This window comes from Rhamphochromis longiceps, linkage group LG15 (assembly GCF_057381845.1).
Source record: "Rhamphochromis longiceps isolate RC_006_pf linkage group LG15, R_longiceps_female_GT1.1, whole genome shotgun sequence".
Classification (NCBI taxonomy): Eukaryota; Metazoa; Chordata; class Actinopteri; order Cichliformes; family Cichlidae; genus Rhamphochromis; species Rhamphochromis longiceps.
The window spans coordinates 8,349,672-8,421,194 of record NC_140571.1 but is presented as its reverse complement, the minus strand read 5'-3'; the positions used below and the strand labels follow the sequence as shown (position 1 = coordinate 8,421,194).

The 71,523-nt window shown below is 39.3% G+C and overlaps 4 protein-coding genes and 2 long non-coding RNA genes across 9 annotated transcripts in view; 3 read left to right on the top strand and 3 right to left on the bottom strand.

The window, feature by feature from the left end:
- LOC146651998 (3',5'-cyclic-AMP phosphodiesterase 7B-like) overlaps positions 1–4,116 on the bottom strand; it is a 20,777-nt gene extending 16,661 nt beyond the window's left edge. Inside the window, exons 1-2 of the mRNA XM_085381965.1 lie at positions 3,662–4,116; positions 1–53 (exon numbers count right to left, since the gene is read on the bottom strand). The exon at positions 1–53 is cut by the window's left edge and continues 37 nt beyond it. Coding sequence (XP_085238091.1) covers positions 1–53; positions 3,662–3,977 — 369 coding nt within the window. The 5' untranslated portion in view covers positions 3,978–4,116. The remainder of the gene's footprint in view (positions 54–3,661) is intronic.
- A 19,265-nt stretch (positions 4,117–23,381) lies between these two features.
- On the top strand, positions 23,382–28,714 carry LOC146651997 (uncharacterized). Its single transcript, XR_014907534.1, has 4 exons — positions 23,382–23,557; positions 25,303–25,355; positions 25,916–25,996; positions 28,328–28,714. It is a non-coding gene; the product is annotated as an uncharacterized LOC146651997 (long non-coding RNA).
- Positions 28,715–32,150: 3,436 nt separating this feature from the next.
- On the bottom strand, positions 32,151–36,471 carry mtfr2 (mitochondrial fission regulator 2). The gene is made up of 8 exons (XM_085381551.1): positions 36,322–36,471; positions 35,462–35,644; positions 35,210–35,314; positions 33,985–34,109; positions 33,539–33,747; positions 33,149–33,428; positions 32,784–32,964; positions 32,151–32,671 (listed from the first exon to the last, which is right to left on the bottom strand). The coding sequence occupies exons 2-8, from the start codon at positions 35,531–35,533 to the stop codon at positions 32,618–32,620; spliced, it is 1,026 nt and encodes a 341-aa protein (XP_085237677.1). The 5' UTR covers positions 35,534–35,644; positions 36,322–36,471; the 3' UTR covers positions 32,151–32,617.
- A 44-nt stretch (positions 36,472–36,515) lies between these two features.
- On the top strand, positions 36,516–39,944 carry armc1l (armadillo repeat containing 1, like). The gene is made up of 7 exons (XM_085381552.1): positions 36,516–36,623; positions 37,054–37,225; positions 38,324–38,415; positions 38,636–38,804; positions 38,893–39,006; positions 39,209–39,283; positions 39,391–39,944. Exons 2-7 carry the CDS (start codon positions 37,073–37,075, stop codon positions 39,583–39,585), a joined length of 798 nt encoding a protein of 265 aa, XP_085237678.1. The 5' UTR covers positions 36,516–36,623; positions 37,054–37,072; the 3' UTR covers positions 39,586–39,944.
- A 438-nt stretch (positions 39,945–40,382) lies between these two features.
- map7b (microtubule-associated protein 7b) lies at positions 40,383–64,010 on the bottom strand. Of its 4 annotated transcripts, none has more exons than XM_085381547.1 (19): positions 63,898–64,010; positions 53,011–53,181; positions 52,736–52,813; positions 51,945–52,108; positions 50,832–50,949; positions 49,760–49,870; positions 48,558–48,653; positions 47,319–47,438; positions 46,019–46,191; positions 45,077–45,219; positions 44,709–44,932; positions 44,480–44,630; positions 44,214–44,385; positions 43,467–43,571; positions 43,331–43,381; positions 43,209–43,233; positions 42,962–43,088; positions 42,691–42,875; positions 40,383–41,669 (listed from the first exon to the last, which is right to left on the bottom strand). In XM_085381547.1, exons 1-19 carry the CDS (start codon positions 63,941–63,943, stop codon positions 41,659–41,661), a joined length of 2,271 nt encoding a protein of 756 aa, XP_085237673.1. In that variant the 5' UTR covers positions 63,944–64,010; the 3' UTR covers positions 40,383–41,658. The 4 variants fall into 4 exon arrangements, with proteins under 4 accessions (XP_085237673.1, XP_085237674.1, XP_085237675.1 ...); XM_085381548.1 differs by having other exon boundaries at positions 46,019–46,167; XM_085381549.1 differs by lacking the exon at positions 48,558–48,653.
- A 3,757-nt stretch (positions 64,011–67,767) lies between these two features.
- Positions 67,768–71,523, top strand: part of LOC146651993 (uncharacterized) — a 4,816-nt gene continuing 1,060 nt past the window's right edge. The window contains exons 1-2 of the long non-coding RNA XR_014907501.1: positions 67,768–67,845; positions 70,734–70,828. This is a non-coding gene — a long non-coding RNA (uncharacterized LOC146651993). The remainder of the gene's footprint in view (positions 67,846–70,733; positions 70,829–71,523) is intronic.

Sequence of the window (71,523 nt, the reverse complement as noted above, 5' to 3'; positions counted from 1 at the left end):
TCGTCTCTCAGCCAGCAGCACACCAGCATGACCAGTGTTCAGCCTGCCATCAGCTAGATGGAGAGAAGAAAGAAAGACAGAGGGGGTGTAACCGAGAAACATGAATAAAGAAAGAAAGATTTGGGATTATATTTTTGTGGTGGCTTTTAGTGGCACACATACCCCATGAATAATAAGTCAACGTTTCAAGAGGAAGCGCGGAGACGGAATGAGAGCAAACAAGGGGCTGACGGCAATGGCAATTTTATTTATATAAGACATTTCATTGTAAGTACACTCAATGTGCTTAGCAGAGATGATACAAACAAAAACCTGTGTGGGTTTACAATGCCTCAAAGCAGTGAAAACAGCAAAATAAAACTTTACAAAGAACAAAAAACAGAGCAGCCAGAAGGGTTTTGGGAACAGTGTTGTACTTAAAGTAGATAGTCAAGATAATCAGCCTCATGGATTCAGATTCAGATCAGCCCCCGTGAAACAAGAGGATCCTTGATGACACAGAAGAACCAGGACATCATGCATCTCATCCGGGTTTGCCAGAGGAAAATGGATTTCATGCCACCTTGCAGCTGTAATGGATCACACTAACACTTTGCCTTTATCAGATTGTTATTGCCTAAACTTTGTGTGTGTGTCTGTGTGTGTGTGTAGCTGAAACTGATGGTTTCAATTGGTTTTAATCTGAATCAAATGTCAGGTTTGTCTTACAACCAAAGATTAATTGAAAGACCTGAACTTTTTTCTTTTCTATTATAAAAAAATTGATTTCTTTGAAGAGCCGGAGTCTTGTTTTTGTTCCTTCTCTGAAAAGTTTTGTTTTATCAGCCTAATGTCTTGATTTCCACTGTTTACACAGCTGACAAATGTTTTCTGGGGAACATATTGATAAATGCCAATGGATTTCAAACAGCAAATTTTCTCCTGAAAGGAATCGAGTGTTTCAGCAAACTGTGTGAACGCTCATCCACAGTCTTGAATAGCCTGAGAGGTCCCCTTCTGGGTTTTCCTTGTGGTTCGAGCATCTATCTGATGGAGAAGGAGCACAAAAGCTAAACAGAGACTCCTAATACTTCCTCTGTTTAGCACTTTGCAATTCACACACTCTGAGGCCAGAGAGGAGACACAAAAGAACTAGGTCCTAAGTTACAGCCAACATGCACACAGATAAAATTTGCACTTGAATAAGCTATGGGTATACTGAATAATTTACACGTCAGTTGTGGGGAACTGGAGCGTATTATATCCCTAAGGTTGCCAAATCACATCACCTCTTTGAGTCTTGCTTAGGAGATGCTAAAAGCAACTGAACTACCTGTTAATGGGGTTTGAGTCACTGTGGTAACGCCCTCGAGTTGCCAGATCTTGCTATGCAAGTTTAAGCTGCCAAAGCGTTGGAGTTTGCAGGTAGATGTTGTGTTTGCATGTGTGTGTGTATGTGTGCTTTGCAGGAAAAAACATATGGCACAAATGTTATAAATCCTGATTTATACATGTAAAAAAAACAAAAACAAGTGCAGCCGGGAAGTGACTCAGCCTGCTAAAGAAGGCAGAGGAGTCCCACTGGCCTAGTTTTTGCAATAAAAGGAGAATAAGGGGAAGGCCTCTTTGCTCTTAATCCTGTGTTCTGATGCGCGAGGAGAGGAGGAAATACATCTTCTGGAAAAACACCGCAGTCACAGATCATCCTCCTTCTAACTCAGACAAACACAATCACACCAATTCCACCCCCACCTCTCTCTCCCTCTATTCAAGCTGCAGTATTTTTCATTCACATCATTCCAAGTTTTCATTTTCTTCCCTAATTTTTGGCATCTTTTTGCACATCCTCCTCCCTCTCCATTAGTGCCCTCATCCTTCGTTCCCGTTCAACAACTACACCCCATCCCTTCTCAATATGAGCCATCATTTCCATCACCACCTGCTCCTCTTCTCCATCCCTCTTTCTCTCTCTCTCTTCCTTTAACTCCGTGTGGTAAAATAGGTCATTGATTCCACTATGCGCAAAACTGGGTCATTTCAGATGAAAACGTGAATCAGTCGGGAGGTGTTTTATTAAAGAAGCGGCGACGCACATGCGCCTCGTCACGCAAACCATGCTGTTGTGCACATGCACGCTTGTAAATGAGGTTAAATCCCTGATTCCAAATACAAAAACAAGATGGCACAATTGCCACATAGCGCCCACTCACGCGAGCAGACACAGGGGAACTGACAGGAATACATTCACTTGGCTTCCATGAATCTGTGGGTGTTTGTGGCACAAACTGTACTTTGGGGCTGTTCTGAAATTTTAACACATGCATTGCTGTCATATGCAGTGCCAGCATATGACAGCAACCCCCCCCCCCCCCCAAAAAAAAAGCAAAACAAAAAACAACAACAACAAAAGGAAAAACACATTTTAAACACAAAGGGGGAGATGATGTTTTCTTCCACCAACAGCTGCTGCTTTATCTGGATACACAGATAAATACAGTAAACACACTGACCAGATACAGTAAAAACCCACTGGTAATGCTACCATTCTTTTATGTTTTTTATGAGTATGTGCACTTCTACTTCATTGTCTTGCTAAGACTGACATCCAAAACCACAGGATGAAAGTTTATTGTGTTTTTTAAAAACTATCCATCTGTGCTTTGTGACGCTTTCTTTAAGCCCTTGCTACAGTAAATGTCACAATGACTCACAATCACCACTGACAACTTATCAGCAGTGTCTCCACACATTTGTATGTGCTGATATCAAACAGTGCGCAGACAGCCATTCGCCCTCATTAAGAAATCGTCGCATGTATGAGGTCATCACAGGGAAAGTCACCGACAGAAAACAGTATTTCTCCATTTCCCCCTTGCTTGAGTCAGCAAAGGTAATTCCCCACATTATGAATCATCGATTCATTATTAAAAATCCACGCTGTTCCAATTTTAATCATCAGATTATTATAAAAATATTTTCCAGTTGCCGTCAGACTTCAAACCTATTAATTTTCCTTAAAAGGTTAAGTCTCACTAAACACTGATAAGACAAACTGAAGGTATCGTAGAAGAAGCCCGAGATCGAGCCGAAAACACTTCTAAATGTCAAAAATAAATATTCAATAAATACTCAGTCAACGTAGGTTTTTGGAATCACATCCTATGTGATAATGATGCTATGCAACTGATGCTGTGCAACTTTCCAATGCTTTATTACTGTGATTGTTAAATATAAAACACATTGTCCTTAATTGCGGTTGATGCTGAACTTCGTTAGTAAGAGACATAGGCTTGATTGATGATGTCACACGGACAGCTGCAGCTCACAGATGGTAACACAGCTTTATTTAATGGACCCTCTGGCTTTACAGCCCAAATCCCTCATTTCACTGTCTACTCTGCTCAGCTGTCTGAACTATTCTGAACCGCATTTCGACCTGCGTGGCGTACGACCACACGCGCATGTAAGCATACGGCCCGAGGAGTGCTTGTCAGAGACAATCTGTCAAATCTGTCTTGTTAACAGTGAAAACATGGCACGGACTCAGAAGCTCAATATTTAAATAAAAAAAATGAAATGCATTTGCAAAACCACAAAAAAACAAGACCTTAAACTAATTTCAGTGCTAATGGGTGAAACTGAGACGTATGAAATTTGTCTCTCTCAAACTTGGACGCATTACCTTCCACACGTGCACTCCTGTTTTCTGTGTCCAGCTTTATCTCTTCTTCCTGCTCCTTTCCTGATTCCACCCAAGGACTTGCTTGATTTCTCTCTGGCCCCTGAGAGCCTCCCTTGCGTGCTCTCCACGCTGCTCTGAGTTGCCGTATAAGAGCTGGTAGCTCCAGGGCTAGGGAGAGGCCACCACATGTAACAGGAGGAGTCCTGAGGGGACCCCAAACTGGAGAATCAGGAGGCTCCTCTGGACAGACCCCAACATCAAGACCGGTGTCCCGCATCCTGAGATCTGGGCCCCAGAGTCCCTCTAGGACAGGCATTTTGATACCACGCAGGGATAGAAGGATGGATGACAGGTGCACCAAAAAATATCAAACTCAAACAGAGGCTGAAACAGAGGAGAGGGTGAGAAAATATGGTGGTGTTGACAAAGAAAGAGGGAGAAGAAGAGGGAAGGCAGAAGGAGAAGCTCACTGTCAGGTAGCCATGGGTGAGGATGAAGGAGTTGTCTAGATGTAGGACAGTGTAACAGAGACTGCAGGGAGACACGGTATCAGTAAAAGGAAAGTCAGTCGAACAGAAAGAATGAGAGCATAGAGGTGAGGAGTGACAAAAAAGAAACAAAAAGTGAGGTGCCGTGAAAAGCCAAAAAACAAGAGAAGAGAATCGTTGCGTATCCCTCTGTCCCAGAGCCACTGACAGTCTGGTTCTTCCTTCTGCCGCATTCTCTCTTCCCTCTTCAATCTCACTCGCGCCAACCTTGTTGTGGAGTCTAAAAGCCCCTCCTTCCCCCTCTCTAAGCTCGCTCACACACCGTCTCTCTCTGCCTACTAGCCCAATAACAGACCAATAGGATTGTGGGAAACACCGTCGAGCTTCGGTTCACAGCTTCTGTCACATGGTGAGAATAGTGAGACCAAAGCTGTTTGAGGTGAATTTAGGATATATACACAGACGCATCAGTCCCCCGAATTCATTTTCACAACAACGGTAGTTCAAAACATTAAGTCTATTTTTTACAAATTTAGCATTTAAAGGCAGACAAGACTATAAGAACTCACTACAGGCCTACAGTTTTTTTCAATTATATGCATCATTGTTGGATGGAAACAATAGAAAATACTACTAATTTTAAATAATGTCCATTCAACTTCCAATGCATCAAATTACTTAAAAAAAATTAAAGCAAAGAGAGATATTGAAAATTACAATAACATAAATAGAGGTAGTAAACTCAACCAGACGGTGGACATCAGTGGTGAAGTGAGCCATTAGGCTGGAGAAGCAATCCTATTGGGCTTGGTTAGCTTGTGGGTGTCTGAAGGCAGCTCGTAGGTACTTGCAGGCCAAGTGTGGCTCTGGTAGTAGTTGAAGCAAAAACTCAGGAGCGGAGATCTCAAATTCAAATTCAAATTCAAATTCAAATTTTATTTGTCACGTACACAGTCATACACAGTACGATATGTAGTGAAATGCTTGGACAACTGCTCGTGACCTAAAGAGAACAAAAAAGGAAAAGGCTATGAATAAGATAGGAAATAAATATGAAAAATTAAAAAGGGTAAATTTAACTAGGAAGGAATAAAATATAAATTAAGGTTAAAAATGAAATAACTGTACAACACAAATTAGAATGAAGGGTAAATTTAACTGGGAAGAATAAGATAAAATATATAAATTAAAGTTGAAAATAAAATAACTGTACAACAAAATACACAATACACAATATAGAACTATATAAGAATGTATGAAGAAATCTAAATATAAATAAATATATACACAATAACAGCAGCTGTACAAGTATTAACCGGAAATGAAGAATATAGTGACCAGTGTTGTGCAAAACCAAAGTCCAGAAAGTCCAGTGTGTGTGTAAGAACCATATGTGTGGGTCAGTACTGTGTGGTGGTGTGATTGAGAGACCGTATCGCCTGCGGGAAGAAGCTCCTCCTCAGTCTCTCTGTGTTGGTCTTCAGGGAGCGGAATCGCTTTCCTGACCTCAACAGAGAGAACAGTCTGTTGTTGGGATGGCTGAGGTCCTTCACGATCTTCCTGGCCTTAGTCCAGCACCGCCTGCTGTAGATTGAGTGCAGGTCAGGGAGCTCGGAGCGGATGGTGCGCTCAGCTGACCGCACAACCCTCTGTAGAGCTCGTCTGTCCTGCATGGTGCTGTTCCCGAACCAGGTTAAGATGTTTCCCGCCAGGATGCTCTCTATGGTGCACGAGTAAAAGTTCCTGAGCACCTTGGAGGGCAGTTGGAAGTCTCTCAAGCGTCTGAGGTGGTAGAGACGCTGACGGGCCTTTTTCACCACGGTGTTGATGTGACAGGACCATGACAGGTCCTGCGTGATGTGAACTCCGAGGTATTTGAAGCTGTCCACTCTCTCCACTGGGCACTCGTTGATGACGGGGGTCTGGTAGTTCCTCTCCTGCTTAGTGCTGAAGTCCACTATCAGCTCCTTTGTCTTACTGACGTTTAGAAGGAGGTTGTTCCTCTGGCACCAGTTCTCCAGATTCCTAATCTCCTTCAGGTAGGCCGTCTCGTTGTTATCAGAGATCAGGCCCACCACGACGGTGTCGTCAGCAAACTTGATGATGGTGGTGGAGCTGGTAGTGGCCACACAGTCATATGTGTACAAAGAGTACAGCAGGGGGCTCAGAACACACCCCTGGGGGGCTCCAGTGCTGAGAGTGGTGGAGGCTGAGACATGTCCGCCCATCCTTACTGCCTGTGGTCTGCCAGTTAGGAAGTTGGAGATCCACTGACACATAGATGAGCTGAGTCCCAGATGCTCCAGCTTGGTGGTGAGTGTGGAGGGAATTATGGTGTTAAATGCAGAGCTGTAGTCTATGAAGAGCATTTTAACATAATTCCCCCTTCTAGTGTCCAAGTGAGTGAGTGATGTGTGGAGGAGATGAGAGATGAGATCTTTGGTGAGCATGACTTTTGATCAGCCTTGAAGAAATTCGGACAAAATGCGAGGTGATGTCAACTTAGGCTATAGTCAGGATGTGGAAGGAATAATTTTAGGATTTCTTCAATCCCACTGACATAGCTTCTATAAAGGAAGCAAAATTAGGGGGACGAGGGGGCACTGAGGTCACTCACGGTACCAAAGAGGAGTCCATCTGTTAGCTAAACCTCAGATCCAGGAGAAACCATGCAGTGTTTGTCGTGGCCGTGGAACGCTGGACCAACTTTTTAGCTTATGCTTATGCAGTAATTTTTGTGTCATTTTACAAGGTTCAGTCTCCAGAGTGGGAGATCTTTCTTTAAATCATCAACTCTGACATTAAAAACTTTTTAAAATTATTTATTTATTTACTTTGGGAAAACTTAATAAGTTGGGATGGGATTTGTATGGCACAGGACTTGGTGCTAATAAATATTTAAACACAGAACAGAGGGAAGTTGTCACTGATTACTTTGGCAGAATATTGACTAATGGTGTTACCACAAAGAGCAAGCCACCTATCACTGCAGCCTATTACATATTGCATTTTCTAATCAGCACACTGTATTGACAGTGAATATTACAACTAAGTGGACAGATCACCTGAAAGAGTTTGCAATCTGCGTCATCAGCATATCAGGAGCTATTTTAAGATTCCCACCTCTACGGGCGCATAGTTTATTTAACTCTTATGCATACAAGCTCTTTTTTTACTAATGCCCTGTTCCCAGGTGCACTGACTCAGTAACAATGCCACAGGAGCAGGATTCAACAGAATACAATTATAAACTTCTTCTGCTCGGGGGTAAAACGAGGTGCATGCTGTGAGTCACCATTCATTAAGGCCTCACTGGCACAGGAACACTTGGGTGGATTTGCTGTGATTTATTGGCTCTGAATTCTTCAGTATAGGTGACTAACCAGCCCTGGGCCAAAACACAGCAAGGGTTTTTGAGAGTGGCAGAAGAAGATTTGAGAAAAAAAACAAACAACCCAAACCCCTTTAAATTCTTAGAAGATTTTCATGTTTTAGAAATGTTAAAAGAAAATGGTCAGTTTTCAAAATTAAAATTTTTAAATCCGCTAGCTAATGTCCCTAAACTAAAGCTAACTCTCTGCAATCCTCTGTTCGATCAATTCTACCTTAAGCCTAATTCATTCTTTTATCTCATACAACCATTATGCATCATGCAACTGTGTCCCTTCTCTAGCCTAATTGATTTTATTGGCCCAATTGTAGCAGAGACTTGTACTTCAAGACAAGTTCAAACCTCTCTGTTTTATGTCTTTTCAACCATTAAAGACCTGGATTTCCACTGCAAATTGCTTGTGCTGGACCTAAAAAGCTGGCAATGGCAAAACTGCAGAAACACTGTTGTCATTGCCTTTGGAAAGACTTATTACATGAAATTCACTGATGACTCACAAATGCAGCCTATAAATTCTGCCTGTCACGACTTTCTTTTACTAAATAACAGAATATTCAGTTCTCAAACCCACTGAAATGTAGTCTGGTTCTCATAAGGAACCAAGGCTGATGAAGCTCCTCAGCATTGAAGCCCAACACTGAGCATCCTTGATAAATGAGATCACAAGGTTGCTGGTTATCAGTTGTCTCTGTTAACGCTGAGTTTATCCATCCAGCTTTTCAGAACCATAACAGTGAGATAAAAATGTGATAAAAGCAGAAAACTAGATCATAATGACAGCTAAAATTGATGTAGATATTGTTGTTAGTATTTTAGTGTGACTAGCTCCCTAAGATGTTAGAAGCTCTGTTTCTGCAGGAAAAATGAACTTTCACATGGAAGTATCTGTTATTTGTTATCACCTGCTACATTACTGAAAATATATGTATTTCTGTGGCTGCTGAAATCTATTAATCTGAATGAATTTCAGTGAATGTAAGCCAGTTAGATATAGCATGTGCTCCTCTTTACATGCACTTCATTTGGAGGATGCAGTACTAACAGTTTTGGTTTTTCCAGTGGAATTGTTTCCTTGAGAAACGGTCACATGCAGACAAAAGTTTCAACACCCTCGCACTCACCCTCACACACACATGACAGGAACATAGCCTTGAACGCCACGTATCACTTGCAGGGAGTTCGTTCTAAGAAATCACGAGACAAAGAGCATTAAGATAAAAGATACACTACTGTGAGAAACTGTGTGAAGCAGGCAGTGAGAGTAAATGCAGAACAGAGTAATTCATTGAAAATGTATCATTGCTATGTGCTGAGAATATAGTTGTTTCATTGTAGCTTAGATCAGCATTTGGTATTTTGTGTAAAATGTATTTTCTTGTTGGCTGTATTTGTAGTATTTCTCTGTGCTTGCACCAAGAATCTTACTATATTCACATCAGAAACAAATTTCCCCTTAAACATGGAATATTATTATGCTTAGACTAGTGACAGCCATTTTCAGAGGATTGAACCCTTGGACTGTCTATATGTTCACATCATTCATTCATGCAACGGCCTTAAGGAAAATTCTGCAATTTTGGCAAATATGAAATGTGATTACCTGGACTTTATCATAACCTGATTATATCTGAGTATTCAAAGGTCAAGGTCACAGTGACCTTATGTGCATTCCATCCTTGTGGAAAATGATACATTTACATTACATCTGGCATAAATGTCTGTCTTGCTGCCATAAACATTGCACTATTGAATTAATATTTAATTAAGCTTGAATTAATTTTTAATTAAAGGTTACCTTGTACTAGATAAGAAAATCTGTGCCGTGGGTTACTCTTTTTAGCTTGGTTGATTGGAACACTAAATCTCTGTAGCCTAAGGAGAACAGTAAAAATGCCTCTTTTACTTAAAACCACCAGCAAATAAAAACATATCTGTGTCTGATAACTCTCTGTTCAAGTCTGAGGTGTTCCTTTAAGGCAGAATGCTATATCAACATTAATAACACATACTTAAGATTTCATTCAACTCAAATTTTAACATTTGAAATCATTTGTAATCCGTACAGTGAATTTTAACCAGTTGCTCACTCTCTACATATGGCTTTCGTCTGCATCATTGTAATGCATTTCCAGATCTCTGCACGACATGTTAACAGGGGGTAAACAGTGCCGTGGTTTAACCAATCATTATCTATCAGATAGACACAGCTCATACACAACATGTGCACATATAAAAAATAAAATAAGGGGAAAAAAGATGTGAACAGTGTACGTTTTGTAGGTTTTCTAATAAAGATCACTTTATATGGCTGGAAACCACTGACTCTCTGTCCTTTAGATTTTTGAAGGAGACTTGAAGACTGGGTCTTTCTTTAATTTAATATGATTTCTTTTCAAGCCTGCACTCATTGAAACTGCAGTGTCCCCCACATGTTGTCATGTCCCACCCACAGACTTAAAAAAAAAGAATAGCTGATCACACTACAGTCACACGCTCAGAGCAGCATGCAATAATCGACAAACGTCTCCTACATTTTCTGAGAAAGACAAAGATAAAATCTTCTCTAAATGATTTTATTGATCTCAGGCAAACTACTGAAACAAACAGCGACCTATAAAGATATCAGTGCAATTCCAATTTCAAATGTTTTCAAGCATTTCTCCGTAAAACTCAAGCATTGTCAAGGATTTCCCGCACAAACCATGTGAAACTAAAGGGGGTCAAAGTCAGAGCTGTGAACAAAAATCAGCTCGCCTGACTCACTGACTTCTTTCAGGTGTCTTATTTTCTTTAATGGGAACCCCTTCCTAATTTTGAGTTTCCGTTTCCCAAAGAGTACTCTCATCACAGTGTCTGTCTTCTGCCTAGTTATAGCCTGCAGTCATTAAACTAGCCTGTACCCATTACCTATCATTTAGATAGATAAATTGATAGATATAAGGATATATGTATTTTAAAAACGTTAAATAACACAGTGAGTCTTAACAGTGAAAATGTCTCATATAGTAGCTTTCAAGAAATAGTGCTGGTTGTGTTTTTATAACAGCTACAATGACATTCATGGTGTAAGGGGTTAAACGACATCAGCATTTGTATTTTTAGACACACTGTTGTGGCTACACTTCATCGTCTCATCCCCAAGGTCTAAGACTGTAGTTATGATTAACAGCTATATCTCCTCTCAAGATAAAGCCTTTGAAAACATGGCCTAAGCAGGCTAAGTCCTGCATATGTAGGACTTTTCCAGATTAAAAACACATTGTGTATTGAAACCCACAGAGCTGAACAATGTAGACAGTTTACAGAGATAGCGGAAATATGCATCCCTGTTTGACATAGAGATTATTCTCGGCCAAAGGTCAGTGAAAGCCTGAAACCAAATATCTGAAAACACTATCTTCTACCAGACTACAGCTGACTACATATGCTGTATTTACAGCATACGTAGCACATTGATGGAATCGGGTCAATGATCATTCTTACCCAGCATGCGAACCTGTATGGCATTCTGCTCCCAACTTTTGAAGGCTACAGCTCCACACCTCTGTGACAGAGAGGAATAGGGAAAAGGGGAAAGGGAAGGAAAGGCTGACATTAATATTACAAAGGCCAAAAATATGCACACTGCTATCAATGAACTGTGTTTAGTGAAAAAGGAAACTGTGCTAAAAGCCGCAGTGACCCTACGTGTGAAGCCACAGACGGTTTTCACACTTGTGTGCCACCCCTGCACTCTTTTCCCACAAGCCCTCACTTAAAAGTAAGAGAAATTCTAAATGAACAGTTATAAATGGAAATTGAATTTAAACTAAAAACGAACTAAAGATGATCTATCTATCCAACCATAGCAAATAGCAAATATTTCAGGAGATTTTGGTCTATTTTCATCACATCAGGACACTTCCTGTGTTGGGTGCTTTGTCAAACTGAAAAAGTAATTTGGGGAAGGAAGAAGGGTATTTATTTAAAGATTATTATTCATCACAGTGAGTAAGAGAGGGTAGGGGCAATCAGTGACACTGGCATCTGTGCTTCCAGTAGAGACATATCTGTGTTTTGGCCAACAATGCTAAAAAGTGGGTCAGGCGGCATACTGGCATACACTGGCAATGATTTGCGCATTGATCACATGCTTCCACATGGTTGGCCCTCACAGCCAGGGGTCTTTAGTCATCTTTTTTAGTCATTTTCTATCAAAGGTGTACTTGTCTCTAATTTAAATCACATGTTTTTTTGTTTGTTTGTTTGTTTCTTTAATAGTGAAAGATGGAGCAGATAAGACTCACAGTACTGTTCTTCTCAACTCCCACCCTCCAATACCTGATACTATTACACTGTTACTATCGTTATTGGTATAACGGCAAGTTAACATTAAGTTTACAGTTAAGAATTATTTTTACAAAAATGTTACAATCCCTGAGTTTATGTAATTGTTTTCAATTATATATTCAGAAAACTTTATTCTCACCCTCCAATTAAACTCAGGCCTCCGTTTAAGACTCTCAGCTCAGATGCTACTGTCCCACTGGACGTTTTTTTTTTTAAATTTTGTTTTGTACTACAAAATGTCGAAGAGTCCCTTCAAAGTAATATGAATGTCAAAAGATTAAAATACCATGACTGTCTTATGAGTCAAAATTGATAAAGCTTGCTAGCAGTGCCACATCTGCCTGTGTACCCTGATCTGATGTCAGCTCTTGAGTATAATTAAAACCCAGAGTCCTGTGCTGTAGATCAGTCAGACACAGCTCGGTACATTTCCCAATTGAGGTCATCTATTTATAATAGCCAGTAATGGCTATAATAGTTATAATGGCTTGACATCTATGTGCATTTTGGAAACGGGTGAGAGGGGACTGGGTACAATGTGGGAACAAACTACATACACACACACACACACACATATATATATATACATGACATCCTGCATCGTCCCGGTCCCCAAAAGGAACCGGCCCAATGAGCTGAATGACTTCCGACCGGTGGCACTGACGTCACATCTTATGAAGACTCTAGAGCGGCTCTTCCTCAACCTCCTCCGACCACAGGTACAACATGCCCAGGACCCACTACAGTTTGCATACAAGGCGGGTGTCGGAGTGGAGGATGCCATCCTGTACCTCCTACACAGAGCCCACTCACACCTGGATGGGGGAAAAGGCACGGTCAGGATCCTGTTTCTTGACTTTTCCAGTGCCTTTAATACCATCCGGCCCTGTATGCTTCAGGAAAAACTGAACAGGATGGAGGTGGACCCCTGCCTGGTGGCCTGGATCTCCGACTACCTCACCGACAGACCACAGTACGTCAGGCTGAAGGACATCACGTCTGACACTGTGGTCAGCAGCACAGGAGCACCACAGGGAACTGTGCTGTCCCCTCTTCTCTTCACCCTGTACACCTCTGACTTCTGCTACAACTCTGAATTATGCCATATTCAGAAGTTTGCAGATGACACGGCCATCATGGGGTGTATCTGGGATGATCAGGAAGAGGAGTACAGAAGTCTGGTGAGGAACTTTGTCGCATGGAGTCACACAAACCACCTGCAACTCAACACCTCAAAGACTAAGGAACTGGTTGTGGACTTCGGGAGGTCCAGAGAAGGTCCACTGCCGGTTCAGATAGAGGGGGAGGAGGTGGAGGTGGTCAACAAGTACAAGTACCTCGGGCTGTGGGTGGACAATAAACTGGACTGGTCATGCAACACAGAGCACCTGTATAAAAAAGCCCAAAGCCGACTGTACTTCCTCAGGAGGCTGAGGTCTTTTAACATCTGCAGGAAGCTCCTGAGGATGTTTTACCAGTCGGTGGTTGCTGGAGTACTTTTCTATGCTGTGGTGTGCTGGGGGAGCAGCACAGCAAAGAAGGACTCATCCAGGCTGGAGAAACTGATCAGGAGGGCTAGCTCTGTGGTCGGCATGAAGCTGGACACTCTGGTGACAGTGGCAGAGAAAAGGACACTAAAGAAACTGCTGGACATTATGAACAATGCTGGGCATCCTCTGCACACGGCCATAAACAACCAGAAGAGTCTGTTCAGTGACAGGTTGCTTCTCCCCAAGACAAGAACTAACAGACTTAAAAACTCCTTTGTCCCACACGCCATCAAACTGTTTAACTCCTCTCTGGAGGGGAGAGGGAGGGGAAACAGGAGGACAAAGGAGGGGGGAACAACTAAGCTGTAGTGCCTCTTCACCTCACTGTACAATACCTTGTGCAATACTTTTTGTAAATAGTCAACAGTGCAATACACTCAATACTTGAAATGTGCAATTCACTTGTATTTTTATTTTTTATTCCTATTTATTCTATTTATCCCCTTTGTATATTTTATTTATATTTGTTTCTGTATTTATATATGTGTGTGTGTGTGTGTGTGTGTGTGTGTGTGTGTGTGTGTGTGTGTGTGTGTGTGTGTGTGTGTGTGTGTGTGTGTATATATATATAACAATTCTGTAACTGTAACTTCGGTCATTGCTGTGCTTTTTTTGGAAATCGAATTTCCCAGAGGAACCCACCCGAGGGATTAATAAAGTTCTATCTTATCTATCTTATCTTATCTTATGACTGAAAGCAGGTACTCTAGCTAACCTGACAAATCATCTGTTATCCATTATTAAACATGTTCTTACTTTGTTACTCCTTTGGAGCAAGACAGTCATAAGCATGTACCTTGAGTAGGAGGATTTACATCTGATTTAGCGCACATTGTTTACCGTCAAGCAGGAAATGGGTGGAAGGAGGCAAACCAGAGGCAGTGACTGTTCGCTCATTCAGCCCACGTGGTTATGGCATGTTTACAGGACACGTCTTGTCATTTTTTTCCATGATCTCTATGCTCACATCATTACTCATTTCATTTGGCCAGCTTTCTAGTTTAAGTCTCTCTCTCTCTCAAATGCTTATGACTAACACAGCTTTTCACTCTCCTGTACATAGCGGGGAGTCAATGTTTTGTTTTTGTTGATATTTATCCCCCATCCGTTTTGTGCTAGGGAAACAAATGGCAATTTGAAGTGTTTTAAATTTTCGTTACACTATGTTTGAATATTTAGCCAATACAAAATGGATGTGGTACAACATATGAATGGTTGCATCTGTAGCTAAATGTCCACTCGGGTACCAACAGGTCAGTGACAGTCATGGATACAGATGTTTGGACAACAAATAGTTTTAAATTATTTAAAACTTTTCATATATACCACTGACAAATTTCATTAAACCCTGAAGTGGAACATGGTCAAAGAAAACACATATTAAATGTTAATGTTATGGATCAGTTTCTTCAAAAGTTTTCATGGGCAGGGTCTGTGCAGGCATCACTTGTACTAAGTGATGCATGGAATAAAAGAAATAAGCAGTGTGCATAATGATGCATAATAATGCATAATCAGCATCTATTCAAAATATCAGAGGGCAGAGAATAGTAAACATCAAATCAGGGAATTAATCTAACAATGACAATTTAACAGAAACTAACCCAAAAATTCAACAATTACTCAATAATATCATCTACCAAAAACTTGCTGGTAGCACTACAATGCCACACAGTCAAGAAGTGGGGACAGCTGGAAAACCATGAGGTGCGTTACAAAGTTCCTGAAATAACTTTTATTGTAAAAACCACCCTCTCTAATAGGCTACAGACCCTTTAGTTAGGATTAGAGTTATTTATTTATAAGGTTAATAAGGTTAAGGTTAATAATTTTCATGCACCTCTTTACCCATACCTTATGTAAATAATTTATGCATATTCAATTCAAGTATCTGCTTAGACATTTATAACTGAACATCTAATACTTAACATATATGCTGTGGCATGTCAGCAAATACCACAAGCAAACCCAGCCAAAAACAAGTCCACTTCACATCTTTCCCCTGCTTGCGTGTGGTCTGCAGTGCCCAGGCTGCAGGTTGACTGCTGTAAATCTGTCAGTACACTGACGTGACACATGGCAATAATACACAAGGCCGAACACTGCAGCAAACACGGCGTACAAGAACAAGCCTGCACCAATAAGTCTTTACCACAAAAAAACACAAGGTCATTATTGGCTTGCTACATGTCGTGCAAACATTTAGTCCATATGAGAATACTAGCATGCTCATCCGGTATTAATGCAACGCCACAGCATGCACCATAAACAGTATTCGCTCACTACAAACTCTCATTTAAGCGCCAAAGACTGTTCACAGGTCGTTACGGTGTAACGGCTTTCTGCCGTTAAGGCCTATTACAAAACAAGTCTGTCTGTTTAGAGGCACGCAGCCGACACAGCTGGGGAAAAAAATCACAGTCTACGTACCTCGACCATTAAACAGGACATTTAACCATCGTGGCAGCTCGCAGATGACAAGTGAACGCTACGGAATCAGGCGCGTGCGGACTGTTTTCATGTCACGGGGGGAGCTCAGGAGTTAATCGCGTACAGCAGGACGAAAGGTGACAGAGTCCGAGCTGACAACTGTTTTAAAACAACTATTTCATCCTCCTCTCGCGGTTGTCCCTCATCATACTCGCGTGGTAAGGATACTGTGGGCTTTTTAAAAGGTGAAACCGAAGTTGCTGTTTTCCCTCTCCGCCCCTGCCCGCGTGCTGCTGCTGTGTGTGTATGTGCTTGGTGAGCCGCAGAGGGAAAGGAGGGGGGCGGGGCGGGTCTTGTTGGGAAAGATCCAATCAGGACTAGGATACAGTACCTGCTCTAATTACGATTGGTCGTTATCAAATAAACAGTGTTTTTAATTTGGAATATTCTAAAATAAGGGTGAGTACTGTAAGTACTACTACAGGATACTGCACAACACAATAAAGCAATGCAGCCCAACCTTTAGTTGTTTACTGGAAGAAATAAGAGTATATATATTTTATACTAACAGAGATTCAATAATTACTACACTACAACTACCACATTATTTCACTTTTATAAGTAAATGGATGTCATTTCTGTGTTAACTCTATAAAACAATCGTCCCCGAGTAGTTCGCACATGTTGGTGATCTTAGAGAACAAACAATCTGGTTGTTGCCATTCAGGCCGCGTTTAAACACATTAGTCAAAGTATATTTCAGCATGCTGAATGCTGACATCTAGTGGAATAGAAATATACAGAAACGAAATAAACTGCACTAAAAGTTTGTTGAAATACTTATTTGCAATAAATCTCATACGACTGTAAAACTTGTTTATTTCCCCTTAAGTGGTGCAAAAATTGTAGGAAAAATACATTTGTGGGTTGAGCGGCAGATTTGAGTATGTGAGTTGCACCCATTAAAAATTTGCCAAAATTTTCTCTGCCATTGCCCAACAGCTTATTCTGCTATTGAGTCTTGTTTTAAGTTTCTTTTTGAGCTTCAGCTGCCTGACTGGCAACACCTGTGAGCATGGACCCTGTTATAGCGTCACTTGTTGTCTGCTCCAAGTATGCCATATTTGACTGATCTGGATAGGTCTTGTGCCATAGGACAACTTCAAGCTGGTGTTCTGTGAACACAAGTTGCAGCATTACTTGGAGTGAGCCCAAGTATCATCTCGAAATTGAAGACCGAGTTTCAGATAATGGGAGATGTCACAGGCAGGCCGCAAAGTGGGTGTTCTAAAAAGATGACACCACAGGATGACTGGTTCCTCACCCTGTCGGCACTTAGGAGCAGTAGGCAGTCTTTTACAGATTTTTCAGAATGAGATACTGAGACAATCTGGAACAGACTGCACACAGCCAATGTCCCAACTCACAGGGCTGCAAGGAGGCCTACTATGACTACTCTTCACCATCAGGCCTGTTTGCGCTGCTGTCAGAAACAGAGATGGGCAGTAATGCATTACTGTAATCTGATTAGACAAGATTAGACAAGAACTAACAGACTTAAAAACTCCTTTGTCCCACACGCCATCAAACTGTTTAACTCCTCTCTGGAGGGGAGAGGGAGGGGAAACAGGAGGACAAAGGAGGGGGGAACAACTAAGCTGTAGTGCCTCTTCACCTCACTGTACAATACCTTGTGCAATACTTTTTGTAAATAGTCAACAGTGCAATAGACTCAATACTTGAAATGTGCAATTCACTTGTATTTTTATTTTTTATTCCTATTTATTCTATTTATCCCCTTTGTATATTTTATTTATATTTGTTTCTGTATTTATATATGTGTGTGTGTGTGTGTGTATATATATATATATATATAACAATTCTGTAACTGTAACTTCGGTCGTTGCTGTGCTTTTTGGAAGTCGAATTTCCCAGAGGAACCCACCCGAGGGATTAATAAAGTTCTATCTTATCTTATCTTATCTTATCTTATTACTTTTTTCAATTAACAAGTAATGTAAGGGATTACTATTGCAAAAAAGTAATGAGATTACTGTTATTTTCCTATAAGCACGCTGCGTTACTGCATAAACTGTCATGATTTTGTTTGTGAGAGTGTCTCATGACAATGATGTAAGCACGTGCAATGCCTGTGGCAGCAACAGACGTGAGAACGACCATGCAGCGTTTAAAGCATGGAAGTACTTACTTCCATGTAGTTATGGAACTACTTGATTTGATTTATATTTTGCTGTGTTTTACTTGCATCTATTTAAAAGAGTGAGTGTAAATACAAAAAAATTTTTTATTTTATATGCTGGAATATGCAGAAAATAGGTTTAAATGTTAAACAATTTCTTCAAGTCAAAAACAGCTGCATATAATTAAATTTTTTGCTTAATGCAATGTGCATAAAATTAAAAGATTAAAACAAATAAAACAATTGTTAGAAAGAGGCTTTCCATTTGATTCAATGTTATATGATGGATTATGCAGAGAAAATAGAATTGGGCTGAAAGGTCTATTGCTTTATTGTGTATTATGGTTATGTATCATGTTTTTGAAAAGTAACGAAGTAACGAAGTAACTAATTACTTTTGAAAATAAGTAATCAGTAAAGTAATGGGATTCCTTTTTTGGAGAAGTAATCAGTAATTAGTAACTAATTACTTTTTTCAAGTAGCTTGACCTACACTGAGTCAGGAAACATGTGGAGGAACATTGAATCTGGATTCTGCCTACAGCAGCTAGATCGTACGTTCAGACTGTCATAGCTTTTGGTGGAGACAGTGTGATCATGTTTGGCAGCATCTCCCTCACTGAAGAAACAAGACTTGTCATAATTGGAGGCAATCTCAGTGCAGTTACATATCAAGATGAGAGTTTGCAACCAGCGATAATCCCATGTCTCTAAGTTCTGGGACCAAAACCTATCCTCCAAGATGACAAAGCTCAGTTTATCAGAGACTACCTCCAGAATTTAGAGTGGAGAGGATGGAATAGCCTGCCTGCCGTCCTGACCTCAAACCCATTGAACATTTGTGGGATGCTGTGCTGTTTGTGCCAGAGTGACAAACAGAAACAATTGGCTGACTTGTGACAAATTCTAGTTGAAGAACCAGAAGCCATCCCACAGCAGTGTGGAACCAAGCTGGTGACTAGCATGAGAAAGAAGTGTCAAGTTGTTGTGGCTTTGTATGGTTCTTCCATATTCTATTGAAACGCCTGTTTGTTAAATGAATAAGTTCTTGAATTGTCTTGTTTCTGCAGACTTCAATCATCCAATCCAGTAAACAGGACCAAACCAGAGTCAATAGCAGATTAAGCTGTTTGGCATTGGCAGGGAAGATTTGGCAAGTTTTTCTATGGGCACAATCTGCATACTCAGTTCTGCTGCTCAACCTACACACTCATTTTCCTTAAAATGTGGCACCATTTAAGGGGAAATAAACATGCTTTCCAAATATATAAGATTTACTGCTAAGAGGCATTGTTATAACAACATAATAATCAACCAAACATAAATTTCCTTTTTGTGCCAAGTTAATTTGCATAACAGTGGATTTAAAAAAAAAGTAACAAACATTTCATTATAGCTTCTGAAAGTTTATTGGCACTTTCAAACATTAAATCTGTAAAATCATAATTTAGATGGTAGTATGGAGGAAGCAAAACTGAATACACTGACATAAGACACGGACCTTCAAAGTAAAACAGGAAACACACTGACTGAACTTAAGATAAGTAAACTTAGAACAGAGACAGGGGAGACAGAACATTAGGACCTGAGACATGGGACAGGAAGGCACAGAGTACACAACACAGAACACAGGGAAGCCAAATAACATAACCTAAGAACTAGAACTCAGGATATACAATTGAACTAGGGAGCTAGAAATACTAGCACAGAAACAAAACTGAAACCTAACAACCAGGAACTATAAAATTGGACAAGGTGGGATTACACACTATGGCACAGCACACAAGAGAAACGGGAGATAATAGTTAATAATAGTTACTAATAATAGTTAATAGTTATGAGTGCCTCAAAGAGTTACCCATTTTGTGAGCTGTGTTGTGGGATTTCTCTTTAGCGTATTGTCCTTTAATGTATTGTCTTGATGAAATGCTTTCATGTTATTTAGTTTAGTATGTCTGGTTCACACCTCATTCACGCTGGGAAACAGACGGTGAGAAACTGGTGAATGTCTCCCAGGAGACGGAAGCTCACACAGGAAGACTTGACCCCAGAGTGGGGGAGATTCACACAGGTGATAGAGAGTTTTCTGTTTAGAGCCAAGGTGTGAACTGCAACTGTAAAAGCCTTTTGTTCCGTGACAGTGTTTAAAAGGGACCTGAACTGTTCATTGTCAGAGACGACTTTCAGTGCCCCGTGACTGACGTCTCTCCTCATGCATGGGAAATAAAGTGTTGGGTTTTAACTGCTCATTGTGTCTGCAGGCTTTGTTAATAAATTTCCACAACAGCTGTCAGCTGTCTGTTGTTTACAGCAGCAACAGAAGTTACTGATCCCGTACCAGCAGACTGAGAGACAGCTTTTTCCATCAGGCCATCAGACTGCTGAACACGTCATAGACACCTCAGCTTCACTACTGGAACTTCAACATTATGCACTCCACACTGTATATAAATGCCACTTGTTTTGCACATATTCAACTCTGTATATTTTATATATTTTATTATTATTATTATTATTATTATTTTATTTTATTTTTTTACTATTTAATTTGTAAAAATGTGTATACACACACACACACACACACACACACACACACACACACACACACACACACACACACACACACACACACACACACACCAGAGGTGGGACCAAGTCATTGTCTTGCAAGTCTCAAGTAAGTCTCAAGTCTTTATCCTCAAGTCTCAAGTCAAGTCTCAAGTAATGTCAGGCAAGTCAGAGTCGAGTCTCAAGTCACTGGTGTAAAAGTCCGAGTCAAGTCACAAGTCTGAAACTTTGAATTTCAAGTCCTTTCGAGTCTTTAAAAAAAAAAAGAAAAAATAATGTTGCAGTTATGCTAAATGTAAATATTAGACCATGTAATTTTTAAATCTGTGTTTTTCTCAACACATACAAAATAGTGAACTTAGAAAATATACACAAATTGTGAAATTGCACCTCTTTAAAATGCAGCTCAATTAAACCTAGCTCCAAGAATAATTTTCACCGACAGTTCTGAGATAAGCTGCATGTTATTCTTGGATGCGGTTGTAGGACCAGCTTTAAAATCGCATGACAAAAATATCATACACATTAAAAAAAACTGTATCACCAACGTAGCCTGGAAAACATTTGCTAGTTAGATGAAGTCAGCTATCTCATCTTAGCATATTTATATGCATATTTATAATCATACGGTTCTTGGAGTGAGTGCATACACTCATGAAGTTTAGTAACTTCCGGTCACTGCAAAAAGCCCAGGTACAGTTTACCGACGGATGGGTACAGGACCTTGAAATGCACCGTGTAGAACGAAAGACCATCGTACGTATCATAAGTTTACCAGTCTCACAAATCGTCGTCATAAATACACATTCGTTAACCGTTTATTAATAGGACCTTTGAGCTCAACGGTAATTAATTAGCAGTGGAAATAATTTCTGGTAGCATCACAGAAATGTAGCAGTGACAATAATACTGTATGCTGTAATCGTACTGGGCAATTAGTGATACAAAAAACCTGTTTTATCCTGTGAATAAAAGTATGTGTTTTTGTCAATGTACCATAATAACAGAAGCGAAACGCAATATTGTGTCAGGACAATTCACTATTTATGCACAATAAATAAAGGAGCATAGCGCGACCATTTCTGTTCAGCGCCAGACTTGCTTGTAACCTATATCACTAATTATGTTAAGAAAAATGACGCATTAACTACAACAGCAGACTGACCTTTGTGTAAATGCTTGGAGCAGACTAACCTGTGAGCTGGAGTGTTCTGGGACGTTATATTTGATCTTTGAATGGCTGCAATCCAGGCCATCCGTCGCCTCTTTGTTACTTCGGAAACATGGCTCGAACAATTTCTCTTCCACGACGTAATCCGATAACAACCGATCTCTTTACCCGTCGGCTTCCCGTGGCTGTCATGCGACCGGCTATTGCAGTTAATAATACAACAGCTTCTTGACATTTTTGTGTTTCTTTTTATCGCTGTATAACTGATTTTAATTAAAAGCCTGCATGCGCTAGTACCGCTTGCCACGAGTTCCCAGAATCCTTTGCGGTTCTACCCGTGAATGACGTCACATTTTCAATCTCTATATAATATGCATGTTAAATTTTATATTTGGGGTGAAATATCAAGTCTTTTCAAGTAAACCGGTTCAAGTCCAATTCAAGTCCCAAGTCATTGGTGTAAAAGTCCAAGTCAAGTCACAAGTCTTAGAACATTTTTTCAAGTCAAGTCTAAAGTCATAAAATTAATGACTCGAGTCTGACTCGAGTCCAAGTCATGTGACTCGAGTCCACACCTCTGACACACACACACACAGGAAAATATTTAGTATACACATCCAGAAATGCATACACTATTATATATTGTACATATATTTATTAGTTTCAGGTTGGCCATTCTTGTATTTTGCTCGTTTGTGTTGTTGTGTTTGCACATCTCTGTTGCTGTGGGGCTCGCACACAAGAATTTCACTCGCATGTGCTGTGCCAGTGTGCCTGCACATGTGATGTGACAATAAAAAGTGATTTGATTTGATTTGATTTGATATAAAGAATGCAAAAAGGGGTAATGTGTGACAAAGGACCCATTGTTTAAACCAACAGCACAATCATTGATAACATTAACAACAATATTCATGTGTTGTTGAAATATAACAGCTGAGTTGAATAAACCAAAAGGTATGATTTAACACTTAGAGCCCCCGAGATCAGCCAGTTGGCCAGAAGGAGCGATAAAGGCTGACAGACCAATAACTTTGTCTATCAGGCAGACAGGCCACCTACTCCCTTTTCCTTGTCACTCTTCCTTGAACTTAGTAGAAAACGTCATGAGTTTAAGGAAGACTGTGTAGGAGAATTAACTATCGTTTATAGTTAACTTGTTGTTGAAAATTCAACATGTATCAGCAGGATATGGAAATATACTTCTAAAGAACATTTCATGATCTGCAATACTTTGGCATATTTATTGATTGTCTTCGCGAACAGTGTGAGGGTGCATGGCTATGAATTGTGGAACAGAATTATCTTCTTTCCTGTCATAAAGAATGGTTTCATGTGTCCTCTGGTAAATAAGTTATTAAAGAAAGCATTTAAGCACTTTTCCTAAAAATTTAGGGAATTTTACCCAGCTCTTTTTATGGACTACCATGCAGATAATACTGGGTCACTTTACTTAGAAATAGAAACTTTCATGATATCCTTTTGTGTCGAGCTGACATTTTCTCCTGCGCTTCCCATAACCATCTGTAAAACTCCTAGTTTGCTTCAAAGGCGGGGTTCTTCCTGTTTACCTGCATTCCTGTCTGACACACCTAGAAGCTGATGGTAATCAGCTCACCTCTGTGCAACTGATTCCTTTACAGCTGACGAAATCCCTCACTTCTGGGAAAAGGAGTATAACCTGGAACATTAAGGGAGACATGGAGCAAACATGAGGAGACAGGCTGAGGAGACAAGGATGAAACACAAGGAGAGGAACAAAGGAACAGGTAAGTGAGACAGAGACAGAGAGAGGGAGTGAGACACATAGGGAGATCACAAACAGGAAAAAAAATCAGCCAGAGAGAGAATAAATAGAATAGAATAGAATTCAACTTTATTGTCATTGCACATGCACAGGTACAGGGCAACGAAATGCAGTTTGCATCCATCCAGAAGTGCTTTAGTGATATAGATATATTACAATATATATTAGCAATAATATAGATATGTGAGTATATTACAGAAATGGGTCTATTATGGTATGTTATAATGTACACGGTATGAAGTATGTTGTGAATATTCTATAACTATAAGTATGTACAGGCTGTAGTGAGTACAAGCTATGTACAGGATATGAACAGGATATAAATATGAAAAAAACTATACAGAATATGAAATAAATAACTTTACAGAATCTGGGATATACAGCTATACAGAAATGGGAACTATGCAATAATAAAGACATGACTGGGGAAACATAAACTCAGAGAACACGACAAACTCTCACAGGAAACACAGGGATGAGACAAAGACACAAAAGGAACCTGACTGTAGTAGAAATACAAATAAGCTCAAAGACATAGACTCAAAGAACCAAACTCAAGATTAAACTATATAAAGCTTGAACTTAAATCATCTTCATAATGTAAAGGAAAGAATCATGAATTCAAAACTAAAAACCCAGCACCCTGACACTTCCTAAAAAATTTGACTATTCATCCACAACCTACTTGTGAGACCAAAAAAACCCCCCAAAAAAACATCCTAGAGATGCAAAAATACATGCAAATACATACTGAAGTCAGCTGGCCTCTTCCTGAACTTTGAAGTTGCTATTGATAATTACAAAATGACTCTTTGAAGCATCTAATATATGTATCTAATCCTGCCAGTGAGGAAGGCTATCTTCTTTTTCTCTTATTTGAGATACTGGGGAAGTGTGGACCGTAAACCACATTCATCGTACTGTACACTGTTTAGACAAAAAGAAGAAGTGCGTTTTGAGCTAAACCAAAGTGAGAGTGAGAGACTGTGTACACTTCATTTGAGAGCACATGTTAAATAGTGCATCTTCAGCATAGAGGGAATACCTAGTTAAAAATCTTGTTAAAAGTTAATAATTTTCATAAAAAGAAAATTAGTGCTTTTATATTTTTCATTATTTAAACATAAATTGTGTTTACTTTGTAAAATACAAATATATGCTTTCAACAGAAACAGAAAACTAAAACATAAATTAAAAAATATTAGGAATTAAATGGTTTTAAAAATACTAAAATACAATAACTAATAGTTTTGCATGACGAGCATTTATGTACATATATATCTGTGAATAGCATTCATGAATAGTTAGACATGATAGCACGCCAAGTTTGTACGTGTTGACGTACTTCCGGAAAAATGGACGCTATCAACGTGTATCTTGCCATTCCACATCGCTCATATGTAAGGTTGAATTTTAGCTTTAAAAAGTATTTGGTATTATAATATAACCATTATATAATATATTTAACTCCATAAAGCTTTTTTGTTTAATTGCAGGTTGAGTTTAACCTTGTGATCAAGGGCAAACTATCACCCATTATGCCAAATACGTTTACTAGCGCTGCCCACGAAGTAAGGTTTTCATAGGGTTTAGCAACCCCTATCCAGCACAACATGCTTTTCATAGCAGTATAATAGCACTACAATGCGACACAATGTGATATGAATCATGTGTTTTTTGTTTGTTTTTCTTTTTTTTGCATTCCAGGAACCAGAACCGATGGACTGGACTGCTTACGGTGAACAACCAGTTCCTGGCCGGTAACTTACACACTTTTCTACTTACATTGTCAGTTTGTGTTTATTACATTAAACACACAGTTTGTGTTTATTACATTAAACACAAACTGACAAACTTCATTACATTATTGTTGATCTATATTCAGTACCTGTTTGTATACATGCTAGATGTATAACCCTCTCAAGGCAGGCATTGCAGATTTGAAACAACCTGATTACCCCACATACATATTTTATGAGGTTTTTTTTTACTCAGAAGTACCACTGCAGGTATTCTTTTGTGCATTAGCAACAAAAACTTAATTTGAGCCTGAGAGGGATAACCTTTTTGTTGAACTAGTATAAACTAGTAGAAAAGTAGAAAACTAGTAATCTTAAAATACTCTGCAGAATTAAGCAGATTTAACAGCTTACAATAAGCTTTGAATTCTGCTTTGTAGAATAGACTAGACATTTAATTTTTAATTTTAAGCAAGTTCCATTATGTACTGTTTAAAAATTAATTTACAACATACTGTTATTGCCACTGCTTAAATAAACAGGTGTTGTGGTTTATGCATTTGCCTTTATTTTCCATTCAGTGCCGCTGGACCATTTGTCTCCTCCATGGATGACGACGTCACCCCAATGGAGATAGACTAAAAGGTTCAGCATACCAAAAGGTAAAACATTTTTTTAGATCAAGCAAAACTTCAGTTGTTTTTCTTGCAATGCCCTTTTTAAAATTCAGACTCAAAACAAATTCACCCGTAAACATACTTAAAGAACTTCATTATGACAGTTGTGGAATGTCGGATCCATGTTTTTGCATAAATATAACGGACAGTAACACCTTTTGCTTAGTTTCAACTTTGTAAACTAATGGATATGAAGTTAAGTCATAAAGATGTGACTTGGATTTGGATTTGGAAGCTGTCAATGAGAATTCTTGACCAGAGTAGAAACTTTCAGGAGTGTCTAAATCAAAAATGTAATAACAAAGAAAAATCCTTTATCAACATTCACAACATGTGGAATATTTTTGTTGAGTCTATAATCACTAGACAACTTAGTGAATGTGATGCTGTATGAGGGTTTACCCCAAGATATTTTTCCTAACCTCATGAACAAAAGGACCAGATTAGACTTTGCTGAAAAACATTTCAAGAAAGACTGCCCAGTTTTGAAATAACACTGTTTAGACAGATGAAACCAACATTTGTAAAAGCTTGTAAAAGAAAGATTAGATTGCAAAATTATAAATCCAGCTAGGTAAAGTACGTATTTGTACAATGACACAATCTCCACCAAAAAGTAATTGGTAATACATATCAGTCTAAATAAATTATTTTAGAATTATTTCAAGAAATCCTATAGCTACTTTTGGCCACTCCCTGATTCAACAGAGGGTACTCCATTTTTTATTTCACAGATTTTTATGCTGGATAGCCTTCCTGATGCAACCCCAAAGGAATTTCTGTCACGGGTTGCCGGGGCAAGCCGTGTGAATTTATCAAAGGACCCAAGATACGGATATGCAGTGAAATGAGAGGGCTTTATTGACACAAAACTCGAGTGATAACAAACAAAAGGAGAGTGTGGCGAGAAACCGAACTTAGACAAACTACACTGAGAAAACTAAAACCTAAACACCAAACCTGAACACGAGAGAAAGCAACTTGTAGGGAGAATTCACAGGATGTCGGCAGGAGATTCACAGACACGAAAACGCCAAATAACACAGACGAACCAGCAACAAGGACGAGGTAACACACACTATAAATACACGCGCCAGGAATCAGGGGATGGGAAACAGGAGGGGAACACACCTGAAAGATATAACAGCTGACGAGGCAGGGGAAACGTAAATAGAACACACTGACATAAGACAGAGACCTTCTCAATAAAACAGGAACTTACACATGCAAGGACACGGACTAAGAAACATGGACTTAACACAGGAATACATGGGCAGAACCGAATAAACACTAAACAGAGGAAGAACAGAACCAAAATCACAATAACAGAAAACACAAAACGCTGGGTCAAAAGGACCCAGGATCATGACAATTTGTGTCTCATATTATCTAGCCATCTTTAGTTGCTGCTTGTTTGTGGGTCTCTCTACCTTCAGTTTTGTATTCAGTAACTGAAAAGCTACTCTGTTAGGTTGAGATCAGGTTCGCTTGACCATTAAAGAATTTCTCATTTCTTTGCCTTTAGAAAATCTTTGGCAGCTGTTGCATTTGCTTTGGATCACTATCCAATGGCACCATTAAGCACTGCTCCATCAGTTTTGCTGCATTTGGCTTAATAAATCAATATAAATTAGTGGCTGGGTTCCACTGAGAACCATGCATACCATAACACTGCCTCAACCATGTTTCATAGGCAAACATCCTTTGGATGCTTCTTAGTAATTCCGGTACAGCTCATTATTGGTTTCATCTGCCCGAACACATGTTTTTTTTTCCTTTTCTTTTTTTCAGAACTGTGGAGGCCCATATAAATGTTTTCTGGCAAAGTCTAATCTGGTCTACCTGTTCTTTATTGTAACAAGAGATTCCTTCCTTGTTATAAACTGTCTCTATTTTACTTCGTGAAGGTGTCGCATGATTGTAGATTTTGACAGTTATACATGTAACTCCTAAAGAGTGTTCTTCACTTAGTTCAATGTTGTGACATTGTTTTTCTTAACCACAGAAAATTCTGTGATCACCCACTTGTATTCTGTGGTCTTCCAGGCCTTTGGGTGTTACTGACTGGGTCAGTGCACATCTTTTTTTAAGAATGAACCAGACTGATTTGGAAACTCCTTTGGGTTGTGTATAAATGGCTTTAATTTCTACAAAAGTTAATGCAATATTTTTGCTGTGAATTAAAGCTATGGATGAATGGATGTATGGAATAAGGGATACTCCTGATTGTATTTGGTGGCTTTTCAATTATTTATGTATCTGACTATATATAAACAATGTATGATGTTTCTTTTTTCTGTTTTGTATTTCTCACAGTGAAAGAAGAGGATGACAATCATAACATTTCTGCTTGGGCAATTACAGTTGATCCTGCAACAATTTGGTTTTTGTTTTTTTTTTTAGATAATTTTGTAAATTTCATTTCTCAAACCCTAAGCTGCTGTAATCAAGTGTTACTATAAAAGCAAGTAGAAGTCAATTTTTTTTAATGCAGCAGCTAATTTCTTCCTGTTGGCTTTCACTGCATGTCTGCCTCTGCTGTATTTCCTGTCTACTCTTCAAACATTTCTCTAATTTGCATATAAATGTTATGTTCCAAAGTTTGAGTATAGAGTAAATAACATTTGGTGATAATTTTAGCTATATATATCAAATAGTTTGCAAGATAGTTTATTAAAAAGGCAGTCAACCCACTTTAATGCCATTTTTCCTGCAGATAGGCAAGGCAAGGCAAGTTTATTTGTATAGCACAATTCAACAACAAGGTGATTCAAAGTGCTTTACAGAGACATTAGAAACAAGAACAAATAAAAAGCATGATTTAAAATTGAATAAAACAAGCAAATAAACTAACTAACTAATTAACAAACAAACAAACAACAGTATATAAAATCAAAACAGATAAAATCAGAACAGTAGATAAAATCAGTAGTTAAATGTAAGTTTTGAAATTTAAGCTTAAAGTGTGGATTTGGTGCTTTATTCAAATGCAGCTGAGAACAGGTGAGTCTTCAACCTGGATTTAAATAAACTGAGTGTTTCAGATAATGAAATGTGAGGCAATGTTTGAACATGACTATCTCAAAAACTATTACAGATAAATGCCTGATGAACAACTTTTTACTGTTTCATTGTCATAAAAAAAATCTGGATTTTAAATTTGGTCTGGATACATGAAAAAGTTATGAAATTTAAGCAGCCTATTTCAGTAAACACTAATAAAAAATACATTGGAACAATTAGAAGAAGACAGTGACAATTTCTGAATTATATGTAGTTGAATTTACTGCAAAATAAAGCAAATATCTGAAAAAATAATCACTGGGGAAACATGCATATATTTTACATCACATCTAGAATTGTTATAACAATGCGTGAAAAAAAATGGTGTGAAAGTGGGTCAACTGACCTTTTTATTAAAAGAAATGTTTTGATCAAATTTATCAGTAATCATTATAAATGTAATTGCTGTAGATTTTGAAAAAAAGTTTTAAAGCGGGTTGACGGACCTTTTTTCACAAGAATATATCTTGAAAAGTACTTGATATATGAAACTAAAATTACATAGTACATATTACATATACATATTACATACATATAAAATTACATAGTACATATTACATATTTTGTACAAATTTTAAAGACATTACACAGTGTAAAGACATTACACAGATTTGGGACCAATCAGGAAAAATAATCTCTAACCCAGCTCAAATTAATTATGTTTTTTATGCTATTTTATAAACCCCTTTATAAATCTGAATCACAGTAGTAAAACTCAAATAAAATACTTTTCTTTTGGGAACTTAAGCTTACCAAGGGTAGGCCAATGGTAATAAAAAATTAGATGCTCCAATATATATGTCCAAACTGAACCATAATATGTCTATTGCAAATTGGAGAATGTTCTAGAAATTTAAATAGATTATTATTTTTATTCTAATTTGAGTACAGTTTTTGAGATGTTCATTTTCAAGCATTGCCATATATAGCATCTGATATGCATTTTTTCCCCTTTTTTTGTGACAAGTATTCTATATGGTTTATTTTTTGGTATTGTAAAATTCAACTACATATCATTCAGAAATTAAATTGCTGTGAACAAACATTGGACTTTTTTTTCATATTTTAACTAGCCAAAACTTGATGGTAAAAAACAACAAGAGAAAATACAGACTTTTATCTTTAATGGAGTTTGAAATATTTATGTTCAAATACTGAACATTGATGTGTTCTTAAAGAAGACCTGAAAGTGGGTCAGTGGAAAGTTTTTCCAAAAAAATAAAACTGATATGATATTATTGATGCGAACCTAAAATTTCACAGTACTGATTATGTTCAAACACGACAAAATCTTTATGCAAATTAGAAAAGGTCAAGCAGGAAATTTTCTTAACATTGGCTGATTTGAGATTGAATGACCACCTTAAAAAATATGTATTGGTCTATAGGCAAGATGACTTCTGTCAATGATAAAGGGATTTTGTAAATCCTTGTACTTTAAACAAAAATATCTAAAATATTGAAACATTTTAAAAGCGGTACAATAACAAAACCATACTTCTTTAAATCAATTTTTTTAAGCATTGCACAATTACAAACGTGCACTTCCACTTAACACAGAAAGTTTGTGACACACTTGTTTGAACTGTAATTTAAGGCAAAACTCAAAAACATAATTCTGTAATTCTAGTGTAACACCACAAGCATGTTAAGTTGTAACAGAAAAATTACTAAAATGTTCCATAGCAAAGTAGTAAAGCTCAATGACCAGACAGCAGTCCTTCAAAAGTATTCTTCAACTCAGGAGAGTATCCAGAGGAGCACAGTTAGCAGTTGTTCCAGTGTTTACTGACTTGTGTAAGACCAAAGAATAGTCCTGATGCCCTCTACTCATTGGCATCTGTGTTTTGTGTGTTCACCATTCTCAATATGGTCTCCCTAGTGGACTTGGGTTAGTGTAATGAACCTGTGTTTCACAATGTTCTCCTTTGCATCAACTGAAAACTGAGGAACATATAAGATTGTGGGCCAAAATGTCATTTAGCTGGCTGAGCTGAATGTCTCAGATTCTAGGGAAGTCACAATACCACTACAAATATCAGATTATATGAAAAGTATCAAAATTATGCATTTTTACCACAGAGAGAAATATCATTCAGCACATTTCTTTCTTATCTCCAAAAATAAACAGACATCCAACCTGCTGGTGAAATATGAAATATGTTTGTGTAATCCAGTTTTTTGTTTTTTTGAACAGGTGTAATTTATTTCAGGTGTCCATAATATCTAAGGCGTCAAAATGTCAAGAATTAGATTGACATAAATTCAGTGAGAAGAATGAAGTCTTTTGGGATCCTACGTAATCAGTCAGAGCAAATACTTCATAATACTGACAAGTATGAAATGTTGATTAAGAAAGTGAGAAAAGAGAAGAAGATAACAAGGCATCCTAAATAAATGACAGTAAAATTGACTATAAGCTGACAATTACTAGCAGGATTTCTATTGTAATGAACATTTTTTTGTGTTACACTGTCATTATTGGTCAATCAGTGTCACTGTGTGTAACCTGTGGAAGATGCAGTGCCAGGAAAAAGTAAGCAGCTTCCTCTTATGAGTGTGTGAGAGGTTTCCCTTTCCAAAATATTGCTACTGCCCCTGTCAAATGCATGCCAGTAGAAACCTAAAGAGGCCGAAATTGTAGTGTACAGTTGTCCCTCGCTATAACGTGGTTCACCTTTCGCGGCCTCGCTGTTTTGCGGATTTTAATTTTGTGCAATATTGCATTTTTTTTTTTTTTTTACTGTGCATTGTGTTCTGCGTCCTAATTGGCTGTTGACCATTTCAATCAATGTCAAGTTACATAAATCTTCGATCGCTAGCAGTGTGACTCTGAAGTGCTGTACTGTATGTTTGTAAGTTTTCTCCGCAACAAACAGACAATGTCGACTAAATGTTGTCACCTGCGGGTGCCTTCGATTTCATTCTATAATACTGCACTGATTTTTCAACAAGGTTTGAACTTTGAGATGGCTTAAACAAGAGAGAAAAGTGCGAAAATGTTCATGCCTGTCTGAGAAAACTGTATAAAGTCTGTTATAAATTGAAAAATTAAGATAAAGTGCACTGATGAAAGTGTTGTTAACTCTTTAATAAAATAGAAATATCCTGCTAACAGTTGCATAGAATAGAGCTCTATGAATCTCAGAATCCACTCTTACAGATTTCACTTGGTTGAGGTAAGAAGGTAGGGCTCACAAAGTGAAACATTAATGCAGGCAAGCTGCACCGCTTACCTGAAATTTATTATATTATTTGCTTTAAAAGGTGGTTTGCACAAACATATTGCTAAGAACAGTTAAAACAGTTAAGAATCCAATGACAAAAAAAACCTTTGTGTACAAACCCCTTTGTTTACAGCAGCTTAGAAACATACACATTTTAACATAGTTAGCACATTTAAAATCCCAACAGACACAGAGACAAGCACATTGTAGTCCATAATAAGACAAAGTAAGGACAAGCAAAAACACAAGTCAGTAGCTGCAGTAGTAATCCGCTGTGAGGCACATCTGTAGGAGCTGTTGATGCTGATGTCACTCTTTAATGATGTAACAGGTGGCGGTGTCCCCGACTTCGCCGAGGGGGGTGAGGAACCTGCAACAGAAGAGGTGTCAGGTTAGGAACTCTCCTTCAAGCACATCATCATAGGGGATGGATAACATTTTTTAACTTCTCAAAGATCTCAGCGCATCTATGGAAAACAAACCTTAGGTGACTCAGGACTGCCGAAAGGTGAGAGCTCAAGGGAGTTCTCTTTGTCAGAGGAAGTGTTGTGGCGGAGATGGGTGAACTTTTTCTTCAGTGCTTCAGCAATCAGAGCTGCCGGGTCATTAAGCAATGCCGTACCTCCTTTACTGCGCCTCCTAAATGGTGTGCCCCCTGGAGATCTGCAAAACAGAATGAATATGCTTTGTTAGGTGGGGGGGGGGAAGATCTACTTCAAATTACAGGAAAACAAGCAGGAAACGCCAGGATGCTGAACTACTGGTGCAATGAAGAAAGCATTCTGCAGCTTCAGATATAAAGAGTTACATTTTTAATGATTAGTTTTCTTTAAATCTGCATATTTACCTCTTCACTGAGCGCAGTTTAACATGATTTAAGTCCTTTAGAACATCCAGCATGGAGGGCATCCCTTTATTTTCAGACCCCTTGGTCCTCTGGTGACCCTTATCGAGATCTTTCTCATCCTTCCTTTCCTTTGACCCAGTGAAAATGCTAGGGCAGGGAGGAGGAGGGGGTGGTGGTGGAGGAGGAGGAGCCACATGGCGAGGTGTGGAGGTGAGCGCTGGAAGTGGATGGGAAAGGGAAATCCCAGGTGAGGCAGGCTCATTTGGGGATTCAACCAGACCTAAAACACGATGAAAAATAAAACAAGAAAAAAGAAAGAAACACTCGGTTGGTGTTCTGAGAAGATGAAAGCATCTTGAAAAATGGGACAAAGACAAACACATTGTGTACCTGAGGCTGGAGCAGCAGTAACTATCAAAGCAATCTGAGCTCGCAGTTTCAGCAGCTCACTCTCCAGCGCTGTGATCTTCTTCAGAGCTTCTGAATCAGGCGTCTGTCTTACAGGTGGCCCTCCTCTCTGAGCTCGTATGAATGCTGGTTCTGGACATCTCATCACATCTTGATTTACAGTACTTCGCCTTACTGGAGGTAGGTGGTTCCTACGGAGACCCCACATCATTCGTATATTAATTTAATGTCTTACAGTTGTCTGGACAGAATGATCAATGCTGTCCTTTCATCTCACAAACATAAAAAGGTAAGATTCTGTGTAAATGCAGTGACATTAATCACATCCAACAAGACTGCCTAATGAGTGAATTTATATGTTTACTTTTATGGAATTCAGGGTTGCAGGGAGGGTGATTTTATCTGTGCTGTGTCATTTTTGTTTTTACCTCGTTTTAGCACAGCTGTCACCCTCATCCTCAAACACACACATGACATCAGCAAAGGAAGGGATGGCTGGTGTGTCCACAATGGGCTCGATATATTCATGGTGCCTATGGCCGAGCAAAGCGACCTGAGGAGACAAGGATAAGGAGGGATTACACGCTGTAAACGAGTACACAAGAGAAATAAGAGTCAAGAGATTCTAAAAACAGTTATGATAACATTAACTTCTTTTCATAGTGAAGCCTTGATTATATTCTATTGCAGACAAGGACAATTAGAGACAGTATGGGTGGTCATTCCTCTTATATTTCCTTAAAGCCCACCAAGTCCACCAGCAAAGCAAGAGGAAAGCTCCAGGGCTGGAAAATGAAGTCAATGCACAAGTGCCAAAAGCTGCAGCTCCTCTTTAAGATAGAAAAGAAGTCTGTAGTGTGGGGACACAGACTGCTATTATTGTTATTATCAACAACAACATGGACAACTGTAGAATGAATGAATTAAATAGTTTTTAATTAAAAAGCTGTCAACATGCCAAATGTTACATTGATCAACTGTAGGGTGACCAACTGTCCTCTTTTCCCCGGACATGTCCACTTTTCACGTTCTGTCCGGGGGGATTTTCGAGATTGATAAAAATGTCCAGGCTTTCCTATATTCCGACAGAGGACCCATGTGTGCTGCTGCTTTGTGAGTTGTTCTACGCTTACACACGGGACAGACAGCGCACAGCAACGCGCGTAATAATGTTTAAAAGATCCCAAAGCACAAATGGATCTTTTCAAATGAATTGCAAAAGAAATTTCCCTCGTATCGACCAAGTACTGGTAATTTTTCTTATGCAGATGAGGCATTATTTCTGTACCATTATTTAATTCAAGTTTTTTTTTGCACTTGTTGACTTGTAAAAGCCTATATGACATAGTTTACAATTCATTAACCGCACAGAGAAGGCATCGTTTAAATATGTTAAATATGTTTCTTTAAGCAAGTTCTTCATGACTGAGCCAAGTGTCCTCTTTTTTGGAAATCAAAATGTGGTCACCCTTATCAACTGCAGCTCTTGATTGTTTTATGCATGTACAAGAGAAATGTATTGTTTTCATTGCAAATAGCCATTTGTGTTGTATATTATATGCAACCGTGCATGCAAGTGTATGGACTCATTTAGCCAGCAGTGCTGACTGGGTAAAGTCAAACATGTTTTGTAAAACACAGATTGTACAATACCTGAAACTGGACACGTGGTGTCGGTGTCAGTGGGAGATTTGATCCAATCATCCGCACAATGCTGCGATACTGACCGCACAGCGGACTATTCCACACTGGAACCAGCTAAAATGCACGATGACACAGACAAGACAGAAACATAATGTCGCAACGTCAGATTTAACAGTTCACTGATTCAAGCAACCCACGGATGCCTCGGGAGTTTGAGTATTGCAAAACAAAAGAATGACACAAGTGCGTCTGTGCACATACCACGTCTGGAGGAACACCAAAGTACTCCAGGACGATGCGCAGCACATAAAGAACATCCTCTGCTAGGGACATTGGAAGGATGTTTTCTTGCACCAGCTGATGACTGCAAAGCTCTGCTTTCTGCTGAGTGTCTTGGTGGGAGGCCAACACAGAAAGGATGGGTCTAAGTCACATGCTTGAAACCTGAAACAAAACAACAAGAACAAAAAACCCAAAAATAACACATACGTAAAGTAAGATAATGCCTCACAGTAAAAATCACATATGAAACCAACAAACAAATAATGGTTCAAATATTGATACTAGGAAAATAATAACAATAATGATGATAATGACTATAGTAATCTGATAATCTGTGACCACCGATTCCTTCATCTGCCACTTCTCTGCAGAGGAAACACCACGACTCTCAAACCTATAGACTTACAGAGTTTAAAATATAACGAATGCATAGGTTTGTATTGATAACAAAGTAGCTTCAGACAGTTAGAGTTAAACATTGGAATTGTCAAGGTCAGAAAAACGTTAAACCCATACGAGAATGACCAGGACACAACCTACAACAGCAAAATGAAAGTAAGTGCAGCCAACGGTCGGTTGCTGCCATCACTGATGCTCAGAGACAAATGTCGGTCTCTACTACTGGATGTTGATTCGGCAGCAATCTCTCAGTGTACCAGCACACTGGAGAGAGCATGGCTGACTTTAGGTGTAAGTTACACAGTGTCCTGCCGTTCTGAGCAGTGGGGGCAGAGAGGCACCGCAGTGGAAAAGCTGCGTGGATCATCAAAATTAACGTGCATGACACCTCCGGGATTTCACACGATAAAAAGAAAAAAAAAACATATAGTCGCACTTACCGTCAAAACGTGAATTAGCAGCTACATTTCTCCCAAGCCATGTTCCCAGACGATACTGTAAACTAAATGATATTCACCGAGAATCTGCAGCTTCCCTTTTTTCGCTCACGCGTTCAGATTAAAAGGAGTCTGTAAAGTCAAATAACGCTGCAGCAGCGAGACGTCTTCTGGTTGGCTGTGGATACAGAAGTAGTAAGAGCAGCCAATAGGGGTGGGCGACTTTGCGGCGTAAGCGGAGGCTAGTCGACCAATCGGGTGATTGCACCAAATTTGTATTTGTGCACGAGCTGCTTCTGCCCTGGGTAAGAAACATTTAGCTACAAAACTACAGTTTAATTATAACTGTGATATATTTTAATAGAATAGCAGTTAAAGTGATTCCCCAATATCTGGTTATGAAGATGGAGCGAAAAAAGAGGAAATGTATTTTTTGTTAAGTTTATTTAGCCTTTTCTCCTAAAGTAGTTAGCTAGCTTCTTTGGCTAGCCACATTCTCAACGGCAGCGTAGCTGCTTGACTTGTTAACATTAATCCGGCCTGTATGTTTGACAATGTTGGTAGTTTTGAAACATTCATTAGGAATTGTAGTATGACCTCACACCGGACAGTTTTGGGATAGGAAAAGCTATTTAACAGCCGCACGTCGTTTACCTAACACTCTTAAGTAGATATTTTGTCCACCACATGCCAAACGTTGAGAATGACTAACTCCTTTGTAAATGTTTTTCACAGTCCGATAAAGTTGTTAAAGATGATGGATGCACTGTCGGTGGTGAGTCAGCTCCGGGACTTGGCTTCTGAGCCCCAGAACCGCGACGTGATAGTCCAGGATCAGGGCTGTCTCCCTGGGTTGGTTCTCTTCCTGGACCACCAGAACCCAGATGTCCTTTTTGCAACTCTACAGGTATGTTATTGGACGGGATTCAGATTATTTCTGAATTTCAATTAGTTACATAGTTTTAATAACATTAGGTTGCTTTCTGTTTTTAAGAGAGAGACCAGTGAAGGTGAAAGCTTTCATCATTGGGTCAAGGCTGGGCTGGAGCCTATCCAGCTGTCATAAGACTAAAGGCAGGGTACACCGTGGACATATCTATTGTGTGGCAGGACTAAACATAGTGACAAATGTTCATGCTCACATTCACAGCCAATTTAGAATTGCCTATTAATTAGATGTAGGATTTGTAAGACAGAATATTTGGAGATTTAGAAGTCTGATATTTCAATATAGCAAGCACTTTTCTTTCTTTCAAACACACACAATGTTATGGGCAGCTGTTTGTTAACTTCTTTACGCTCTACTTCAGCTCTGCTCAGATCCGACTGGCTCCTGTTTGTGATATTCCAAAGATTATATTCCCTGTTAACATATTGCTAAAAGGCAACTTTCCTTTTAGCAGAGTGCCATCTAATGGACAAACTGCTGTTTTACATTTTCATTTTTAAATGGCAGTGCATCAGCAAATAGCTAATGCAAACTCTACACAGAACGTGACAGATGGATTTGAACCTAGGACCTTCTAGCTGTGAGATGTGGCGCTAATCACTACACCACTGTGCATCATTTAAAAGACATATTTTCCATGTTTTCCAGTCTTATTACCAATTAAAGAAGGTTTTTAAAGCTCATAATGTGATTTTTACAGTGGTTGATCTTCCTAATTCAGCCCTCTCAGGGATTTGTCTCCTCATGGTCCTAAAGAAGGAATCTTTGATGTGTTATGTGAAGGTTTAAACCCCCACACTGTGAGCCTTTCTGAAAGCAAAACATAAATGTGATTACTTAGAGGTGACCCATCCATGCCTATTAAGTATACTTGCTTAATTCCTTGGGGGAGAAAAGTCTCCTGTAATCTATATTATGTGCAGGTTATATGAAGCATGTGAAATGGGTGATATGATACTTAATCTAAAGTTGATGTGCACTGATAATACCACTGTTGTGTCGCTGAACTGTAAGCATGGCTGTATATAAATCCCTTCTGTGCTATTTTGTCCTCAGACCCTACGTTACTTGGCTGAGTTATCTACCAACATCCCCACCATGAAGAATGAACTGGGTATGATGGTGAGCTTGGAGAATCTTTTGGCAAGGTGACACACCCATGGTTACTTTTACCTGTGAATGAACACATTATTTCATTTGCATTTTAATGTAGCTATGTAAAATTTACAGTGATACTTGGCTGCTTTTTCAATGCATAAATTCTGTGCCGTTTTTTTTTTTGCATAATAACATAGTTATAAGTTTGTAATGAAGGTGAGTGTTCACACCTCCAAAGCACATGATTAAATATAACCTTTCTCCATACAGAGATGGTCTTTCTGTTGATATCACCTCTTTGGCCAAGGAAGTTTACGATATTCTCAATGCACCTGCTAATCCTCCGCCTGAGAGAAGAAAGAAACCCCAGTTCTTTCTCAATTCTTCCAACAAGAAGGCCAAGTCCATCACTCTGCACATACAGGGCTTGGACAGCTCTGTAAGTCGACTGCTTTTTACATACAGTTCATTTATGTAGCTATTATAATCACCAGTAAGTTTAATTATGTAATCTCTCTGTCATTAAGCATCGAGGTTTGTGCGAGGAAGCTCTTCTGAAGGTCAAAGGAGTGATAAGCTTCACTTTCCAAATGGCATCCAAGAGATGTACTGTTCGCATCCGTTCAGACCTGCCCACTGAGGTAACAAGCAAAGACAAACATTTACAACCCAACATTTTACCAACAAAGTTGGGATGCTGTGTAAAATGAAAATAAAGTCAAGTAAAACCACATTTTATTCACAATAGAACATATCAAATGTTTAAAATTAGAAATTGTACCATTTTTAAGAAAAGGTAATTTTTCATTAACCTCACACTCTTCCCTGATGTCCCATTTGCAGAGTCTGGCAACAGCCATCGCTGGCACTAAGGTGTTGTCGGCCCAACAAGTGATAAAGAATGAGGCAGGAGAAGAGGTGCTTGGATACTTGAATATACTTTCAGTAAAGGATATTAGGATATGGAAGTGTAAGTTAAAGTTTAACTATGAATTTGTTTGTTTTTTAAATAACATTGTCTTCAGGTTTATATTCCTTTGAAATCATCTGGAGTGGATGTGCCTCAAAACTCAGCCCTGCCGGATTACCTCCCAGAAGAAGAGGAGAGCCCTGTGAGGGAGGTCGATCGAGCAATTTCCCGCACCACAGCCAAGGAAGATTCCAGCGGTAGCTGGCTCAACGCTGCTGCCAGTTTCCTCACAAAAACATTTTACTGGTGAATCAGTCACAGGGAGGTGCTTTTAAGACTCATTCCGGTGTATTTAACTTGGATGGACATTACTTGTTGTGAGAAACCACAGCTGAGTCCTGGCTTCTACTGTAAAGTCAGCATTTCAGTTCTTGTGAGATAATCAGATTTTGGGCTAGATCTCTTTTATTGTTTGAGTTGACTGGAAACTAAAATGCTTGAATCATCTGTCCTCATTCGGTGTAAATATTTCTTTCAAATCTGTTTTTAAAATTTCATTTCCTCCTAAAATGTACAGAAACTGTTTACAATCCTGACTGCTTCTTTCTGTCCTGTTTTTAATTGTTGCTGGTTTATGCTACAGAATACAAATGTTGTGTTGTCACTGTACTCTGTTCTGTTTTCTTTCTTGGCTAAAGAGTTTGAAAAACAAAATAAGGTAAAATTACTGAATAGGTAACCAGTTCAAAAATTTTTATTCATTTGAAGCAGTACAGCTGCAGCAGTTGTAGAGATTTTACTTTTACAATGATTCAGAGAGCTCACCTCATGCTTCCTCTGAAGTAAAGGGCTATATTCAAATCTTTGTGGTAGTAATAAAATATACATTTTTACATTTATAGCATCAAATATATAACAGCATGCCATGTGTACTGCTGGTAATGTCCTGCAGTACATAATCAAGACAAGTTTATTCTTTAGTGGTACTGTTAGACAGTGCTCAAGTCTGAGGACCCTAATGCAGATCATTTGTAGGAGCTGAGTGAAAATGAAGTGTAATGGCCTGCTTCTAGAAATTTAGTAATTTCCACCTTTTGTCTTGCTATAGTGAGAAGTGGTATGAATTATGAGTTGCATTATTTATAACTGCGTGACACAAATATTTGATGATTCATACTGAATTCAAAAAAAGCCACTGGGGAGTTTGGGCAAAGGGCCAAAACGATTGAGCTCATGAAGCAAAGTCACATCATTCCTTCTACACTATGTTAAGGCCAAGGAATGTCATAATTAGCAGCATCTGTCAAATCCTTGGAAACAAATCTGATTATTTTAACAATAACATCAGTAAATTCATTCAATCCAGTTTGGATTTACTTGGCCAAAAAAGTGGCTTACAGGCAGTGACAGGATGTAGAATAGGTGCAACTGTGACAGGGTTAAAATGTGAATGAATGAAAGGGCATAACTTAATAATGAAGCACGTTTTTGTAAATTTGAACATAAAGACAATGACGACAAATCATTTTATCTGTACAGCAATTTGAAGAAAAATCTGACGTTTATACCCTACATTTTCAGTTTTCAGATGACAGTATGTTCATTTTTGTCATTATTAAACCTAAAGTCATAATACTCCAGCACCTGTTCCACCCCAGTAATAACCTAGTTTAAACACTGTAGAAACAGTAAAGTATATTACATGACATACCTTTTTTTGCATTAGTCTTAATACAACTTCATGCACTGATATTATTCCTGTAGCACACTTTATTTCTCACATTTCTGCAGAAATATTACCTTGTGAGAACCATAAGGTTCCAGTTAGAGACAAAAATTCATAAACGAAGCTAGATTGGGGCCTGAGCTAAAGTCCCATCGCTGATCACAATCTGTCTACAGAAAAATAGTTCAAAAATGTTCAAGTATCACAGCTGCTGACTGACAGCTGATCTTAGTTTTTACATCTTTGTCAGTTTCTCATTCGCGCTCTCAATCACGCACATCACAAGACTATACACACTCAATGCCTCAATGCCCTGCTGTGATTTCAGGACATTCATTTAAGAATCAGGGAAACCTGTGGCTATACACAGAACATACATGATGACCAAGTGTAATCATGTTCAGATACAGAAAAACAAGCTTTGCCCCACAGAGTGCAGGATGAGGGAAGAGTAATCTCTCTCAGTGATGCCCTTGCAAGATGTTTGGAGACATCATCTTTGGGAACAGTGCTCTTCTGTCACAGGAGAGGAAGAAAGGAAGAATCTAGTGCTGAGAGTTGTCCTACTGATTCAGTCCAACAGCTCTGTACTTCACCTCTCTGTTTGACCTCTCCTTCATGTCTGTGGGTGTGGAATCGTCATGTTGCATCAGGGCATCAGGCAACATCTGCAAATCAAAGGTACAAAGAATTTAAAGCACAGGACATATAATATATTTTCTTTATTCACTTCCTTGTAAATAAAATATGATCTTTCAACTTGCAATGCTTGAGCTACTATATTGAAAGTGCAATACTAAGTCTTCATAATCTGAATGAGCTTCTTGGTATGAAACAAAAATGAATAAAACAAAAACAAACAGAAAAACAGAGCAGCCTGTAGCAGCGATGAAGCCATGTGAGAAACTTGTGGAGGACTGCACCAATAAGCTGTACTCAGGTCTGCTCAATCAATTCTGTGCCAATAGCTTATTGGTGTCCTGGTTTCTCTTAAGCCTAATGGGAAAATTAATTGGTCAGTGATGCTCGAAACAGTTCTTCTTCTTGTTAACTTTTTTTTTAAATTTAAAAAAAAAAAAAGACATCTTCAGAAGCTTATTGGTGCTCTCCACAAATGTCCCAGTTTCTCATTTGACCCCATGGGAAAATTACACCTCTACTTCAACATAACTGCTTAGATACTTTGAAAGTCCACAGTGATGTCTCTGTACATGCTTTCATTTACAAGAATTGATTGAAGAGTTATTCTGTAAGACTAGAGTTACACATAAAGAAGAAATATTTGAGAAGATGCATCCCACCCAGGATGTCCCGTCCCAGTCTGTAAGACACCCTCATCTTTCAAAGTCCAGCAAAAATTAAATAACTCGATTTTTTGGTAAAATGTGATGCCTCAATCTGAGATACCCCCGATGACATCATTTTGACACTGCTGAGGTTTCTTTCATAGAGCTTGCAAAGAGCCCACCAGAGCCTCAGAAGACTGTCACAAAATTTATAGAGGACATTATTCATCAAGTCAGGTTTGTAAAGACAAGATGCGCACACACACCAAGAAGTGACCAGAATGAATGACAGTCTCTGTAATTTTATCAAAAGGAAACTAAGGGAGGAAGAAGAAGGGGGTGGGGAGTAATGGGATATAAATGTAGGAACTAGTGGCTAATCAGAGAGTGGATGCCTTCTCACCTGCTCCCTGCTGGGCTGATATATCGTCTACTCTGCTTAGAGGTTTCAGTAGACCATTCTCTGAGAAGGCTAGGACAGGAACTCTGTTGTCCTCCTGCTGTTGCTGTTGCTCCTCCTCTCCTTCAGGAGGAGACAACCTGGAATGTGAAGGCAGTACAAGCACCTCTTCAAACTCCCCATTCTCCCTAAAAACCAAAAAAAAAATAACAGTGTCAGACCTGATGACATCACAAGCAGTATGGCTGTTGTATATCATGGCTGTTGACTGTACCTCTGGTCAGGATGGCTCAGTGCTGTGGTGTTGGGGTTTGGGGTGGGATCTGGTTGGCTTAAGTTGCCGTTACTATTGTGTCTTGGTGTCTCAGTTGCTGCTGACGCAGCAGGAGAGGTCGGGTTCACTGATGGTGAAAGAAAATCAATCTGGTGTCAGGAACAACAACTGCAGAGGATATGTTTTGACGACAATCTGAAAGATATATTACTGCAAAAGTAATTATAAAAACGGTATATTAAATTACCTGCATTGTCTCCATTTCTGACCTTCTGGTGATGAAATGAAAAAAAGGAATTAATACTCAAAGATTGTTCAGTTGGATAGTTGTTACACTTTTGTTTACTCCATTTTCTCTCTGGTCTTTACCTTTTCAGTTGTCTCTGAACGCCGTGTTCTCTTCATGATCTCCTCAAGACGCTGGAGGGTTAGAAAAAAAGAAAAATGCTTTAATGTACACTGTACCTTGCAATTTATGCGTGTTTATAATGTGAGGTCACGTTACCTTCTTTCTCTCCAGTCGTTCAGCCTCCTCTTTCTGGAAGTGCCTCTCTCTCTCCTGCCTCAGTCGCTCTGCCTCCTCTCTCTGTCGAGCCTCTTCCTCCTCTTTCTAATGTACACAAAAGCATTTCATCTTATTAATAGGTCCATAGTGCTCCAACGTGTTCTCGCCCTCGAGTGTGTAGCAGGCATATCACAGATATACACAGGATGTACTCTCCCATTAAAGCCTGGATGCACCTGGAGCTGCAATGATGGGCTCTCAGATATAAGAGGTCTGTTTTAAAGAGCTTCAAAGTGTGATTTAGGAGGCTGGAATTGGGGCGAATACATAAGCAGTACATTTTTCTTTTGCCTGGAAAGTACAGTTTATGTTCCCTTTGAGAGTTTAGGGCAGCAGAATATATTTGGTTAGGTTTAAAAACAGACTTTTCCCTTTTGACAACATTAACCCTGCACATTGAAAAATTGTGATTCCTGCCAATCAGTGCCCTTACATTGCCAAGAAGCCTTTTACAAGCATCCATATGAAGTTTGGGAGTGAGACGTGTCTCGTAATTTGCCATAACCTGGCGCATCACTGTAGTTATGCTAAAGAGAACATCTGTGTGTGTCTCTGCATCACCATCAGGTCTGTATTTGACACCCCGGGAATGAGAACAGGCTGAAAGTTCCAGCAGCAGACCTGCTGCCATTTGTGGCAACCACATAAAAACAAAACAAGTCAACATAAACATCTGTAATCTCAGACCTGTTTCTGTAGTCTCTCTGCCTCTTCTCGCTCTTTCCGAAGTCTTTCTTCCTCTGCCTTTCTCTCCTCTTCCTCCTCCTTCTTCCTCCTCTCCTCGGCCTGGCGTTGAGCCTCCTCTTCTCTCCTTGCTCTCTCCTCTGCCTTTCGGCGAGCCAACTCCTCCTTTGCTAATCTGGTGAGACACAACCAAGTCAAAAATGATGCAGCCTTTCAGCACTACACACTCCCTCTCATGCACATGCTCACACACAGCCCAGCCTGCACACCTTGCCTGCTCCTCTTGTCGCCTGCGCTCTTCTTCCTCCCTCTCTCTCTGCTCGCGGGCCAGCCGTCGTTTCTCGGCCAGGATACGACTCGCCTCCTCCGGGTCTGTGGTGCCCGCTGAAGGCTTGTGAGCTGGTGGACTGCTTACACTCTCTAGAAGGCATCATAAAAGTTATGCTGACCAGTGTAATAAACTGTAGCTGTGAAACAGGTGAGAGATTCATAACTCACCGCTGGTTGCCGTTTGCTCATTTGAGCTCTTGTTCTGACCCAGTGGCTGAGGTCGAGGCTGAGGAGGGCTGAGGACCTGCTCATCATCCTCCTCTCCTCTGGGTGTTGAAGGGTGGGAACTCTCAGGTGTGATCCTGACAGGACGAAGATTTCCAGGATCTTCTGCCCCTGGAGACTTTAGTAACTTGGGGGTTGGAGGTCGCCCCACTGGTTTCTGTGGAGGTCTGTGAGCAAAGGAAGTATATATTTTTTTAAAAATAGTCATCATTCGAGCATATCAGCAAAATAACTTCCACGTTACATTTCAAATAAAACTGTAAAACTCAATTTCAGCTCAAAATATTCCCCATTTATCAAATGTAACTGACCTGCCAGGAGAGGGTGCTGTCACTTTACCGCTCTTTTTGATTGGGGAAGAGGAGCGCTTGCTTGGGGGCAATGAGAGAACAGGAGCAAGTGGAAGTGTCAGGTTGCTCCATGACTTCCTGACACTGTCACGGTCTTTTTGCCGCTGTTGGTTCAGGAGATACGGTAAAAACAAAAGACAACATGCACGAGTCAAAACAGGCAGTTTTTTTTTTTTAAAACACCACCAGGTAAGGACCCAGGGAAGCAAACAACACATTATCATCAAAACTGCTCTTCCAGAAAAATGTCCTTTAATGCAACACAAAGGTAACTGGATGGTTTAGAAGGTGCCCTATAGATAGTAGCCACACAATATGATGACGAGTAACAGGGTTAGGCTTAGATTACCTCTGGCACCAAACTCAGAAACAAAATAAGAAAAAACAAAACACACTTAACAGGTCACAAAATGAAAAACAGTCTTTTTAATTTGGAGAAAAAAAAAAAAAAAAATCACACTGCATCCATTATCTGTACATTCTCACTGACCTTGTATGAATGACACACCAGCGGTATTCTGGAGTGGGTGAGAGTTATCAGTTCACATGCACAGTGATATGTTAGTGTGTGGGATGCACGGCATACAAGGGGCCTTCTTTCTAAGATCTTAACGGCATAATAAGCTGTCACGAAGCAGATGAACAGTGAATGAAAGTGTGTGTGATGACAGATACTCTAATCTATTGTTTATATTGTTTGATCAGAAACATAATCAATTTGAAAATGACAAAGTTGAAGAAGTAGAAGAATTAAATGTTACTCGGTGCTTGAAAAAAATGATTTAAAAAAAAAGATTTACGTCAACACGTTCTGTAATATCAGTAGCAGGAAATAATGATGAGTTGCTTTTTGTTCACAAATATTATTTCCCAGATATTTTGTCATGAGCTGATGAAATCTACCTGTGTTGTTCCGGTTGTCCTCCTGCGCGGGGTGTTTAAAGACGAGGAAGCTGCGTCCCTGCTGAAGTTCCTCTCCTGGCTGCGACAGTGAGGCAGTGGCTGTGCCTGCAGGGCCTTGAAGGACATTGAGCCCATGGGGTGGCAGGAAACTGAGCGAGGACACACAGGCATGGCTAGGGTGATGTATAAGGTGGGAGTATACAGTGTTTTTGAAAGTATTGATTGGGGTAGTGTGAGAATTGGTAGGACACCAATAAGTGTTGGATAAAATGGATCACAGAGGAAAAAGGATCAGGAAACAAAGACAGGAATGAGAAGGAATCAAGATGAATAATAAATAAATAAATAAATAAATAAATAAGGAAAGCCATGGGTTGAAGAAGCCAGCGCAGGATTGAGAGGAATGAGGAGAATATTTATGGTAGGAACAGAGAAGAAAGAAAGAAAGAAAGAAAGAATTAGTGCTACTAAAAAGTGCAAACAGCTGCGAATGTACTGCAACCATCACCTGGCACTGTCTGACAAAGACTGTCTATGTGATACAAAATAAGGATTTGGTTGGTTGATTAGGGTTAGTAAAAAAAAAAAAAAAAAAAAAAAAAAAAAAAAAGAATCACATTAAAAAACGTAACACAATACGCTTAAAGATATTTAGATCAGGAATGGTTTGCCAAACCATTACTTGCTGTAAAGAGTCCCAGTGTTGGAAGCATTTCTACTTTGTCACCCAGTTAGAACAAACTATAGCTATCCACACAATAGACCCAAAACCATACAAAGCAAGCAAGCACACAGAAACAAAAACATCTAAATACATGTAAGAAATGCTCTTCACCAGCTGAAGATGATGCTGAATGTATCAAAGAGGGCAGAATAGAAAAGAGTGAGTGAATTCAAGTAGTTTACCTAGAAGTTATTTCTTTCCCTTAATGTAAACAATGATGGAACACACACAAATGATCTAAAACTCCCTGCTGCTGTGACAAGGCATGGCATCAGTAGAGGAAGATTTCCTGAACAGATCACTTTATTTGTTTTGGGGGACGTATGTGCATGTGTGTCTGTGTGCGTGAGCTTTGGGTGCCTGACACACGCTGTTAAAGGAAGTTTCAGACAGTGTAATGCTTTAAGTCCAGGCAAATCAGATTAGCATCCGAAACTGCTTGGGTCAAGAGACCAAGCATAAAAGAGTATATATACTCTTTTTAATAAAACCTCTGCCTTAGATCAAGAGAATCTTGATCTAAAGAGCCAAAGGGCTTTAAATGTTTTGTTTTATAAAATCAGTGTTGCGTGTTACCTGATTGGTCTCCTGACAGACTCACTGCACTGCGGCTGCGGGCCAGATAGGAGTGTGTTGGCTGCTGCAGGCGGTTCACCATGTTGCTCTCCCATGGCGTCAGTGGAAGGCGGCGCAGTCCTGAACACACGCATGTGACATGTGAGCTTTGATAAGAGCTACAAATACAAACTACCCACTTATTTGCCTAAGCAAACAATCAAAGCAGATTATAAATTATACATATTTACTGCATTTTCCCCCTTTCCCAACACTGTCAAGCATTGCAGGTTAGAAATAAAGTGAATTTGTAAGCATGCACAGACTGCCGTGCCACACCTACACCTTCATGCATCTGTTTAATTATGAGAGGCAGCAAACACCGTGGTATGAAGAGCAAACAAAAGGGCAAAGACAAACAGTGCAAGATAAAAGGACACATGTCATTTTTAAGAAAATGATCTTCAAGAAATTTCAATTTATCTGGGAAATCATTCAAGCAAAAAGCTTTCAGTTTACCTCAGGTAGTTCGGAGAAAAAGGCTATTTTATTAAATTAATCTCCACGGCAACCTGATAAGTAAGCCAATTAAAGGAGATCCGGCACAGTATGAGACAAAACGTGCAGTGCTTTGCAGGTGTCAGCATGCAGGTCAAAGATACATCTGGGCTGAAAACTGTAGCAATAAATGGGTTTTTATATTTCTATTACTTTATATATAAAAACATTCATGTTTGAGAGTTTTTTAGAATTCACTGAGTGATGCTTCACAGTGCCTCAGTGTGCGGTGTCTTCTGATAATATAATAATGGGAACAAGAGCATAATTATAATTTTATGACTAATGTGGGTGCCAATTTTACAGCCAGGATAAAAACAGCATACAGTGTTCCCACAAAAACAAAAAGATTATCCTACTGAGGATTAGAGAAAGGGGTCACGTTAGAGGGGGGGTAGAAAAAAATCTTGATCCCTCAGATGAAATGCACAAATGCCAACACGTGTGTGCTGGACTGTGGGCATTTGTTTCAATAATCATAATGTATATTTATACATAAAAGGATATTAGATCAGCTTGTCATGTCATGGTAGGCTCTCCAAATCAAAGTTTCTCTTTTCAGAATATTACATTTAAAATTTTACACTGATAAATTTCTACAAAAGTAACAGATTATTTTACAGTTTCCAGCCCAAGATCTTTTTTGTTGCTTGCAACATAGTCGGAACAGTATAAGAGACCAAAAAAATTTCCACAAGAAACCTGTGTTTTTCTGTTGGCTGGTCTTTCCCTGATGCAGGTGGGGTTTGGACTGAGCTTTGTTTATGACAGGGGAGGAGACTGTTCTCATCTGAAAGCCTGTCAGCAGCATACAAACATCAAATGATGCATGACCCGATGGTTAGACTTCAACAATGACTTCAGTAAAAGCTCAAACTCGGAAATTTGCTTATTTGCTTTCTTGCTGATTACTTCATGCAAGGATTCATTTAGGTCTAACATCTGAAAAACAGACCAAGTCAGCAGTTTGTTAGCTTAGCTTAGCATAAGGCAAATTTTTTATTTACCGGTAGTGTTTTTCAGTTTTATTGTTCTTTTTGTCTTCATTTTAATCAAATAACTTCCTATTTTACTTTGTTCATATTTCACACCGTCTTGGGCCTGTTTAATGGTTTCTGTTTTGAAGTGTAGCTTTATTGTAAATTTGGGAAAAATTCACCTAAAAAGTATGTGTGTCCAATTAAAGGTACAGTTATTGACGTTTTTAGGCTATTTCATAAGAAAGAAATGATAAAGTACTCATAAATATACATTATATAATAAATATACAAATATACATTCATTATTATTCATTATCTTCCAAAAAATTGATGCATTCTCATAAACTTAGAATTAATCCATTTAAAATATACCCCACCATATTTGAATACAGTGACCGAGAAGGACACCTTCCTTCTGACTAATCACGCTTTACCTATCTGGCTGGAGACCGACCACATATGTAGTATGGCAAAGGCAGAAGAGAAGTTGCAGACTTTCATGCCATGGAAGGACATTGGAGGAATATGAAAACAGAATTCTTCTGACATCTAGCAGTGAAAATTTTTCTGCATTGTAATAATATTTCATCTTCTCCTGTTAAGAGTGTTATCTGATTTAAGTTTGGATTCTGGTGTTTCTCTTCCATTCTTTAACTAAGCTATGTTAACTCTCTGCTGGATTTAGCGTCATATTAACTAAATGGGAATGACACGCTACACAATACATAGTTATAACATAAAAAGTGTGTTTCAGTCACATAAACATCCCAAATCTAATTAACTAATCACAATAAAACAATGAGTGCTTTACAGCCTGTCACAAGAGACTACTTCATAACAATGGCAAATTATACAAGATGGAGTCAAAAGCTGACCATTGCCAGTGGATGTAATGAACTGTATTTGTGTGTGTATATTTATTACCTCGATCTGGTGAGTGCAGGAGTGTGGCAGAGGAGCAAGAGAGGCGCTTGGTAATGACAGGGTCTGTATGCTTGGATAAATTCATTGTGGACACTGAGCGCCTATCAGCATCTAGAATACAAAAAAAACAACAACAAAAAAAACATGACAAATGCATATCAGTTTTATATTGAATTGGTGAAATTTAAGGAGAGAAAAAGGGGAAGAAAGAGAGCTGAAGTCAGTCATCTCTCTGGGTTTCTCTATTTTGGTTAATTCAGGTTAGGTATGAAAAACTACCAACTTGTTGCTAAGACAGGAAAGATATTTAAAAACAGATTAGTGCTAAATGGGTCTTATGTCCTCTAAAATAAAACTAAAATGGCTTGAGTAAATGATCCTGTGCCTGGGGATATAACTTTACGTCACACGTGAACTGCTACATGCGAGTGAAATAGCAAAACTACATGTCGTGCCATTCACACTGGCCTACATGAAAACTAAAGAGAATGAGCTAACACAGTGCTGAACAGTTACAGTGCTAAAGCCAGCGTTCTAACGCCAGCCAGCTAACCCACACAGTGCTTTTATATTCACATTGGGATGTCATTCCGTATCTGTAGTAGAGACTGAAAGCACTCTGCATGTGCTCCAGTCCAGCAAGGTCGAGTGGATAGAGGAAAGCTGACTCGACAAAACCTGGGCCAGGAGGGGAAAGGACAATGGCAGAGAAAACAAAGAGTGTAGAGCAGGTAGAGAGCGAGCCGAGAGTGGGAGGGAGAGAGAGAGAGTTTGAATTTGAGAGCAAGGGGGGGGGAGAGAAAGAGAGAGAGGCAGAGAAGGGTGTGAATATGCAGTAACAACAGAGGGCAGCGGATCTGAAAAGTTCAAATATAAACATGGCAGAACAATACTGACACGCAGAGGCAGGCAGACATATTTATACAAGAGAGGCACTGACAGAGACACGCATAAGGTGTATGAGCACCAATGCAGAGGGGGAAAAAATGGCTGTACAACTGACTATGTCTATGGTGTGTTGTGCTGTGTGTTAACAGGTATTGTGTTATATATGTGATATATGTAAGAGTACCAGCTGTTGTGCAGGGAGTGTTTGTCTGCAGAGTTCCTCCCCAAGACCAACGGTTGGCCTTCTGTCTGGTTTTCTGGCTCTTCTCCATAGTCCTGCGAATCACTGCCTCATGACGAGCCTACAGTCAAAACAACGAGAACATCAATGGCAAAAAAAACAAACAGCCATCCGACATACCAAGTGCTAAGCAAATTCTCTCTCTTCATTTCTTCTGAATGAATGGAGTGCTTTGACTGCATCCAAAGTAGCAATACATGGCAGATAGAATGAAAGAAATGCCAACCTATGTGCTGGTGCTAAAGCTAAAGCTGAGGAACCATAGACACTTTCTAGGCTGTAGAAATTGGAGTCCACTGAAAGTTGAGGTACGGTGGGCATCTGGTGGCCCAGTAGCAGTAGTAGTAGTTTCCCTGTTCTCCTACAGTCCTTGTTTCTAAATTTATAACGTTCCTATAAAATGAAGACTTAGATCCAAACCTAATTTCCTACTAAGATGTAACTCTTTACTCGTTGAAAGCCTACTGAGAGTAACCATTGAAGCGGTTTGAACTGAGTGCTTTCTGTCATATTTCAGGCCTGCTTATAAAATAAAATGACTGAGTGCATCAAAAGTTAGCTACCCTTTGACATCTCAGCTATATACTGAGATGTCAAACCTCATACAGGTGAGGTTGTCAAATATCATCTTTATGGAGTAAAAAGTTAAAAACCTACTGTATCAATAGAAAAAAAAACTATCCAGATTTATTATTACTATTTATGCAAAGTCATCAACATGTGCTGCTACAGTGTCATGTTACAGATCTTTGACACATCAATGTTCTAGTTCACTAAATCAACAACTTAATTAGAACGTCAAATCGCTGTAAAGTTAATTACTGCTGGACAGGAAATCTATGACTACTTCACAGATCTGCAATTTTTCTTTACATTTTTTTATACGAGAAAAGGAGTGGTTAAACACACAAATACAGTATCCATGTCCCCCCATCCTCCCTGGATGGGTGTTTCAGAAAAAACTTGGAAGCAGGTGGCAGGTAAGAGGTTAGCCTTTGTGTGTTCACGAGTGTAACACTCAGGATGCACAGTTGTGAACGAGGGGAGCGTCAGTACCCTGTCTTCCTCTATTTTTTGCCGACGTTTCTCCTCCACGGCAGCCCGTCTCTTTTCCTCCTTTACCCGCTGCTCCTCCAGCTTTTTCTTTCTCTCCTCAACGTGTTTCTCATAGTGCTGCCTGGCTCGTTCCTCACGGGCCTGCCACTGGGCCTCCTTGGCAGCTGGCGCATGTAAACATGATAAACAATTTGTTTGAAAAAAGAAAACAAAAACAGGCAACTTGCACACAGCACGAAAAGGCTTATAGCAGTAATGTGATGTGTCAGCTGTGGATCATATGAGAAAGCTTTAGCTCTCAACACAACGCAAACGCCTCAGCCCCTTACTTGGGACCAGAGGTGCGACCAGTGTACAACAGTGTGAAAAAAAACCCACACTTAAAACATGAATAAATAGGCAATGACTTCCAAAAAGCCATCTGTTGTATTATATTGGTTATACTGACACACACACACACACACACACACACACACACACACACACACACACACACACACACACACACACACACACACACACACACACACACACACACACCCTCTAATATCCAAAACACCAGCCTTTCTGAAAGCTGTCCCATGGACTGTCCCATTATGTAATACGGAATCCATGGCAACAGGCCGCCTGGCTTGAACCTAGCCTTTATGTAACAGCCAGAGAAACTGGCACTTCACCACAGCTACCAACCAAGTTCAGTCACAATATGTTGTGGGAAAGACAAAAAAAAAAAACACCCAAAAAAAGATAACTTTTATTCTTTTCTCTGTCAAACTCACAAGAACGCTCACCATTCTGTTTTTCACGCTCCTCCCGGCGCTCACGGGCCAACCTAAGTCTCTCGTCAATCTTGTTGAAGAGCAGCGAGTCTGCAGCACAAACAACAGTGAAGAATGTTAAAGGCCTGACATAAAACAGTCAATGCTGAGACACGGTACAAACTAATCTCATTGAAATATATGGTAAATGGTAAATGTCCTTAAGGACCCCAAAGCGCTTCACACTACATTCAGTCATTCACCCATTCACACACACATTCACACACTGTAATGTATGTGGGACTCACCTGTTTTGGTGCCAGCATTGTTACTGGGGCTGTTGCTGTTGGTGGTGCGACTAGGTGTAGGAGTGGGTGTAGGGGTCAGGCTGGGAGTGTAGGTCTGCCCAGAGCCTGCAGAGCTGGGACGGGTGGTTGAAGACACGGTGCCATCCTCTGACTTAAAGTGAGAGTACGATGCTGCAAAGAAGGACAAACAAGTGTCACATAATAAAACAACAAAAGAAGAGACAAAGTGGGAGAAAAGAGATACAGAAAAATACAAGATAATAATTGCACATTAGGAAGCACCATCAGAAAGACTTTCCACAGCTCCTCACCCAGAGCTGTAATAAATTTTTTCCCACTAAATAAAACCCATTCAACAACACTTCAACTGAACATTGTGTGTAGAACAAACTGCTGCTTAAAATAAAAATGAACATATTCAACCAAATGCTTAAGAAATAGCAGTTTACCATCAAAAAATTTCAAATGCATCAAAAATCTCTGCAGGTGGTCTCCCCGGCATTTTCAGGCTTTGCTGAGTTGCTTAACAGAAAAACAAAATGCAATAAAACAATATGCACTTCACTGTCTTCCTGCTATTCATAGATGTGGCCATGAAGTTGCAGTGTTTCCACCAAGCTCACAGCTAGGCTATTGATTAATTGCACCATAGGGTGACTCAGCGCTTTCAGGTTAGCTTCCTGGACACAGAGCATTATACTGGCTCTGATGCAGATGAACCAGACACATAAATTTACACGGGTAGGATTAGAAAAATTGTATACTATTAATAAATACTGTAGGTGTACTAAGCAAGCATTCAACACAGTCCTTTCCTGTGTGTGGTGATAAGAGAGAGACTCCTCAGTCTCCACAGAGACCAACCTGTCCCACAAACCCAAAGACCAAAATAAATCATCCCCCCTGACTAATCTGATAAACTGAAAAAGATGGACTCCACTTTAATTATCACAGCCATCATGCCCTATTCTACACAAGTCTCTCTATCACCTATTTCTTTTCTTTACAGAAAGAGGACAGGATGGAGTACAAGTTTCATATCTAGAGTTACAGATGGAAATCTGTCTCTCAATGAATTTTATAGTTACCGGTACATAACATTAAGAGTAAACACTGAATCATTTCTCAACATCCTGGCTTTTTTGATTGATTTCATGCTACTATTTCCTTCCAGGCTTGTTTACAGTACTGCGAAAGTGTCTCATTTCTTTATATTTAGTTTCCAAGCAGCCAAACTTGTCTGTGGTCTTGAAGTGGTCTTCTCCAGACTTTCTGAAGGTCTTTTTAAGTTGTTTTTTGCTTTTTTGTTTTGGGTTTTTCCACTCGTTCCCTCCAGTTCTATTACCTGGTCATTTTAGAGGTTTGTGTGTCTGCCTGTTAAGGCACTTAACACTGACCTATGAATCGTTCAGTTTTAAAATCAATTTAAAGTTGTATCTTTGGGGACTTTGTTACTACCAGCTGGTAACAAAAAACACTCTGTTCCTCTTTATTTTAATCTATAAAAAATAAAAGCTCATAACAGTCTGACAGGCATAATTGAATATTTTTGCACTAATAAGGTGATTCAAAAACTGCTATTAGTCAAAAAGCTTCGCAGCTTTTTGTGCAGTGAGGACAAAAGAAGTGGCAGGCCTTAAAACAACAACAATAACAACAATGAAAAAACCTACACTAGATTAACAACAGCTGGAAATTACAAAAAAGCTTGCACAAACCTAATACTGTATTTCCATTTATGTCTGCATGTGTTCTCTTGACTCACTGCAACAATTCCCCATTTTCCTAGCAAAATGTAAGGGCATGAGGTGTGGCTTAAGAGTTGATAAAGATTTGATCAAGGACTGAGAAAAAAATTGAACCTTCTTCCTCCTAAAAGGTAAAAGAGAACATCAGTCTGAACACAACAAGTTCCACTAACTACTACTTTCAAATGCCGTTTTTCATTTGCAAGCTGATCAGTTTTAGTATATTAGAAACAGTTTCCTCCTTTCACTTTATTCTCACTGTACTTGGTAATTTATGATATTTTGTTTTGCAGAAAGTCTTATGAATCTAAACTGTCACTAACGTCTCCATCCAAACACCTCGAGAGGTTTTTAGGGTGAATCACAAAGACCAAGGATGTGAGGGCATAGCTGCAGACGGATTGTATGTCACAGTCTATGGAACATCTACAGAGGTGTGTACACAAGCATTCATAGGTCTGCCCTGCCTCGGGTAGACTGGCATTGGAAGTGGTTTAATATAGGCTATTGTTATGAGAGGAAAGGCTGGACTGGGCCACGTAAAAACAAGTCTGGTCTGTTTATTCTCTTCCCCTGAAATCCCTTTCCTCAAACAAAAGATTCAGTTTATTGAATGATGAGGATAATACACTGAAGTCAGATACTTAACGAGACATACGTGAATGGGCTTTTGGGTAAACAAAAAAGATGGCTTAAATGAGATGAAGTCAAGTCTGAATGAAAGGCCAGGAGCTCCTGCAAATGCATTAAAAGGAAAAGTAATGAGCCTTTTCATTTATACAAGTTGACTTCAAGTTTCATGTTGTGATGGAGTGGGCGTTTTAATGATCCGAGTGGACTACCGCACAATGAGCCAGTAGGCGACTGTCAAAGACCACAACCAGTTTCTTTAATTTGACAGCTTAAATTTATGCACTTCACTTTAATCAGCTGGGAATACTTAAAACTACATAATAAGAAATAACACTTCTTAAAAAAGTCAAGACAAGAGAGAGACACTTTCATCCCATGTGAAATTAAATAACATTAGCAACTCCTCCAGGGTGTACCGCGCCTCTCGCACCCAAACTGTAAGTAGAACAGTCATCTGTAGGAATAAGTATGAAAAGATTAACAATTGGTCGGTTTAATCAATTAACCACACTCTCACAGAAATATTCAGAATACAAAGAAGAAGAGAAAAGAGGATTGCCTCTTAAACTATTAAAAAATTACTGGAATAAAGGAACTGAAATTTTGACATTAACAATGTGGCCCATATTTACACAACTTGATTTACCTCATAAATATTTACTGTAACTCCGAGCTAGATGTCCTTCAGAGCATTTGCAGATAAAAGTAAATGGAGAACGAATGCATTCCTTCAATTCCTATACTTTGAAAAAGGTGCATGCATGTTGTACAATATAGTTACGAAAAGCAGTTAAAGCCTTTTACTTATAACAATCAGTGGAATTTGATAACCAGACAAAATTTATCTCCACATCTCTGGTTCATACATCTTCTCATTGTTTCCTTTGTTCAAAACATTTTTCCAGATGACGCAGTGTCATGATAACATCGCAAATCTGCACTGTCTGTGTTTTTTCAGCTGAAAATATTACAGAAAAAATACTAATATGTTGGACTTGTGCAGCTTATATCCTCTTACTGCGTCTCACAGACTCACCCATCTGTTGTAGAGGTCATAAACCGACAAACCTCAAATAACAGCGAGCATATTTGCTTGTGAGCAATAGACAGCAGCTTAACAGCCTTCGCAAACACACCAAAGTCAGTTTCATGTGTGACATAATTCCACTTCCCAGTAATAAATGTCTGGCTACACTCATGTCCACCACCTTTTGCTACACTTTTATATAAGATTCTTTCATATTTTCAACCAACTGTTAACCAGGAACATAAGAATCTACACATACTAAACCTGAAGTCCTACAAAAGTCTAGATTCAAAAGATTAGGACAGATGTACAAAATATTTTGGTTTCACTCCAGCTGATGTGATTTTAAGCAATGTCTTTATGAGTTCTTAGTGTTTAAATTCATATTAGGCTAACACATATCCTTTTGAATCTTTGGTAAATGACCTGTATTTGTATAGCGCTTTAATTAGTCCCTAAGGACCCCAGCCCATTTGAAGCCCATTTAGAAAAAAAAAAAGAACATGGATCATCTGAACTGACAGCAAACACCTCGTATTAAAACTGACACTATGGCAATGGTTTGATCTCAAATGAAATATTCGAGGACAAAGCCAAATCCAAAGCATACTGATGCTGGTGCTTTTGTAGTCCTGTTCATTCCCAATTAAGTACCTTGTACTAGATGAGTGTGGATTTGGCAGCAAAAGTTTAGGACACAGGTGACCCAATAGCTCAGAGGCTATGGTGCTAACCAAAAGGGCTAAAAAAAACCCCAAACTTGCAGCTAAGTCCCATATTTCAACTCCTAGCAAACAGGACCATTGCTGCAAGTCAGTCTTGTCACTTCCTTTCTTTTGTACGCTGTTTCAATAGTTTAAATAAAGGCAAAACAAAATTCTGGGTTTAAGGCTTTACCTGGATTGTGGTTCATAATTCCAAGATTGCACCTGCTGAGCTCTTGGCAAGCATCCCACTCTGACTAGTCGAATCGGAGGACCAGAAACCACATTCCTACTTCTTGAAAGCATCTTTCACTGAAAAGAGTGACCCAATGAAATCCATGTTGCAGTGAGGTGGAGGGGGGGCAAAGAGGGCAGTCAAAAGAAATCCATCCAAAACTCAACTGTTTCCAGAGTAAGAAAAAATGGGAAGTGAAAACGAGAGGGTGAGAGAAAGAGTGAGAGGTCAGCTGTGGTCGGTGTCACTGCTGCTGAGAGCCAGTGTGTGAGACAGGTTGTGGCAGCTCTCCAAACCCCATCCTTTTGTCCATGTGTATGCATGTATATTTGTGTAACAAGAGTATGTGTGTAACAGAGAGTGAGACGTGAGAGTGTCACCGTTTAATCTGCCCGCCCCTCCCTCCGTTCTGTTGCTTGCATGTATGTGTGTATGTGCATGCACGCTCCCCACCCCCAATCTATCTGCATTCATTGCCAGTCAGATTAAATGGTCAGAGTTAGCGATTAATGCTCCGATGTCCAGGCCAGCGGATAGCACGCTGTACGGCTCCTTTCCTTCCCTTCAGCCTGAGAGGATTAGCTGCTGCTAATGCTAAGCTAAACTGTAAGCCCCAACCACCAGAGGAAAAAAAAAAAGGGGGGGGGGGGGGGGGGGGGCAGGGATGGGAGTGTTCCTTTATAGCTCTAGGAGAGGCACTCAGGCCTGGGTAACAGGTGCAAGAACGCTGGCTTCTGCTGCAGGGCCAAGCTGCAAATCAGATCATGAGAGGAAAACTCTGTCATTTAAAACTGGAAAATTTTGAATGTTCCCATCTTCAAAAGTTTTTAAAAATTTTTTGTTAGTACAAATTTTTGCTCGACAAATTTTCACTGACAATAGAGCAGGGGTGTCGAACTCAAATACACAATGGGCCAAAATTCAAAACTGGAACAAAGTCGCAGGCTAACGTTAATATTTATTGAAATATATTTATTCCTCCAGGTATAAGAATGAATCTTTTCTTATGGACTCAAACACGTTTTGCTGAAAAACTGAATATGGAACAAGCAAAACTTAATACTAAACAATATATATATTAGCTGTATAATACCAGTAGGCCAGCTCTAATAGTAATTTGGTATGGCTTCGCGGGCCAAATGTAATTAGTCCGCGGGCCTAGAGTATGCATACAAACCAATGCCCTCAAATAAAGTCATCTTGTTTACTATTAACAATCAATGGCAAATGAAAATCCACACACTTCTTATAGCTCCATCAACCATTTGACTTGTACATGAGTAATGAAGTCCATACCATTACTGAGAAATTACAGGCTAAGGTCAAAGTAGAAAGAACTATTTGAGACAAAACAAATCAGTTTAGTCTAACAGTCGTGTGTTGAATCAGTCCAATCAACAGCACCCACCATGTCTTCATAATAAAGATAACTGTGAAAAAAAGCAGCTCCTTCACAATTTCAGACTTCACAGTAAACCCAGCAGTTTTCTCTCCTTCCACCTGTTTCAATCATATCTTACATGTATGTTTGCTCCATGATGCAACTACACATCCCTCAGCATGAGATGGTTGGATTCAAACAGGAAATGCAATTATCTAGAAATGAAACTAGCCACTTTGTCTTGTTCCTTATATATAATGTGGCATATGCATGATTTGTAGAGTCAGTCTGTAATACTACACTACTTGAAGAAAACCATCTAGCTTTGTTCTTTCTACTAAAAAACACTGGTCACAGCATCATCTCAACATTAGATAAGGCATGAAATTAAATCTAACACTATATCTTTCTGAATTGTGTGAAAAGGGAAAGCTAACGTGTGGCACATTTATGCCTGCTCCAACTGTAATAGCATCCCGACTGCTCTGCTTACTAATGCATTTAGATCACATGTACAGTGAGCCGCACCTCCATTCTCATCTGCAGTCCTTGAGTCAATCTTGCCCTGTCAGCTGATTTTCACTCACACAAACAGTAAAACTGTGCTTCCTCATCACACCTGTCAGGCGCCTGTCTCTGGATGGCTGCGCTTCACAGTTTTAGAGGAGTTTTCCTTTGTAAAAGCAAACTGTGCACAAATCAAACAATTACTACATATTGCTAGGGGTATCAACTCCTACCTCTTTATTCAACATCATTAGCCTTGCATGTAGACACATTTGTCTTTAATGGACCACATTTTCAGATCTTTCTTTAAACTGCTGCGACTCTCTGGAGTCTGGTTAAACATCTCTGTGCCCCAAGAGCTTCTCTGCCCCAGATAATGCTCGCTCTCGCTCTCTCTCTCTCTCTCACACACACACTCTCTCTCTCTCTAACATTTTTGTCAGCGCAAACATCACAGTATTTAAGGGAGAAAATGTAGTTTACACTGCTCTCATTTTCTTTTCTCATTTTCATCCATACCTTTTGTCTTTCTCTTGCAAGCATCTCTTCGTCTCTGTACCTCCTCCTCCTCAGTGATGGTGAAAAGTGCTGGGATAGCTGAACGGTTACCTCGCTTCCTCAGCCTCCACTTCCCTTGCAAACACCCACCTCCACCTCCTCTTTCCCCACGTCCTTTACTATCTGGCATTGCCTACCCTGTTGCTAACCCTTGAGCCCCAGCCTAACTCACCCAACCCCGTCCCATCCCACCCTGTGATGCTGGGTGAGGATGGGAGGTGGGGGAAGAGGTCTGTCCTGAATGCCAGAGGATGATGATGGACGAGGTCACCCCTAAAAGCCACCTTCTCTAAGACGTAGGTAGCTAATAGCTAGTGCTAACAGCAATTTTCTTCAGGTTGCTGCTCTGACTTTAAGACAGCAGGAAGAAGCGACAGAGAGAAGAAGAAACATGAGTAAGGAGATAGGGGAAAAAAGGCGGTGGAGATGGAGGAAAGTAAATGTGGTGGATGAAGGAGAGCGTGGAAGAGACAAACAGAGCAGCTCATTGAGCCAAGTCCATACTCCCTGCAATGGCATAGAGAGAGTAAAACAGAGTGAGTGAGTCTCTTGTAGGATGAGCTCTTGCAGTCTGGCTTAGAAAAGAAGACTTAATCCACAAGACTGGCTTGGTTGAGAGCTGTAAGGATTGTGCTTCTTTTGACTCCCGAGATGACGCCTCTGCTGTCACTACTTTTACTGCATTCCTTTTTCTCCTGCTTCAGCTCTCCCTTGCTAGGTCTATTGTGTGAATGCAAACTTGTCAGAAGAATCATATCACCCAGGCAGTGACTGCACAGAGCACACACACACACACACACAAACACAGAGTAACTGAGGAGAGCGGGGTTTGTTAAAATATTCAGTGCGAATCCAGTGGTGGAAGTTGAGCCGGTGCTGGCAAAGGGTTTCCCTGACAACAGCAGCACATGGACCAGTGACGCATGGGAAGTGAGAGAGCAGAGGACGGACACGCTTTAATGTGCTGTACACAGTCACACACGCAACTAGGGATGCACACACCAAATCAAATATTGCAGTACAGGAGCTGCTTCTGTGGAAGGGGTGTGTACAGAGAGCACATGGTATATAGCCCCACCCCACCATCCACTTAAAGAGCCATCAGCCATTTAGGATGCCACGGCGATGTACGATGAGCGAGAACATTCATATGTTGCTGCAGCTTCACAAGAATGCAGAAGGAACAACACGCAGCACATCAATATTTAACCAAGGAGCATTATTGTAGTTGCACTGCATCTACAATAATGTTGCAGTGCAACTTTATTGTTGCTTGGCTCTGTAGCCAAATTCAGAACCTTTAAAAGGTGACACAATATGGCAGATGCAATGAAAGGGAGGGTGAAATAAAAGGGGGAGTATTTCAAACTTTGAAGGCCTGGATAGTAACAGTAAAAACACCAGGCTCAACTTGTATTACTGTTAATGCATCCTTGAGCTAAACTAATATGGAGATTAGAGAAACAAGTGCGATAGCTTGCATGCTGTGAAAAGCAACATAGCCACTAAAGTTACAACTCCACTGTTTCTTTTACTTTATATGTACATAAGCAAAAGCATTAAGTATTTCCTAAAATAATTCCAAACCACTACCTTTTCCACTATTCCTTTACTATATAAAGGAATTCAGGACAAGTCCTGCTGTCTCATCTCCTCAGAGAGCTCACACTTCACAAACGCACACATTCATGAAAGAGCAATCTGATCTTTGTCTCTGCAGGAGAGAGCAATGCTGTAATTCTACACTCAGACTTTAACCTGATAGGATGGGTAACACACCCTTCTCACACCTACTGAATGTGTGTGTTAGACACAGACATTTGAAGAGAATGGACATTTGAATACAGTAAAATGAAACCAAGAAAAAAAAGATTTCGTTTATTGTTAAGTTTAATTGCTAACCCTGGGTCTGACATGTTGGGGGTCCTGAATGACATAATGTTTGACATAGTGTACAATTAAAGTATAACAGCCGAGTTGTATGCAAATTTAACCCAGAAGTATTGAGTTAAATTTCTAGAAAATCCCATAATGTGTGATGGATGGCCAAACTGACAGCGAATCTGGGAAAACACCGCAATCACCCACAGAAGTAACTTTTTGTGCAGGCAGAATGCAGGGCAACTCATGAACAAAGCAGCAAAAAGGATGATTTGGGAAGCAGGTAGTAATGACAGGAGATAAACCACATCTTAGGAACTTATTTTCTGATTGGATCAAAGCTGCAGTACCTCTTTATAAATACAGAGTTAACAAGTATTAATTAATCTGTGCAGTGTTACAATGCATGGATTAGAGGTAATTGGCAGTAATTTTTTTGTGAGCTGCAAAATAAATTTAAAATATGAATTCTTTCTTTTAGTGTCTCATCCTCTGTATCTGTATGTATGACTCTTGGTGGCTTTAGTTGCTGTCTAACTGCAGGTCAAGCTAGGTCAAAGCAGGGGACATTTGTGGAACAGCTGAGCTTAATGCTATGTAATCCTAAAGTAAGTAATCTCAACTCATTCAAATCAATAAAAGGTCATGCCCACCGTGCACCCATTCTGCCTACGATATAGTTGTCAGGGCTGCTTGTGTCGCAGTACGTGAACATAATCACTCTTACTGTAATTCATGCAGCAATAATTCTTTGCATACTTAACTGGGTTCCAGGTCTTTATAAAAGCACTGGAATACTGTTTATGCAACTTTCTGTGTGCTATAAGGGACTCTCACACCTATCCAAACCCTTCATCTAAACTAATCTACTTTTTATACATTTTCAAGAAAAACTGAGTGAAGGTGGTGACCTTTGCCTGGATGCACTGTGGATTAACATGAACAGATACTTTTAACTTCTGAAGGCAGCTTTATATAAGGGACACACATTTAAATGAACACTAAATCACTGGGATTTTTGCTTTCCACAATAATTAATTAATAATACACCACACATCTTTAAGCTTTTCATGTATTTTGAAATTTTCTTTTTTTGAGACCTGGAAAGTAAATGTACCCATGTCTAAAGCACTTTGGTCAGCATTTGTTTTTTCAGCGCACTATTGCCTTTAAATAAAATAGATGCAATAGTCAACAGAATAAAGTTAAAACATTTTTCATAGTGCATAATAATAAAATTTTTCATTTCCAAAAAATTCTTAATTCACTGGACAGAAAAACGTATCGATCTTTTCATGCTAGTATCGATCTGATACCAACACTTAGGGTTGGTCCAGATACTATCGATGTTTGGGTCGATCCGCCCACCTCTAGTTATTACAGCTCTGCCATTAGGAGTGAATGGGAATCACCTGCTATATCGTTACTATTTGAGGAGTGGCTAAAAGTGAAGCAAAGGGGTGTAAGATACGGGAGATCTCTGCCCTTTGGCAGCCAAAAAACCCAACATACTTTTACAAGATCACTGATAGGTGACATTTCCGGAACTGACAGGCGTACAGTTTGTATGTGTTGTATTATTTCTCCAAAGACATTATACACACATTGACCTACAAGCTAAAAATGCACTTACAAGGCGACGTGGCCATTTTAAGTTGTAAAAATGAATAACGAGAGTATAAATGATCATGTTTGGGGTATTAATAAGCCAACTCAAAGTTCAAAAGAATATATAAATCCACCTGTGAGAGCCAGAGAACAAAGCTGTAGCCTAAAGACATATTCTATCTATGCCATCCCGAAAACAACCTGCGGCTCATTTTCATTAATTCACCTGTCACGTCAGCTGAAGGTGGATTTCGACGAAGTGACAAATTGTAAGCAACAGGTGTCTGCCGAAGCTCAAAATGTCTACCAGCTACAACACAGACTCACAAAAAAGGGGTAAAACATAAATAAATAAATAAGTATTACAGCAGCTTACGTAACAAGTCGTGTTTGGTAAACGTAAAGTAACCGGTTGGGTGAGTTGGTTGATAGTTAATCCCACTCCCGTGACCGACCGGCTCCGAGTCTCTCTTTAGCTCAGAGTCAGTGTTCAAAAACAGACCCACTCAAGCACCCTTCAGTACTTCACACAACTGTTATTCCCCCTTAAGAAGAAGAAGAAAAAAGTTTTGTCAAAGTAAAGTTTCCTGTTGGTGACAACTCACCTTGGGACTCCGGAGGAGATGTGTCGCTGCCATCCTGGTCCGCCATTTCTCCTGACGTCAGCTGAGAGGGATCAGCGGCAGGAACCCGAGGGAATGATCCTGAGACACACCGGGACCGGGGCCCCTCCCACGGACAGGTGGAGGGGACAACGAAGACCAGTATCAGATCAGCAAAACAAACTAGAAACTAGTAAAAGTTACATGAATGTGTAATGAGTAAACTTTAAACTACGCGACTTAATTTAATTCGGACTGCATAAACCTCACATAGATCCTGGGCAACATATAAATAAACCTTTAATTGAAAAAAGTTTTTTTTTGTAGTAAATCCACCTGAATTTACCCTGAGTTTAAAAGGAGAGGTTTAGAAGGCAGAAAGAGGCGCAAGCGAAACAGGGTGCTTAAGATGAAGTGTTATACTGACATCTGGTGGCGGTAAGGCAAAGTGTTGCTCGATAAATGTTGAAGATAAAGCACACGCTGTTATTCCAGACCTGTCATAGCTAGTCAACGTAGAATTTATGTTTTCAGTCAAACTTACACCATAATACTTTTCACATGTCTAATCAGTCATCCGACTAATCAGAAGACACCATATTAAGAGTTGGTATGGAGAAAAAAATAATGAAATCTGAGGCTTTTTGGTCCGCTTTTCTACGTTGTAGAACATAAAGAAATGAAAGATATGACAAAAATGACTTTAATAGCTGAAGATTCTGGCTTCCTGCATTTTGAATGTGGGTTTATTTACCTTATTTTTGTTACAGCCTAATTTAGTCTTTGAGGTCAATAAAATAAATAAAAGTCGCATTATTTTCATTACAAACAGTTTTATGTATCACACATCTGGAAACAGCTATGCCTTTTAAACTGGCAAAACACAAATCCAGTGTTTTCTTCTTGTGTGCACAACAAATATACGACACTGCCAGCAGAGGGAGGCCTCGTCTTACATTACAAATATTTGATTCATTAAAATTCTGTGTTTTTGTATGCGTTTAGAGCTCTCTCGTTAGGTTTTACTGATATATCAATAAATAATTATAAATCACACGGTCAAACTAACTGCAATTTTATGTCTGGATAATTATACCTGAACATTAGTAGATATTTTTCAATTAAGCCGCATTTTTTGAGTCATTAAAAAAAATTAAACAAAAAAAAATGCAAAGGCAGACTCATTTCATAATCACAACATGAATAAAACACTTCTAACCAGCCCCGCTCTATTTGAGGCTTTTCTGTTCATGGCTGAATCCATGCCAGTCTCTGCTCATATCGCTGCTATTTAACAGACTGTGCCGGCTTAGCCCCCTCTCTGGACCCTCAGTAAAGTGCCTGCTGATTGGTGCGCAGAAAACAGCAACCATGGCAACCAGCTGTTTGGCAGTTTCTCTGTTGGAGGAGATGTGGAGGGGGCGCGGCTGGGGGGGCACATTAGCCTATAGGTATAATCACATACTGATAGACAGACATATAAACACACACTGCAGCATCATTCTTTCCAGCTATCTGGTAGCTATATTTATCCAAAAGGTTTGACCCAAGACGCTCAACAGCCGGTTTTTGTTTTCAGTCTACCACACAAAGGCACCACATGCATCTCTTAAATTACTGTTTAAGTCATGATGTCTGATTTATTTAGCTTGTGTCCTGCTTTTCTCAGAGACCTGAAAAGCCAGTATGGGTGGTGTTCAGGGTCATGTGTGTTTGACTGTGTTCACATGTGTATGACAAAAGCACCTCAAATTGTTTAACCTTCAGATTCTCACTACATAGAAAAAGGACTCTGGTTGCTCATTCACATGCATGCCGCTTCCCTAAAGAGCGAGGGACATAAAGGATTGGGTACGTATGTCTGCGTGACCTAAATGTGGACAAGATTTGAAGTGACTGGTTCATTCTAGACGTTCACACTTAGAGATGCTGATCCTCTGTTGATTAATTCTCATGGCTCTTCATCCACGGCTGTAATCAGCTAAGGGTGGCTGCTGGGAAATAAGTAGATCGAGGAACCGATTAATGCAGAGGACAAGCTTTTGCCTGCCATTTTGATTCATTTGTAGTCCTGTGCGTTTGTGTGTGGATATAGAGCCAGTAACATCAGGGTGGGAGTCAGATCACTTTCTTGATTAATAAATTTGATTTAAGCAGAAGAATCAACAATCCAGAACAAACAGAAGACCCATAAAGACCCATGGTTTTTGATATTTCTTTATTTTCTGCCACATAAGCGACAGTCAACATAAAATCTGAAAAACACGTCATCTACTGCTTTTGTTTACGTTTCAAAATTGACTTTGCCTAATTAAAATTGTGTAACCCAGTGAAACTAGCACACACAAGTCCTTACACGGACCTTGAATGTTCAACATTTGACAGAACGGTTTGACTTATAGTGACGATATATGTTTTTGATGGTCCTTTGACAAGGACAACTTCACTTAACCCAAGCTCCTTTGAATTAGTCATCATGCCACAACACTGTGCTACTTTTCCATTTGTATTTACAACCGAATGAGTCACTAAATAATGAGATACTGGTAACTGCAGTTCTGAGTACAGGTGAAGTCAGTGTTGCACTTCTACGAAGTGCTGAGAATCTGGGATGTTATGAGGTAAACAATGCAAAAGCTGCATAAGTTTATTTCAAACCAGTTGGCAGAGAAATGCTCCTGTGTTGAGGATAGTAACACATCACAACCTACAAAAAACTTAACAGATTAGCAATGGACACTCATAGCTTAGCTGTGAATTTTCACACAGCTCCCATAATTATTTTCTTGTTTGTAGCACTGCTGTGATTTTTTTTTTCAAAGGTTATTGTTTGAAACCTGTTGGTTGTAAAGTGTCAGACAGGAAATCCATTATCACAGAGAGGGGCTATGATGTCATATAGCTCCTTGGTTGTGCTTGAAACAACTACTTTATGTGGCATGTATTTACCTGTTTAACACAGATAATACATAATGTATAAACATTTCTTTACTTAAGTGAGAATCGACTTATACAATGTTTATAGAAAGCAGTCTTTGTCCCAGGAAAGGCTCTTACAAACCTTAACGAACTTTTTAAAAATGTAAATAAAAACAGAATGCAGTAAACTGAATATCTCACAAATCCATATTTTATTTACAACAGAACATAGACAACACATTAACTATTTAAACTGAGAAAATGCACTATTTTCATTTTATGATTGCAGGCAAGTAATTTTAGCAGCCAGACTCTTCTACTGTTCTTATATGCAAAGCCTTCCCTGAAAAAGACATCGTCTGGACCTGCGTATACTTTGCAGCTTTCATAGCGCCCTTTCAGATGTGCAAGTTGCCAATTCCATAGGCACTGATGCACTTCCATGGGGAATAAGCACTTTAACATTAATGACAGGAAGTAACCAAAAAAAAAAAAAAAAAAAACCCTGAAAACTGAGACAGGGCAATACAGTTGGCATGAGGAAATGAAGAACTTACTATCAGAGTCCAGCCTGAGGGTCATGACAAATAATAAAAGAGACACCACTTGGACCAAAGCATACAAAATTATTAACCAAATAAAGTAGAAAACTGTAGTACTCCATGAGGTTTGCTAATCAGTGTTCTTGGTGTATCAGTATCTGGATGGGTTACTGAATGCTAAGAATGCCTAATGTTGTATAGAATAAAATATAAAACAATCAGGCCAAAGCTAACCGAACAAATAACACAATGAATTGTCTCCCTGAATGGAGAAGAGCTGAAACAGTCAGCTCTTAAATGCTTCAAGGAGACTGGTCAGGGGCTTTCAGTTGCACTGATTAACCCCGCCTACCAGGAACTTGCAAGACAACTCACAGGGACACATGGGGAAAAACACAGCGGGAACTGGCCAAGGGAGAGGGCTGTTACACTCAAAACACAAACGGGATCAACAAAGCCAACCGATATTAGGACCACGACATGCATACAGGTTTTGCATCTTTAAATGTATAAACTTCTCAAACCTTAGCAAATGACACTATTTAATAATGTTTTATTGGTTTCTACTATAATATTTTCAAAACGTGTTAACCAGATGGTAACAATGTAAGATATTTACCATGGCAGAACCATGGCATGTATGCCATGGGAAGCCTTTACAGGTGCACAAATTAGTGTGTGTGTCTATGTCTGTGTGTGTGTGCGTGTGTGTGTCTCTGTGTGCGTGTGTGTGCACTCCTTGCACTCCTAGATTTTTAACTCATGCCTTTTGCAGATCTTTGTAGAGGATAGTGAAGTTAATGTGCTTTGCAACAAAGCACATTACTGTAGCAGTGTAATTGATGTTTTCTTGGAATATACTTTGACATTGCTGGAGTTTTATAACTGACATGAAAGCACATGATTAACCATTAATTACTTCTACTCAGATATCAGTGTTACCTTTGACTTGTTTTTTTTTTTTCACTTTTGGCTCTTGTGACTTTTAAGTCACCATCTGCTTCTTTGTGTCTGGCGCTGCTTTTTCTTCAGTCACTTTATTCTCATTACTTTTGTAGAAGTGGGCAGAGAGACAGGACCATCTCTATATAGTAATAAACTATTTATGACACTTGCCAAACAAGTTTAAGCAGGTTTAAGTAGCTCTGCTGCTTTAACTTGCCGTGGGACAACTATACTGTTGTTTGTTGGCCACTGTCTGAATTATGAGGAAATGTGGGTCAATCTTATTTTTTTCCCTTTGATTAAATATTTTACTTTGATTGTTTTTCCTAATATTGCTCTTTCAGATTAAATGCTATTGCTGTTATTTGTGCACTTGTAATGATGCACTAAGCATGTATTCTACCTGGTTTGCTTAATGAAAATAACCTCTTTATGTGTCTCTATCTCTACATAATTCACTAGAAACAGATGGTATCATGAAGAATGATCTGTCCTCCCTCCTGTGGATAGACAGATCACCCACCAGGATTCCCCCCATGTTGTCTAAATAGACTTGGCCTGCCTGAGTGTGCGCGCACACACACACGTTCACGGGGTGGGTGGGGGGTGGGAGGGGTTGTGTTCTCATATGTTTATGAGAACTTTTACAGCTGACCAATCCCAGCCCTCTGAATGAAAGGGCCAATCACAACAAAGAAAACAAGCCTAAAAAAACAAGTAGTTCATGCACAAACAGGCCAGCAGACATATGGCTTCTAAATAGTGCTATTAAATCTAAATCCTTGAGTTAATCCCCTGGGTAGTCGCAGAAGTATTGTCTATACTGTGTTTATAACAGCAGTGTTTATCATTAAATATTCATAATACTCCTCCACGATGATAATATCTAGCGGTATATGTTCTTATGAATTGCAGAAGATGCACAAATGAGCATAAATGATCTCCATAATTATGTCAGACATCATGAGAGTCTGTCTGCTAAGTTATTATTAATGCACAATAACATTTTCACTCTCATCATTCTACAGAGGAGTATACACTTACAATGTCATTGTAAGTAACAAGTTTGACTTCCTTTTAGCTCCAGAACTGCCTTAATTCTTCATAGCACAGATTCAACATGGTGGTGGACACATTCCTCACAGACTTTGGTTCATATTGACCTGATAGCATCACACAGTTGTTGCAGATTTGTTAGCTGCACATTCATGATGTGAATCGATATCTGTGACTGTGGAGGTCATTTGAGTATGCATGCTGCAGCAGAAACTGAGAATCATCATTCATTTTCAAAACAGGCTCATTTTTTTTTAGGTTTAATGAATTCAAGAGGCGTTATTTCACATAACAGACATCAAACTAATTTGAACCTGAATGGAGGGAACGATAACTCATAAGACAGCTCAAACAGAGTGTTTTTTAAAATTGTTTTATTCCCTGTTTCTCTGCTTGTGTTCGACGTCAAGTCACGTACATTCATTCAGAGTTACAGTTAATTATATTAAGTATACTCTTAATATTATTTTATTGACAGTGATGTTCAGTTAGCTAAGTTACATCATAGAAACATAGTCCAAATAGCTACTTTTTACGTTGATACTATGAGTACATTTCAAATCCTGTACTTTTTTTTTACTCAAGTAAAGGTGTTGACTCAGTATTTTAAGTTTTATCAGAGTATTTTTAACGCAACTATTTCTGCTTGTAATGAAGTGTTAGAGATGTTCTTCTGAATGCTTTGGTTGTGATGAGTGCTTATTTGAGCTGCTGTTGCCTTCCTATCAGCTCCAAGCAGTTTGGTCAGTTACTCTGACCTCTGGCAAAACTTCCGCTTCTTCAGAACGTCTGCTCACTGGATGTTTTCTCTTTTTTGGACCTTTCTCTGAGACGGATGTGTGGGAAAATCCCAAAAGATTAACCGTTTCTGAAATACCCAGACCAGCCTCTCTGGCATCACCAACCATGCCGTATTGAAAGTCTCTTATATCACCTTTCTTCCTCATTCTGACAGCTTGATTTGAACTTCAGCAGGTCATATTGATCATGTCAACATATCTAAATGCATTTGGTTGCTGCCATGTGATGGGCTGATCAGATATTTGGGTTAATGAGCAGTCGAAAAGATGAATATAATAAAGTGGCTGGTGATTATTTTTAAATGTCTTTCCTGCAAAAGCATTCGTTGCAGTTAACACCACTTTTTCTATGTTAGATATATTTAGATATTGCATCTTTAACACAGCTGTAAACCTTAAATGTAAAATATACTCAGATATACAAATTGGCCACTTTGGAAACTGTGTTTATTTTTTTTAAATATACTTGGGCAAAATACTGAATCACAACAAAACTGCTCTTGCGTGTAATCTGAAAAAATGTGATCGAGAAGACAAACCAACAAAACGCTGTATGAATTTCTCATTTGACCTGTAGGCCAAAGTGGGAAGTGTAAAGCAAGAAATAAGGTATGGGAAGGTTGCAAGAACTTCAACTTCATCCATTAAGTACGTCTGACTGATAATGCTTCTGTATGTATATTGAATTTTAACTACTTTTCAGTACTTTTTTAAGTATTTCAGACTGTTGCATTGGTATTTCTTCTAAAAAATATTGTGTAAGCATTACAGTGGTGTAGTTATTAGCACTGTTGCATTGATGCATGGTTTTGAGTTTGAACCTCTTGCTGGCTACACTTGGGGGGTTTTCCTTTCGGCACTCCAGCTTCCTCCAACCAAAGATGCATCTTCATTTAGCAGTTAGAAAATGGATGATGACTCTCCTGCCATTCCCTAACATACAGTGGATACTATTTTTTTCTTTATACTAATCTCAACTATACCAGCTAATGTATTTTGAACCTATTCTTAGTAAAACTGGTGCACATGTACAACAGCAGGTCATACTCATTCAGCCAAATCAGCTCTCTGTATTTGCCTTGAGCCATAGTAGTAGTAATAGTAGTCACAATGCACAAAATTAATATTTCAAACAAAGTCTGTGTGCGTTTGTGCACACTCACATTTTTTATGCTTAAACAACAAGAGTTGTAACATTTTATTGGAGTGGAAAGTCGAATGGACGTGGTGTAGCGAAATTAAAGAGTTTTCCCATAACATGCATTGCAGGATTTACCACGCACACATGTGCAGACTGTGTAAGTGGAACACATGCATGTGTGTCATATAGTATTTATAAAGTGCAGAAAGGAGGTTGTTCTCAGAGA

What these genes read in the sequence shown, in the direction of transcription:
- mtfr2 (XM_085381551.1), bottom strand. Translation starts at nt 35,533, where the DNA reads ATGTCCCTAGCAGAGGATGTTCTTTATGTGCTGCGCATCGTCCTGGAG. An exon ending in CACCACGTGTCCAGTTTCAG is followed by an intron (nt 34,110 to 35,209) that starts GTATTGTACAAT and finishes TTGTCTCCTCAG; the next exon opens with GTCGCTTTGCTCGGCCATAG. An exon ending in TACTGCTGCTCCAGCCTCAG is followed by an intron (nt 33,429 to 33,538) that starts GTACACAATGTG and finishes ATCGTGTTTTAG; the next exon opens with GTCTGGTTGAATCCCCAAAT.
- armc1l (XM_085381552.1), top strand. Translation starts at nt 37,073, where the DNA reads ATGATGGATGCACTGTCGGTGGTGAGTCAGCTCCGGGACTTGGCTTCT. An exon ending in GTTCAGACCTGCCCACTGAG is followed by an intron (nt 39,007 to 39,208) that starts GTAACAAGCAAA and finishes TCCCATTTGCAG; the next exon opens with AGTCTGGCAACAGCCATCGC. An exon ending in AGAATGAGGCAGGAGAAGAG is followed by an intron (nt 39,284 to 39,390) that starts GTGCTTGGATAC and finishes CATTGTCTTCAG; the next exon opens with GTTTATATTCCTTTGAAATC.
- map7b (XM_085381547.1), bottom strand. Translation starts at nt 63,943, where the DNA reads ATGGCGGACCAGGATGGCAGCGACACATCTCCTCCGGAGTCCCAAG. An exon ending in ATCTCCTCCGGAGTCCCAAG is followed by an intron (nt 53,182 to 63,897) that starts GTGAGTTGTCAC and finishes CCTTCTTTGCAG; the next exon opens with CATCGTACTCTCACTTTAAG. An exon ending in CTGAGCCATCCTGACCAGAG is followed by an intron (nt 42,876 to 42,961) that starts GTACAGTCAACA and finishes TTTGGTTTTTAG; the next exon opens with GGAGAATGGGGAGTTTGAAG.